Source organism: Phragmites australis, chromosome 11, assembly GCF_958298935.1.
Source record: "Phragmites australis chromosome 11, lpPhrAust1.1, whole genome shotgun sequence".
In the NCBI taxonomy this organism is placed as follows: Eukaryota; Viridiplantae; Streptophyta; class Magnoliopsida; order Poales; family Poaceae; genus Phragmites; species Phragmites australis.
Window position 1 is genome coordinate 595,294 of NC_084931.1, and position 68,407 is coordinate 663,700.

Here is a 68,407-nt window from a genome sequence, read left to right on the forward strand (position 1 = left end):
ACCCGGAGAAGCAACAAGAGAGGAGACGCGAAATGTTACCTCCAGCGAGGGAATATTTTAATTTTTAACGGTAATTTAGTATGTTCTCAGCTTTATCTGGCCGAATTTGTTAATCGGCGGTATAGGTTTATGTTGGTTAATTTGCTTCGAGATCCGAAGGCTTCTGCAGCTTGTTCAAACTGACCAAGTGTTGGTGCTCGAAGCCTCGAATTTGGCATTGATAAGATGAGCTAAACCAGCTTGCAGAGATCTAACAGCGTGCTGAGCTTTTGGCTTGAACAGAACTTCACAACACTCGAACTGGATGTAAGTATGTATTTACATACTGTATTTTACAAAGACTTGAAGATGCAAAAACTACATGATAAGCGCAAAAGATTGAGAACTCTGCCTCTTTACAAATCACTCTATGAGCCTATATAACCTACACCTGCAAAAGAGAAAAACTCAGCTTACGATTCACTCACTCAAACTGGGTTTGGAGAAGCAGGCTTCCCCTTGGTCGACGCCTTTGTGCCATTGCTGTCTAAGTTCCGATTGCTCGGCCTCTTCTGTAACTGAGGGTTACCTCCCTCCTTGGAGTCCTGGAGCTTTTCTAATTCTATAACCACCTCGTCCATGCTGGGCCTGTGCCTGGACTCCACTGAGAGGCATTGCAGTGCCAATTCTGCAGCCTTCTGCGCCCTAGCAAGGGAGTATTGCCCGCCCAGACGGGGGTCCAGGATGCGGAATATCCGCCGCTTGCTTCTCAGGTACGGCCTAGCCCATTCCACCAGGACATGCTCCCCGTTCGGGCGGTTCTTGTCCAGTGCACGGCGCCCTGACAGCATTTCTAGGAGTACTACTCCGAAGCTGTAGACATCGCTCTTGGTGGTCAGATGACCTTCACAAGGTAAAACGGAATTAGTTAGTAAGTTCAGTAACTAGCTTCCAAATGACTCTAAGATTGGCTCTAGGATGCTCAGCAGTACGGCGCTGAACCCAGCGCGTAATGAGACTGCAAAATTCTTGCTACAATCCTCACAGCTCAATTATGTTTTGAGATAGGATTGGTTGAATTTCTCGACAATAGAATTGAAATGTGTGAGTGTGATTCGTGGCTAATAATACTAGTTGCATCCGATGATATGGAAATAGAACAATGACGCTACCTGTCGCAAGGTATTCTGGAGCAGCGTACCCATGAGTCCCCATCACCCTAGTGGATACATGGCTCTTGTCACCAGTTGGACCATCCTTCGCCAGCCCGAAATCAGAGAGCTTAGCATTGAAGTTCTGGAGAAAATTTCTCGCTATCAGCTCAACCAACTAAGCAATATTGTTGGTCCAAAGGACAATAATCTTTAACACTGCATACCGCGTCTAGAAGGACATTAGAGGTCTTGAAATCACGGTAGATGACTTTAGCCTCATCGCTGTGGAGAAAGGCAAGCCCTTTCGCCGCTCCGAGGGCAATTTTCATTCGAAGGTTCCAGGACAGTGGCTGGAAATGGGTGCTCCCTGCATATTGAAACATTTTAGAATCATTCCTTCAAATTTTGGGAAGTAGGCAAATAGCAGTCGGTAGCTAGGAAAAGTAAGGACACATGCTTACTCCTGAACAGATGATTCTCCAAACTCCCGCGTGACATGAATTCATACACAAGGAGCCGCTGTTCGTCTTCGAGACAGTAGCCAACGAGCTTTACAAGATATGGGTGCGACAGCGTTCCAAGATAATTCACTTCAGCCTGCACAAATGAAGGAACAGCGTGTCATACAGACTGTAAAACTGGCATGAAACGAGAGGCCTTTGCCCAACATATCGGTGTGGATACTAACCAGCCATTCCTTGTGGCCCTGGTAACTTTCCTGGTTCAGCTTCTTGACAGCAATCACCATCCCTGTGCCTGGTCTAGTTGGGGCGAGCGTCTTCTCATCGATCCACCCCTTGAAGACCAACCCAAACCCACCCTCGCCTAGCACGCTGTCTGGTCTAAAGTTTCTGGTGGCAGTTCTCAGCTCGTTGAAGGTGAAGGCCTTGACATTTGCTGACTCCAGAATCTCATCCTCGCTCCGTGGGGTTGGCAGCATTGACGCCGATGAGGCATGGCTGCTGCAGTTGCTCAAGGCTACCCCATTCTTACTAGCAAACTTGGAAGTTGCCCCTAACCGTCATCAAGAAACAATAAAGACTTTCAGACTTTTGTCCATCATACTCTACCTAATTATGCCGCTACTTTTTCCTATTCTTTAGTGGTAGTATTTGATTTGTGCATCATTAAATGACAACAAGTTCATGGAAAGGTTAAAAGGTTGCACCGATAATGAGCTTTCTTCCTTACTTCCTTAGCTCAGCATAGAAACAACTGAACTTTCAGCATGGGGCAGTCAATAACTTTGAAAATAGGGACAAAGATTTAGCTAAAAAGTAGCATAAAAAAATGAACTTTCCTCTCCTTACGATTAGATGAACATTCAATTCAGAACAATGAATAACATCAAATGAAAAGTCAGATAAAGTTAGTTGTGTTAGCATTTACACTGACACGTAGCGCACCTAACAGGAAATGGAAAGGTTTGGTCTTTGCACATAGAACAATCCAAGAGGAAATGAACAATTAACAATCCAAGAGGAAGTGTCTAAGCGCAAAATATATTTTTCTTTTTAACACGCGCTGCTAGTGTTAGGTGCCAAACTACGTGGTCGAGTGATCCTACACGAGTACGCGGCAAAGGGGATTAGCAACTCAGCATCAGCTAACACCAGCGTCCAATAGAACAGGACAAATAAAGAGCACAAAATTAACACGAATCGATTATTGATTGCTTGAATAATCCGAAGATGGAGAAGAAGGCAATTGAGGAACGGAATTAACACGAACCTGAAGGGGAGGAGGCGCAGCGGGAAGGGCTGTCGGAGCTGATCTTGGCGCCCCAGCAATTCCCCATGGCGACGCCGAATTAATCCAGGAACGGCAAGGCCTCGAAAAGAAGCAGCCTTAATTTTGGCTCCAATCGGATCACCAGAAGTCGGAAAGGGAGCTACGGAAGAAGTGCAACTCCGAGGAATGAAACAGAGCACGCAAATCGCAAGAACCAACAACCTCCCAGCTCCAACCGAATCAGAAGCTCCGATTGAACAAGCCGAACCGAGACGGCCAAATCCTCTCTCTGAGCTCGCAAGATGGAAGCACAGCTGCACTCTGCGAGAGAGAGAGAGAGAGAGAGAGAGAGAGAGAGGAGCACAAAAGGTGAGACCTTTGTGCGTGCGGATGGATGAAACAAGGGTGAGATTGAGATAGATCTCTTTTTCTCGCTCACGCCTCGTGCGTTGGCCTCGAGCCACGCGCCAGAGACAGAGAGAGAGATGGGGATCCGATACTGCCGCCGCTTCTAGAAGGAGGAGGAGGTGGAGGAGAGAGAGGCAGCCATTAATGGCGGGGAAAGGCGAGGGGCGGCGGGCGAAGTGGTTGGGTCAGGCCCGTCGGCTCCGGTGGCCTTCCTTGTCGGAGCCGAGCGCCCCCAGTGCTCTCCTCACCGCTTTTATTTATACCCTCATCATATATACATGCTCTACTCTATATATGATGAGAAATTAACGTACAGAAGGCAAGGTAAAATACTCATGTGCGGGGTTTACCTACTCCAGGAAAACCAACAAATATTAATGATGTTGATTTTTTTGTTCAATTGAACAATGCAAATATATAATGTAGGTCCTTGTCTCTCTTCCTCTCTGGTGTGAACTGCTTCGAAAGATATATACCTAGTCCCCTAGGTAGGTTGGTAGGTTTGTATTGGTGGATCTCCATGGAATTGTATGTGAGCTTGTAGACCTAGCTATGGGATTGTTTGATGAAGTTTTATCTATAAGAATTTTTAGAGTAAGGTATTTTTAGTTTTAGAAATTTATAGAATTAAAACTGTAGGTACATTGAGAATGTTTAGTTGAGCTATTTTATTTCTATTTTAGTCTAAAAATAAAAACTTAAATCACTCAATCTTAATATATAAATATCCTATAAATATAAGATCTAATATATAATTAGAAGTTAGAACTCTACTAAAACAGGAACTATATATGGAGTCGTAGACCTGTCTAGGCTCCAGTGGACATGCATGCATGCGGTCGATCAGTAGACTACTGATTCAGTACGCCATGAAAAAATGCAATGCAAGTTGGAAACGTTTAGTGCTAGCTGTTTCTTCCCATAGAGAGATCGAGCCGTGAATAAAATTACGGACTAACCCACTTTCCAAGAACGTTCTAGTACCGCACGCGCAGTGGATGGAATATCACCCGTTTAATTTCTTTTTAATTAAAGAACGTGACAATGGAGTGGTCTAATAAGTAGTGCAACTAGCATATATTCAGAGAAATAAGCAGCAGGAGTGTACGAATACTTGTGTGGTGATGGCGAGAACTACACAGTTGGTAAAGGCTGCAGGGGAGGAGCAGGTGCACTCAGTCTTGAACTCGGGTGTTGTATAGATTCTGTTTCGGACATCAAGTAAATCTGATCATAACACCTTCGGATAAAAAATTAAGGTAAAATCTAAAAATTATATGTGTATGTTTTAGTTTTAGCATATATATCTATTTTGTTTCTAAAAGTATACAAAATTGCTCACGAGTTTGAACTAATTTGCTTGTAGCAAAATTGTTCTTATTTTTTTAATTAAAAATATGTAGCAGTTAAATTTGATATTGTCTTTGAATAAATCTAATATATTCACAAAAATTGTTGAACAACGATCTTAATTGCATGTTTCTTAAATTACTCATATATCTATTCTAATTTGCTTGTGTTTTTTCACAAAATTACTTACATATATGCATTTAAGAGGCAGAAGAACATATATATTTTTTATTAAATGTTTTCTCTGTTTTTTTTGCCACGCATTGAAATGGATCATTGATAAGGGTGGAAAGTTCAGATATAAAAAAAATCAAAAATAAAATAAATTCTCATATTCAAACTTTTTAGTACTTAAAAATATATGTGTATGCTATAAGTATAAAGCATGTACATTTTGTTTGTAGATATATTAAAAGATTAATGCTAGCTTTAAGTACTGATAAAGGTTGTACACAGCACAAAAAGCTACGTACCGGTGGACCATTACCCGCCGGTTCGGCAAGCTACTTAGTAATAGGCCACAAGTTAATTTGATCAAGTAGAATTAATTTATTATCTAGCTTCATCCCAAAACGACTTTGACGCAAATTGCAAGATATATACAAAGCCTTTACAACTCTTGGGTCAAACCGTCTCGACCAAACAAATTTGCTGCTGCTCTACAAAGTGTTTCAACTTTTTTTTTTTTTTACTTTTTTGGAGATCGAATCGATTAGGTAAAGAAAGTGCACATTAGTTGCATGTTTTGTTTTTTATAGTGTACTTGGTTAGAGAGATAGGAGTATTCCTGAATGGAAGTTATTATTTAGTTTTTGAAGTGTTTAATTGAAGGACAAGTGAGATGTGATCATTAACTAATGAGAATATTCTTATTAGATACCAGATAAATCTATCCGTGAAAAAAAGTACAAGTTGGAGCCATCATGATTATATGTTGATAAAAAACTAAAAATATGAAAAGCTGGTTCTACAAAATTTTGATTAACCCCATTTAAATTTTATCCATCTAACCAAATAAAAAATTAGATGTCATATCCATATTACCAAATAAAAAATTAAATTACTCCAACCAATAAATTAAAATATAAATAATTATATCACATCTAACCTTATCCTTTAACATATCCTTACTGACCACCGTGTACCGTTCGGTCCTACCAACTTAGACCGGAGTGCTGGTTAATATAATATAATACTGTTCTTACTTCATAGTGTAAAATCTTTGCTCTCACGGAAATATCGAGGCAGAGAGGGGAATCATTCAACAGCTGTGGGTCACCTAAGCCTAACCAATAAAAAAAAATCTAACAGATTAAAACGTAGAGAAAAATACTACTGCTATTATAAAAAAAATCCCTTCACTATTGACGTATAGAGGGGTTTCATTACCGGTTTTAGAGTCGATAGTGGATAACATATAGTGATAGTCGGAAAGTCTCTGACTATCACTGTCGATCCGAGGGACCAGCAGTGAAGGGATTATCACTGCCGGCTGAAAACTTCGGTCGGCAGTGATAGTTGACTATCACTGTTGGTTAAAGGTTTCAGCCGATAGTAATAGTCGGATGTCGAATCGATCTCTTTAGAGCTCGAAAAATTAAAAATATATTTTTTGCACCCGAGGAATCCTCACATCAGCGTCGTCGCAAGTCACGTGACTTTTCGTATGAAATACACGCACTCGGAACCTCTCAGCTTGCGCGATACGTCCTTACCATCTCACCACAAAAGTACTAGTGATATCATTAGCATATGCAATATTTTTGACATCTTCTGTCTGAAATTTTAAACGATTATCCGAATATCTAAATGACATTAAATGAAAAGATTTTCACCTATAAATGACATCAAATGACAGCTCATAACATGAACCGACAGTGATAGTAGATTTTCACTGCCGTCTCTTTTCGAATGGTATTTTATAACAATCTATAATATGAACTGACAATGATATTTTATCACTATAATGTATAGAGTATATAATAGTCGGCGTAGCGTTTTTCTTTTAAGATCCACAACATTGTATCCAGAGAGATGAACTATTGTTATAAATTTTAGTCAAAAAATATAGGAAGAAATATTACAACTAATACATCTTAATTTAGATTTTTTTTTTTTTTTGCCGCCTCGATGGTGACATGCGATGACTTTATGTTGTTGTCATCGATCGCCAATTTGCTATGTCGGCACGGCAGCTAAGTACGTAGAGCCTCAATTTTCTGTCTATGAAGTCGTGCTTCCACACACTAGCTGCTGCCATCAAAGTGATCACACGATTAAGAATATTGCATTGTCGTCCGTAAAAAGTAATAATAAAAGTAGGATTATGTTGGTGCGGCAGGCTTGACGATCGAGGCAGCTAATAGCCGACCGGTCGGGCCCAATGCATGCATCCAGCAGATCACTAAACAGGTATCTATCTGTTAACAACAGTGGAGTACATACGTGCGGTCATGCATCAATCATCGTCGTTAATGTTGGGATGTGGCTCATATATAAGTCCCATTCATAATAATGCAAAGAAAGAGATTTAATCCCATATTACTAAGGCAATGGAACGTAGATCAATTTAAATAGTAGAGTTCTTTCTCTCTTTGTAATAGAGAAATGAGAAAGAGAGAATAGGCTTTGCTATATTCACATGTATTCGCGTATTTTTGTGTTCTCCCCTTAAATCGCGTTCAATGCCATAATTGGTGGGCATTTTATGAGAGGAAACGACTCCAAAGACAGCTAATTCTATATAAATCCAGGAGACTTTCAGATGTTGAGAGGAGGTAATTTTCTGCTCCATTCATACTTCTCCATCTATCTATATCACTATTTTGTCGTCCTGCGCTGCCGGATCTCGCCGGCCCTTCTCCTTGGCGGGCACAAGGGTGAGCGGTATCTTCGAGTCTTTATCGTCGTGAAACCCGCACGAGGGACGACAATAAGGTTTTTGGGTAGCGCATCCGCGCGACCGCTCTGCTCTGCTTCATCTACGATCTGCACTGCTACGAATCGACATATCATCAAATTCATCATTCATCAGCGGATCGTGCTTGAGCTGGTATGGCACAAGGTTGTGCCTGTGCTTTTCTCTGGTCTAGTCAGGCTGGCACGACACGGCATGGACGGTCCTGCTGGTGGTTGGCATGACCCGAGGCACGAAGGGGCCCAAGTCCCAACTCACGTAAGATAATAAATAGCTTGTTTGTGCGTATAAATTTACGAAAACAATACAAACCATGGAAGCTTGGCTGGAGGCCACCAGCGAAGGCAAGTCAGCGATGTGAGGCAGTGAGTGCGCCGGTGTGAGGAACCATCCAAACAGTATTCTAATTAATCACTAAGTCGATCACTGACACGATCATGACTTCAACGATTAAACAGAATACTGCTCCGGTAGTCTTGGCACGTGTTTTGTGCCCAAGGATCGGAACACATGCCTTTCAACATGTACATCACAACATAGCTTAATAAAGAGCGAATAATAAATATTTATATTACAAGTATTAAGCATGCAACTGATTTCAAAAATTTACAACAAAAACGAGCTAGGAGGAGACAAAACCCCTCAACTCCTAACCACAAAAGAAAGTTAAACTTATAACAACAAAAGAGAATGGCGCTACATGCCCTTAGGCATCATCTCAAAAACACAACTTTTAGAGTATGATGCACTACTCTTACCCGCCACCAAGATTGGCAGGCACGAAGTAGCCAAAAATAGCCTCTTCCGCAGCAGCAGGAGTACCTGAAAGCGCAGGCATGAGTACGAAGGTACTCGCAAGACTTAAACCATATAGAGCACATATACATAGCTCGACTCCAAGGATTATGCAATGATCATTAGCAAGGATGAGCCACAGGTTAGGTAAAACATATGCACTAAGCATCCTAGACATATGTGTGAGCGACTGAAACTTAACCAAAACATATAAAAACTACCCTGCAACTAACAACTGAACAAGTGTAACTGTAACCAACATGTGTATCAATAAGTAACAAGAACCAACACCACCATCTCCCACATACCGAACCACAAACCATACTCGAAACTCTACGACCAGGTGCAAATGAAATAATAGCATGCTCATGACCGAGAGCGCGGCAGTTCGAACTGTTTATACACCCTGCAGGGGATACTTCTGGACCTACACGATACAAGGACTATATGGCTTGTGTCACCCGCTAAAGTGCACACAAGGGGTACTCGTAACAACCTTCCTCATCCAGCCCCAACCGTGTGGATTGTGCATCGTTCGACGCGACGGTACTAGGACTACTCCCAAAGCAAATTAGTACCACTTACAAGCCCGTCCGCTCACACCGTTGATGTTCAGGCCCACAAAGCCACAGCTGCGAAGGTATTCGGCTTGCCTTACTATTAGATCGGCATGTGATGAGTAAGGTAAGTGCTAAAGCCAACTACCCTGACGATCGGCCTTAAACGATGCAAGCGGTCTACGGTGCTCGGGTTCCTCTCCCGAACTGCCCCCAGGACTTTCCTTCGAGGCAGAAGTCACCCCTAGCACCGCTCACATCTCGTCTCATACTCACCACTTATACAACCATCTCAACCTCAACAAGTGTATATAATCATAAGAAGGTCCTATGCTCGCGAACAACGGAATGCGTCGTCGTTTGACTTCTACCGAATAACCTAAGCATGGCTAAGCATATAAGTTGAACTCATACCTAGACATTGACAACATCTCAAGGCTACAAGGAATGTAAATACACAAGTATTGAAAGTAGAAGAATGCAATCGCCATAGGTTCTATCCATTGGTATCCGACACTGACTCACTAAACATGCATGCATACATACATAAGCATATTTCATCAATTTTAGACCTATCCAATTACACAAGATGGATCAATATGCTTAGTTACTTGCCTTGATGTACTGGCTCAAATAGGTGGGGCGTATTGGGATCTTCCTAGGCCTCCAGGATCAACGGACCAATGTTCTCTAAAAAGGATCAACACGCGCAATGCCATGAGTATGAATGAAGTGCAAATATATGCTACAATATGCATATAATGGCTGAAAACATTTTTCCTAGATAAAACAAGTTATAAGGAAACTAGCAAAATTGGATTCATCAATTTTGGACTCGCAAAGAACCAACGGTGAATTAATGAAGTCTTAACCTAATTAGTTTATCTTAGAAAGTGAATTAACTCTTTCATGGCTGGGGACATTTTTAATAGGTAGATTAGATTATTATGAAACAACAAAATTGGTTTCATAATTTTTAGAGCTACGGAGAATTTATTATGAATTTTACAAAATTTGGACCGCCTGATGAATAGTAACTACGGAAGTTCCGCAGATTTCTGCGGAAGATTCGTGAATTTCTGTGGAAGTTCCGCACACTGCGGAACTTCCAAAAAATTGTGCGGAACTTTCAGACTTTCCAGAAAAGCTCCATTTTGAGGGAAAACTTTGCCAAATCAATTTGCAATACTCTCCAATCCAAAGGGGAACATGTTTGAGATGGTTTATGGAGTCTAGCAACTCGATTCCCAACTCAAATCTCATCTAAATCCTTATTTTGGTCCAAAATTTCAAAACTCATGAACTTTGCTCTAATTCAAAATCGACCACCCAAATCACGAATTCATGCCGTGGGAAGCCTAAGGGACTTACCCAAGATGCTTGTGGAGTTGGGTGACCGCCGGGGAATGGAGAAAACGGAGGGAAATCGAAAAACTCCGGTGTTCCTCGTGTTTCAACCAAGAATACCAAAAGACATCAAATCCGGCTCGAATCTTTCGGGAAAGAGCAAACAAATTGGAGGGATATGAAGCTTATGAGCTAAGGATCACATAAGTACCACATGCATACCTCAAATTCTTCTCTTGAGGTTGGATTTTGGGAGAAAGGGAGAGAGAGTGAGAGAGGGAGTGAGAGGAAGCTGCTCCTTGCTTCTTTGGCCGGTTGAGCACGGGAGTGAGGGTGGGAGCAGGTGGGGCTGCTTCCCAAGTGGAGGGAGAGATGGTGGGGCCGGCTGGTGGGCCCACGTACAAGAGAAAGAAGTTCGTTTAACTGCTAATTGAATTCCTTTCTCTCCTGAATTTCCTTCTCTCATCCAATTGATTTTTAACGAAGTGTATTAGTGTTCCGAATTACAATTACGCAAAACTAAACATAATGCTTAAGAAGCATGATTATGCTTAATTGCGTGATTAAGAATTTGGGACGTGACAAACCTCCCCCTTAAAAAGAATCTCACCCCGAGATTCGGTACGAGTCGGGGATAGGACAATGAGCACGTTGTGAGTAGGCATCGTGATGTGAGAGATGGAATCCGATGCACCCCTTTTTGTTCCACATGGCGATGAACACATACAAGCGAAATGTTCCAACTGTGCAAAATTTACAATGACTTTTACAAGCCTGCAAAGAGCTCGGGATACTCGGAGCGGATCTTATCCTCACGCTCCCAAGTTGCCTCATCTTCCGAGTGGTTGCTCCATTGGACTTTGATGAATTTTATGGAACTTCGCCGCGTCTTGCGCTTGACTTCACCCAAAATCCTTATCGGCCGCTCGCAATACGACAAATCTGGCTGCACTTCTTGAGGTGCAACATCAATGACCTCGTTTGGAACTCGGAAGCTTTTCTTTAGTTGCAACACGTGGAAGACGTTATGCACGACGGAGAGAGACGGAGGCAAGTCCAGTTGATATGCCACCTCTCCACATCGAGCAATAATCTGGAATGATCCCACGTATCGAGGCGCTAACTTGCCTCTGACTTGGAATTGACGAACACCCTTGAGCAGTGAAACCTTGAGGTACACATGATCTCCAATTACGAACTCGAGGTCTCGACGGGGACCATCCGCATAGATCTTTTGCCGGGATTGAGCCGTGAGAAGACTCTTGCGGATATTCAGAACATGATCTTCCGTCTCCTTGACCAAATCCGGACCTAGGAAAGTCCGTTCGCTGGATTCGAACCAATTCAACGGCGTTCGGCACCTTCTGCCATATAGAGCTTCAAACGGCGACATCTCCATACTCGCTTGGAAGCTATTGTTGTATGAGAACTCCGCGAAGGGAAGGAAGCGAGAAGAAAAAGAAGATTGCTTGGCTGGATGTTAAAGAAAGGCTGTGAGCTGCTATATGCTCATCCAACACTAACAAGAACAACAGTGAGAACAGATAAGAGGTGGTTGAAAATTGGCAATTCCATAATTTTTTCCTACACTAACAGGACCAGGATACCAATAAGTAATAATAAAAACCTGAGCGATGGCATGCAACGACGCTTGGACAGAGAGATTAACCGGCAGCCGGGCTCGCATACAAGCAGTTGGCATTTGTCCCTGGAAGGCACGACGACAAGGCTATCATGACTCGTGGTCAGAGCCCAGAATTCACTAGCGCATGGCCGGAGTACAAACTTCGACGGCGCACAGCTGGAACCCGGAGCTTCTTACGGCACACGACCTGAGCTCAAGCATCCACGACATGAAGGCCGATCATAGAGACACCACCTCGGCACGAAGGCCAAGCATCACAAAGAGCAGAAGGAAGAGGGAGATGAGTACTCACTGGCGTGGGCAACAGGGCGACCAATAGGAATGGCACCCTCTCCTCGAGGACGGCCAACAGGAGCAGCCGGGGTTGGTGATGGCAGGTTGGGAGGGGCTTCAATGGAGCAGGCCTTCGGCCAGGAGCGCACAACAGCAGGTGCGACCAGGGTCTCCGCCCTTTGTTCTTCGGCGAAGGATATGGCAGTAGGGAAGCCAAGGCGGCGGCGGCCAGCAGGGCCTCCAGCCCTCTTCCCATCTGCGCAGGGAGCAGCAGGGTGTTGAGTATCCGGGGCGCATGGTAGGAGGGCTGTAGGCCTGCCCTCTTCTCCGGCACGTCGTCAGCAAGGGTGACGAGCGGGGCCTCCATGGGCAGCCACTGCAGGATCTTGGCCGTGGCGCAAGACTGCTCGGCGAGGGCTGGGGCTCCGCCTGTCTACTCCATCTATGGGCAGCAACAGTAGAAACCGGGCAAGGCCATCAGGGGCTCCAGCGAGCAGGGGTGCCGGTAGGGCCTTTGGCCTTCTTCCCTCATCCTTTTTCTTTGCCCACGCCAGCCTCCTCTTTATATAAGTAGCAACCCCAAAACCTCCATAGAACTCGAATCCATTCCGATTTTGAGGGGATTGGGATGGGTAGAGATAGAGTTTGTTGGAGGATTTAGTTGGGAATCAATTTTGCGCGAATTCAGCTTGATCTGGTGGGAGATTCGTTGGAGATAGGGGTGGAGGGAGAGAGAAGCATGACAGCTTAGTTGGGGGTGGCCTCCACGGCTGGAGAAAGAAGGGAGTAAGCGCTCGGGCCTTGGGCCGAGAGGAGAAGCAAGGAGAGCGCTGCCCTAGGCTGGCCTAACCGGGAAAAGGAGAAGGCGAAAAGGGCCGGGCCAGCCAAAGGAAAGGGGCCGGCCGAGGCCTTTTTTTCTCTTTTTTATATGAATGTATATGTACGCTATGCAAATATACGATAAAATGACATCATACACAGAGTTTGTCTATCTACCTTATTTATGTTTTTGCATTTACATACATGTAATTTACCTTGCTAGAGTATGTTGCAATCCTCTTGAGCGGTAGAGTAGATACACTAGATAAACCTAAATCATATTTAGATAGAAATTGAGATATATTTATCTTGTGAAGTTTTTGAAGTTATTAGTTTCTAAGTGTCCTAATTTATTCCCCTCTTAGAACGTCACCGATCCTCTCACCTGGCTCACTCCCGTGCCACAGTCCCCGATGCACCTCGCTTGGCTCCAACCCGTGCCCCCGCCGCCCTCTAGGCTTGAGTCCACGTCCACGCCATGCCCAACCCCGGTGACTCCCCACCTCGATCGTGCCCTCGTCGATGCCGTCGTTGCCCTTCATCTCACGGTTGACGGGTCGAGTGCAGTATGAGTCAAGTCGTCAGGTCGTGGGCCATCACAAACATGGTCGTCATGCAGTCATGCACACGATCTCAGTCTCTTAGGAATTGATGCACTCATGCACACGGTCACCACTCGTGCCTCGAACCTAGGCAGCTATGCGTGGCCGTGGGTCATGAGTTGTGGCTACGTCAACGCCTGTCAGGTTGTGGCGAGATGGATTTGGGTCGTCGTGGACCACAGTCACCAGACACACATATAGAACATAACATATAGAAAAAAATTGCACAAAATTTTCGGTGTATATCTGTATACCAATGTTCTCGAGTGGGCCCGCCCCTACAGGTCTAGCATCTCCAGCCACTAGAGACGGTGAGGAGGGTAGAACGGGGGAGCTCGCGAGGCGGTTGGCGTCTGGGAAGATGCACGGAGAGGGCGAACCAAATGTGAGGAGGAGTAGAGGAGGAGAGGGGGGGGGAGATGGCCCGTGCTGGTGAAGGCAGAGGCAGAGGTGGGCGGCGCATTGGGTTCGAGCGCCGCGTCTAGAGTCATGAACGAGGAGGATTGGTGACGGCTGCGGTGTTGAAAAGGATCGGTCTTCGGGGCTCCATCTCGTACGAATCTTGATGTCATTTGGCCCCTTGAAAAGTTTTACAATATCTAAGGCAATTGATTTCGGATACCGATCCTTATTACATTGGTTTAACTGGATTGAATCAATCGATCGATCGATCTGGTACATGCATGGCTGTGTCTTGTCATGTTGTTGTCACACGACATGCATGTACCGTGAAGGTGATTTTTGGTGGGCTGGAGCAAGGGGAAGGTTATTCCACGGTGAAACTGCCGTGAACCTGCTTGCTAGCGGTGGCAGCTCCGTTCAGCAGCGGACTGTGCTCAAGCTGGTATGGCACAAGGCCGTGCCTGTGCTTTTCCAGGGCCGGTTCGGAGGGGGTCGAGCGGTGCGACCGCTCTGGGCCCTCAAAATCCAAAGACCCCATATGTATATGTATACTGTGTATATCAGTCTAAAAGTAAACTGAAAAAAATTAGATCTGAACGATTTATATTTAATAATGGAGCCCTATTTTTAATCTCACCCTGGACCACCGAAATGTCAGGGCCGAGCCTGTGCTTTTCTGTGGTCTAGTCAGGTACGACACGACATGGTCCACAGTCCTGGATGGTGGCTGGCATGACCCGAGGCATGAAAGGGCCTAAGTCCCAACTCCCGTAAGACAATAAATAACTTGTTTGTGCGTATAAATTTTATGAAAACAATACAAATCATGAAAGCTTGGCTGAAGGCCGCCCAACTTTCCGATTCATATATGACTCCTTTCCACTTTTAACACCGGCGAAGGTAGGTCAGCGGTGTGAGGCAGCGAGTGCGCCGGCAAGGGAAGGAAGCGAGAAGAAGAAGATTGCTTGGCTGGATGTTAAAGAAAGGGTGTGAGCTGTTATAGGCTCATCTAACACTAACAAGACCAACAGTGAAACAGATAAGAGGTGGTTGAAAAATAGCAATTTCATAATTTTTACCTACACTAACAGGACCAGGATACCAATAAGTAATAATAACGATGAGATGGATTGTTGATCTAACTTCAAATTATTGGGAAAAAAAATCATCAAGCCCAAATACTAACCAAGGTTCACAGTGACAAGAGTGAGAAGCAAATCTAGCAACCGACAATTCACCATGCATGCACATGCACACTAAAGGTGTGTTTGGTTGCTTGCATGCCCTCAGTCTGACTGTATGAGTCATACAGGCTGAGTTGAGACAGGCTGGTGAGATGCAGTAGGGTCTGTTTGGTTGGCTGTATGTGTTCAGTCTGATTGAGAAGAGATTGTGTTTGGTTGTCTGCATGAGTATATGTTGCATTACAAAAGAACTCATTTTTTTTTACCAAATAACCTATGTTGAAAATATTTTTATAAATTACTACATCACCGGATAAAAATATTAGTGAATTTTTTATAATTTTTAGAGAATTTTAATTAAATATTGACTTAGGTTTTTTAGATCAAACTAATTAAAATGGATTGCTAGTGAGCTCTAGTTTACTCACGAAAATATTTAGAATTTTTGGATCACTCTTGTACCCCTAAATAAAATCTAAAATTAAATAAAAAAATAGTGTTTTTGCATCCGGTGAGCAGGCCCGGCACGTACGCCCGATTCCGACGTACACGCGGAGCCCGGCTCGCTGGATGCATTTGCACGGGAGGGTACAGGCTAGAGAGCCGGTCCAGACAACCAAACTAGCGGCTGAGCATTAGCAACTGCATCGACGGATGCTTGCACGCGCGGAGCGGAGCAACCAAACACGTCCTAAGATCGAGCGAGTGCATAGTCCCATCATTTGGCAACGCCGCACTTGACGCCGCCGGTCATGGCGGGCGTGCCGTTGCCGGGTGGCGGCGGGAGCTGCAGCCAGCAGTCGTACTCGTAGTAGTAGGTGGCCCTGTGCGGCCAGAACCTGTAGGTGAGCGTGGTCTTCACCCTGACGTCGACGTTGAACCGCCCCTGCGCGCGCTCCCTTGCGAACTCCTCTGCCACCGCGGCGCTCCCTTGGATAAACCGTGCGGTGGCGGCGCGGCCGCTAGTGGAAGCTTGGGAGCGTGTCGTCGGAGGGCCCGAGCTTGGTGCCGTTGTAGTAGAGGCCCGCGGTGAGGTGGTCGAAGTGGATGCCGTAGATACGGTGGTCGTTGAAGAAGGTCATGTTGATGGCCAGGTCGTAGCGGAGCGCGGTGGCGTTGCCGGATAAACCAAATAATAAGCAAAAACAAAAAAGGAACAATCTCCTACTCGATTAATCCTTGTTTAGTCTATTGGTTACGTGTTTGGTTTAACTCGATGTAATCGATCGATCGACCTGGTCCATGCATGGCTGTGTCTTGCATTGTCATGTCACGCCGGAACACAACCAGCACGGTACGGCATGCATGCATGGACCCGCCAACCAACAAACGTGCAGTCCCGCATGCCTCCGCGAGAGAGCCACGCCGCTGTCCCGGCCTTCAATTCCCGCTCTCACGGTCACGGCCGCCAAGCCTGTCGTGTCTTTTGCGCTGCGACCCTGCCGTCCGTCCTATGAGCTGCGTCCCCTTTGCGCGTCGCCGTCGTTGCACCTTCGCCGCGGAGCCGACTGTCTCCATCCGTCCATGTATCTCCGGGTACTACAACCTAATCAGTGAAAACAGATAGAATATCATACATAATTTTTTAAATCCGTCACTAATAAAATATTTATAAATAGTTGCTAAAACAAATTGTTGATGATAAAAAATAGCACGGCTAAGGTTTTTTAACACCGGATGTTCCGGTGCTAAGACTGTGTGATCACTGGAATATCCGGTGCGTAGAATAGGTTTGTGTGAGAGATTCCCCTGAAAATTGGTCCGATGAGGTCTTCAGCAAAAGTATCAGACCATCCGATGAGTTTAAGAGTTTTTGCAGAGAGTTTTGGAGCTCCTAGAAATTAGTCCGGTGTTTAGAATTTTTTCCTCACCGGAACATTTGACATTCAGTCTCGGAGTTGAAAGTTTCAGCGCATCGGAACATCTGGTTAAATATTTAATCCAAACTGAGAGGTTGATGTTTTAAAATTTTGGACCTTCCGGTCATATCCGCCTAAAGGATCTGAACATCCAGTTAATTATTTTTTTCAACCCGAGAACCCCAAAGTTTGAAAAATCGGACATTCTGGCCATATCAGAATTTCCGATGTTCTAATCAGAACTTCTGATTAAATATTTTTTTTCAACCTGAGAGGCCCGTGTTTGGGAAAATCGAATTCTTCGACATGATCAGAACATCTGATTGGGGCAATCGAAACTTCCGATTCGAATCAGCTCGGGATTTTGGAAAGAGATTGAGTCGAATTTGAAACATGTATTGGTAGATTACGACTCAAGACGGGTAAGACCATATCTCCCTATAAATATGATTGAGATCATCCAACATCCAATCGAATAAATACAATTTACTTTTCTCTCATTTTTATCCTTTTTTTTTCTAGTTATCTTTTCCAATCTCCATTGCTCTCCGTTCTTGATCTCAACGTCTAAGGATAAAGCAGTCAGACATCTACGCTCTGATGGGGTCTCTCCCAAGTGTGGGTGACGACGAAGACCCAACGGTGCGGCGCCATGACTGGGATTTCCTATGTGCTTCTCATCAAGTACTGTTGATCGGAATTTCTGATCGAAACACCAATCTGGTCAGGTAGTTTCATGGAGCTAGCTTTTTTGCTTAGCAGTATGCTGGACTTCCTTTTGTATGCCCTCGGCTAGCTTGCCTTACTATTGAACATGTGCTAGTAGCTCTTTTAATATGGGTGCATGCCTTAAGTTTATCTTATGTTCTAGACCGTTTGAATGGTAATGCCGTGTTATATCCCTTCAGTTCACCGATGGTTTTGATGTTATCTTAGTTTTGTTCTATATCTCAAGTGTTGAGGTTTTCTTTTTTTGAATGAAGAATATAAGTTTTTTTTAAAGATTAACGGGGGAACTTTATTGCTCAATAACCAACGGTATACAAATAAAATCTGGTGGGTTTTGAAACCACACATGCCTGCCTAATCGCAGCGAAGTCACTGCTTTTGCTAAGCTATGTGCTTCACCATTGAATTCCCTCCATTCATAATGGAACTGTACTTCCCGAAACTGGTTTCTTCCTATCTCAATCTCCTTCAGTACCACACTATATGGCCCAAGATTTGGATTAAAAATCCCCTTGATAACTTCTTGACAGTCAGACGTAATGTGGATTCTCTGAATGTTCATGTCCGCTGCCAGGGCTAGCCCTTCACTGCACGCTGTTGCCTCCAGGATAGAGGGGTCTGTCAGGCCTTGATAAACAACTACCGACACCCCAAAAAAGTTTCCATTTTCATCACGGCACACAGCTCCTACTGCTCCTATCTCCCCTGATCTTGACAAACCTCCATCAACATTGATCTTTGCCATTCCCGAACTAGGAGGTAACCAGCTCCGTCTCTTTCTATATCTCGGTCCCAAAGCGTCAACTGAGTTCTTCTTATTAGGAACCATCTCTATTTCAGATAGAAACTTGTTTATGAAACTAAAAGTAGAAAGAGGACTTTGGAATTCATTTTCATGGATAGCTCTCCTTCTCGCTCACCATATGGCCCACAATGTCACCAAAATCTTCACAAACTCCTTCTGCGATAATTTTTGACTTAAAGCAAACATCCATTGTTTTGGGTCAGTGCCTCCTTCGGCTGCAATTGCTTCCGTCAACTCCTCATCTAGCAGTACCCACACACATCTGGCCATGTTGCAATCTACCAGAGCATGCCTCCACGAGTCCACCTATGCATTACATATTGTACAAGCCGGCACTGCTGCCATATTTCCTGTGACACCTGACTTCACCTATTGGTAGAGATGCCCGTGCAAGACTCCAAGCGAAGACTCGTAGTTTTGATGGTACAACAGTTCTCCATAACTTCTTCCAATCATTTCTAACTCCAGCAGTGTTTGACGCTTCCGCTCGTCCTTCAAGCCAGTTTTCTTGTTGGCATCTTGTTTCAATGAGCATTCTGTATGCCGATCGAACCGTAAAGATGCCAGTCCTTTCATAGTGCCAGGCCCAAAAATCAGTCTGTATAGTTAAACTGATTGAGATCTTCAAAATAGTCTCCACATCCATGTCATACAAGTGCATCCTTAATTTATTTCATCCCATCTCTTTTCATGTGCAAGTATTAACTCTGACACTGCTTCCGGTGGCTGTACCGACTTTGGACAAATCCGTCGCAGTTTAAAATCCCTCGGTAACCAGTTGTCCATCCATATGTTCGTTTGCTCTCCTGTGCCTATACGCTTCACCAGCCCCTATTGTAAAACCTCCATTCCCGCACAAACTCCTCTCCAAATTTATGAAGGCCTGTCACCAAGCTCCGCATTCAACAAATCCTTTTCCGGAAAATAAACTGCTTTCAACACCCTGGCACTCAGTGTTTCGGAACTTTGCAGGATCCTCCACGCTTGCCTCGCAAGCATGGATAAGTTGAATAGCTCAATGTCCCTAAACCCTAAACCGCCCATATACTTAGGCATCACCATCACATCCCAGGCGACCCATGCAGTCTTCCTTCTTCCTGCTTTACTTCCCCACCAAAATTTATGAATCAAAGCATTTATATGCTACCATGACCCTCTTGGCAATAGGAAACACGCCATGGAGTAAGTCGGAATAGTCTGAGCCACAAACTTTATGAGAATTTCCTTTCCCCTTGCCGACAAACATCTTTCCATTCAACCTTGAACCCTCTTCCATACTCGGTCTTTGAGGTACTGGAACGCACCATTCTTTTGCTTTCCCACATCCGAGGGTAACCCAAGGTACCGTTCATTCAAGCTCTCATTTTGTACATTGAGCAAAGCTTTAATTTCATTTCTCCTATTTTCCAGACACCTTTTACCAAAAAATATGGAGGACTTATCAAGATTCACTTTCTGTCCAGAGGCATTACAATACTCCTATATACAGTTTTTCACCCATGTCGCACCTTCCACCTTTGCCTTAAAGAAAAGGATACTGTCATCCGCAAATAATAAATGGTTTACCTATGGAGCCGTTGGTGCAACCTTGACTCCAGCTATATTATCATCCGCCTTTCCTGATTTCAACAAGCATGATAGCCCCTCCGCCGCCAATAAAAACAGGTACGATGATATAGGATCTCCTTGACGTATCCCTCTTGTTGGCCTGAATTCCTGAGCTGGTGCTCCATTGAAGAGCACCGAAAAGGCAACTGTGAACACACACCTCATCACTGTCACCACCCAACTTGGGGCAAAACCCAACTTTAGCATTATAGCTTCCAAATATCTCCATTCTACTCTATCATACGCCTTCATCATGTCCAATTTCAGTGCACAATGTGAATTATTCATACTCTTCTTCTTCCTCATAAAATACAGACATTCATAAGTTGTGATGATGTTATATGTAATGAGCCTTCCAGGGACAAATGCCAACTGCTCATAAAAAATCACCTCATGGAGAATTTGCTTCAGCCGGTTAGCAAGCACATTGGATACAATCTTATATATCACATTGCACAAGCTAATCAGGCGATACTGAGCAAGAGAGTTTGGGTTTGATACCTTGGGAGTTAAAACAATGAACATCTTGTTGACTTCCTCCAAAGAGTCCTCTCCATTGAGCAGTCTCAGCACTATGGCTGTCACCTCACTACCACAAATATCCCAATGTTTCTGGAAGAAATGTGTCGGGAAGCCATCTGATCCCGGAACTTTTGTTGGGAACATTTGAAATAATGCATTTTTAATCTCAGTTTCATTATACGGTGCAGTAAGCAGGCCATTCATTTCAGCCGTAACCTTCGAAGGCACATGTGACAATACCACCTCAATCCCAATAGTATCCTCCGAATGATACAGCTGCTTATAAAATGCAGTGGCGCATCTTCTTGCACCTGTGCATCCTCACACTCAATTTCATCTTGTAGGATCAACTTACTTATTCGATTTTTCTTCCTTCTCATGCTTGCTTTTTGATGAAAAAACCTGCAATTCTCTAGAAAGGGCGAATGCTGATCCAGCCCAGACACAGGTAAAGGCGGCCCGGCATCCCTCCTCAGAGGATCCGGCCCATAAAGCCACATGAGAGAAGAGGGCATTAACGTCTTTTCCCATCAAAATTTCTCCCTCCCTCCCTCCTGTTTGTTTCCCTTCTCCGCGAAACCGCCGCCTCCCGCCGCTCCGAGTCGTCCATCTCCTCTTTTGCTAGGGTTCCAATTCCAATCCCCCGAATCGAATCGCCTCCTCTCGCCCTCGCGATGGCGGCGGCGCAGCTGACGCCAGGCGCGGTGGCGGTGATCTCCGAGCACGCGGACGGCACGGGGACGCTGCAGCCCGTGCTGCAGGTCACGGACGTGCGGATGGTCACCAACGTCAAGAACCCCACCGCGGCGGAGCGCTTCCGGATGGCGCTCTCCGACGGCGTCCACACGCTGCAGTCAATGCTCGCCACCGCCGAGAACTACAGGGTCAGGGAGGGCACCATCCGCAGGGGGTCCGTCGTCCACCTCCAGGAGTTCACCTGCAGCACCATCCAGAACCGCAGGTGAGGAGGAATCTTGGCCTGCATTAGCCTCCCTGATTCTAACTTTGTTGCCTACCTAGTTCCGCAAGAAAGATTGGATCTTGGTAGGCTGCACGCTTCGCTTAATAGTTGATGTGGGGATGCTAGGTTTACTAAAAACCCGCGAGTACTGTGCTGTAAGATATCTAGAGATGCAAACAATGCAAATGTTGGGATTCAGTGGAGGACAAATGGTATTTAGTCCTTGCGGTAGTGTTCATGGTATTGGGATTAGACTTTGGGTGGGTTACAGTGACGTTGGACACTAATTTGGTACTTCAGTTGGGCTTCACCGAGAAACTAGTACCATTGATGGCTACATGTGTTTTTTGATCCAATATAAGTCATTGATATTACTTTCCCTTGTTATTAGCAATCTTCCAACTTTCCAACATGTGAGTATTTGACGCTTAATTTGCAGAGTAACTTTTGCTCTGTGTGGTCTTATCAGTCTACACCATTAATGCTTAGTGCAGCAAAAAGGTTCTGTGGTTTTGTGCCAATGCTTACATAGTTACAATCGGCAAACTTTCATTCTGACTTCCATGTCAGATTATTGAAAAGTTGTCAACTGAGGTGTTGTAGTAGCTCTTTTAAACAAGTCTGAACTCTGAACCTTGCTTATTCTTGTGGCCATAACTAAGTATGCACTGTTCTACAGTTCTAATTGAATTGTCATGGCAATAGCATGTGATTCTACAGATAGGCTGGATTTCCTGAATATTTTGGATATTGTTGTTGTTTGCCTAACTTATTCGGTTCGATGACATCAGTTAAGTCCTGGAAATATTTATTCTGGTAGAACTGACTAGGCATTTTGTAAGCGAAGGAATATCCACTTCAGAACTTAAGATTGTTGATACCTTTTTATGGTTTACTTCTTATCAGTTGAGCTGACCATTCCTTCCTGTTATATGCAGGATCATTATTGTTATCAAACTTGATATTCTGCAAAGTGAGTGCGCATTAATCGGAAATCCCAAAATCTATGAGCCGAAAACACCTAAGGAACAGTGCCCTAACTTACCGGCCACTGCTGCTCAAACTTATAGTGGAACCCGTTCCGGTGGCCCAGTCATGTTGGGATCTTCTGTTGCTCCAAGGGCAGTGCAGGTTGCTAACAATCTATCACATGGTGGATCCTACAGTGGTTGTCAAGGAACGGTGGGCTCTCCAATTGGTCGGACAGTGGAGCCTGTTCCCAATGTATTGTCTGGTGGTTCTTATGGCACAACGGCAGCACATAACACAACAAATGCCAACATGTTGCAGTCAAAGTTGCAGCAGCCTTCTCTGAACTCTCACCAGAACCAGAGATTTGCAGATCCTGCGTCAGCTGGCGGCATTGGAGCTCCTGGCAATACTTATGGGCGCCCAGCTCAGCCTTTGTATCAGCAGCCATCTCCTGCGTATATGAATAGAGGCCCTGCTAAGAATGAAGCCACTAGTCGTGTTGTCCCTGTGGCTCAATTGAATCCATACCAAAGTAGATGGACAATCAAGGCTAGGGTGACTGCAAAGACTGATATCAGGCACTTCACCAACGCCAAAGGTCCTGGAACAGTCTTCTCCTTTGATCTACTTGATGCACAGGGTGGAGAAATCCGTGCAACATGTTTCAATTCGCAGGTTGATCTGTATTATAACCAAATTGAGGTTGATAAGGTGTACTTGATATCTAAAGGGGCAGTGAAACCTGCACAGAAGAAGTTTAACCCTTTGAATAATGAGTATGAGATAACTCTCGATCACTCAACATCTATAGAAACTTGTTCTGGTGACGATTGCAGCATCCCTAGGCAGCAGTACAACTTTCGACAGATCAGCGAAATAGAGAACGTGGAGACTGGTGCTCTGGTAGATTTGGTTGGCATTGTTACATCAGTTAGCCCTTCTTCCACAATAATGCGGAAGGATGGCACGGAAACCCGGAAACAAACTCTTCAACTGAAGGACATGTCTAGTCGAAGTGTGGAAATAACCTTTTGGGGGAAATTCTGTGATGCTGAAGGCCAGCAGCTGCAGCTGCAGTGCGATTCTGGTTTGAATCCTATTCTTGCTTTGAAAAGTGGCCGTGTCAGTGATTATAGTGGTAGATCTGTGGGCACAATTGGCTCAACCCAGCTAAAAATAAACCCAGAATTTCCTGAGGCTGAAAGGTTGCGTCATTGGTATGTAACTGAAGGAAAGACTGCTTCTTGTGTTTCTTTAACTCGAGAGATGTCAAGCATGGGCAGGACTGATGTCCGGGTAACAGTCACGCAGATCAAGGATGAAAACTTGGGGCGGAAAGAAAAGCCAGACTGGATCACTATTAAGGGTGCAATCTCACATTTGAACACTGATAATTTTTGTTATCCTGCTTGCACCGCAGAGGTTAACGGCAGGCAATGCAACAAAAAGGTGACAAATAATGGTGATGGGACATGGCATTGTGAAAGATGCGATCAGGGCATACCGAATTGTGAGTATAGGTACTTGCTGCTGTGTCAGATCCAGGATCATACAGGTGTCACCTACGCTACTGCATTCCAAGAAGGTGGTACGGAGATAATTGGCTGCAGTGCGCAAGAGCTTTTCACCATAAGAGAAGAAGATGAAGCCAGATTTACAGAAATCATTCAGGGGGTTTGTTGGCAGCAGTATCTATTCAAGCTGAAAGTCAAGGAGGAAACCTTCAATGATGAGCAGCGTGTTAAATGCAGCATTGTTAAAGCGGAAAAGTTGGATCCTTTGAAAGAAAGTGGTTACCTTCTGGGGGCGATTGACAGCATATTGCAGGGTGACGCAGGATCACCTCCTGAGGTGCAGGGCGCTATGGCCTATAATTATGGTTTTAATAATTCGGGTTCCGGAGGACAAAGCGTTCCAACCTCCACGAATATAAGTGGCGCAAGGTTTGGGGACTCTGCAAATCAGCTTGGGCAGCAAACAAACTTGTATAGCCGGGTGTCTACTCCAGCATCAGTGACACAGAATGTACAGACTTCTTGCATGGCTTGTGGGTCGAGTGGGCACAATGCACAAAACTGCCCGGGCATGAATAGGCAACAACCTGCAGCAAGCACGGCTGGTTCCTATGGCTCTTCACCGGGCAACACCAGCTCGGGTTTCTTGTGTTTCAAATGTCATCAGCCTGGGCACTTTGCTAACGCTTGTCCAGGGGTGACTACTGGCCCCCAGCAGCAGCCATATGGAAACGGTGTTGCATCAGGAGGATACAGTGGTAGACAATCTTATGTTGGGGGCTACTGAAGTATTTTGCCTAGCAGCTGTAATCCTGGTTTTTGTAAGCTGCCTGTATGGCATCGCCGCGTTTCTGTAAAGTAGTTAAATTTTACTTTTATGGTTGGCTGAATCCGGACCATGTGTTGGTACTTTAAACTAGTGTTTATTTTTCGTTTTCTGTTTTGGTCTGTTGTTGTGGCGAATCCTCGTTTTTGTGCCTGTAGAATTTGTTGGTTGTACTAGTCAGCTTAAACTGCATGGTTCTGTAAATTAAAATGGTTGGTGCAGCAATTATCCTCGCTTTTGTGCTTGTTGAATTCGTTCGTTGTAATTAGGCTAGTAAGCATAAAATGTACGATTCTGTAAATTAAAAGGATCAGGTGCCGAACGCGACGATCTTTATGAGCATTTCTTTTTTGCTCTCTCTCTCTCTCTCTCTCTCTCTCTCATCCTGAATAGTTCCGGGTAGTTAAATAGTTAAAGAAAAAATTGCGAGGTTTAGGCAATTCAGTTCGTTAATTGGTGGACCATGTCTATCATTTCTCTATCGGTTTGTGGATGTGGACGGCATGGTGTATTGCCCCGTTCGCCGGGTTCTTTTGGAACTGTTTCCATGTACTGAAGTTCTATTCTTCACTGTCAGACATAGGAACAGAGCAAGATGATATCTTGGCAGGTTGGTGAAGGCGAATTGGTCCTGTTATGGTCTCTAATGGAGTTAATGAGAACACTGATCTCATTAAGCATCTTATTTTCACCCATATACATATTTCAAAGATATGAGCTTCAATGTTTGACGATATTCAAAGTAGTTTTGGTTCTCAAACTTGTCCAGCAGTGTCATAAGATTGTTCTTTCTGTGGATACATTTAGAGTATTAGCTCACAAGTGTCTGCCTTAACTAGTGAGATCAAATCTCTTAGCAGAATATTGTGAATTTGATATGGCCTCTTTTAGCCCAGAAGTGTCATAAGATTGTTCTTTGTGAATTTGTGTGCATAAATTCAGAGTATTAGCCTGGTTGGACTTCACAAGGCACAACATTTAGTAATCTGATTATTTCAGAAATCTGAATGCCACTGAAAAAGTCTTAAAAATCCAATGGTCTTGTTTACCTTGTAGGCTTTTACGCCCAAATTTATGTTCATATAAAAATCTGCAATCAAGGAATACATTATACATGGGTTTTCATATATATTTTTTGGTAGCATATTCTTCGTGGTTATCTGAAGCTCATTTGTGTTTTCGACATTAATCTGATCAACTGCATTTTCTGAATGAAACATTTGCCTCATGTCCTGAAGTTCTTGTTTGGTCAAAGGAACAGTTCTTATAACTTGCAGGCAATAGAGTGTAGGTACAAGGATGTAGCGGATTGATCACCAGGACATGGGGGGATTTAAACATAATAAAATGGACTTGAACACAAAAGTCAGTTATCTTTGTTTTACCTTGTGAAAGGCTAACTTCTGTTCCTGTAAAAATATGCAATCAAGGAATACATTATACATGAGGATTTCCAATTTGTGCTACATCATATCGCTCTGATCAACCAAATTTTCTGAATGGAATCATTCTTGCCTCACCTCGGAAAAGTTCTAATATCTTGCAGGCAATAGAGTATAGGTACAAGGATGTAGCGGATTCCTCTTATACCACGCCATGGGAAAAGAAAAGAGAAAAGAAGCTAAGGTTTGTATATAGAAAAAAAAATTGAACTTGATAATGCTGAATATGATGAAACTCAAGATAAACATCAACCATCACATGACATGAAAGAAGAATTCTTGCCGTTCAAATCAAGGTACCGACCAGGCAAGGTGTAGTTGGAACAGCAAAATTCATTCATTCAGAGAGGAAACAGCAAGACATGAAGAACTCGTCCGTCCATCCATCCATTCATCAATTAATTTCTGTATGTATCCATCAAAGATCCAAATTCGTCGTCTGGTAGTACAATCATAAGAACAGATGGAATAAATGCATCAAAATATCTCACTACTGGGAGGGCCTTCAGTTTCCTAATTGCTACTCTCATCTCGTGTCGTCGTGTTTCCCTGAGATGACAAGCTAAAACTAGACTAGACTGAAGAGCTGAAGTGAGGTAACTAGTTGGTAAGCAAGAGCAAAACAACTGGATCGTACAGCGCGGAGTGGACGGGCTGGAGGCGGCGGCGAGAGCATCAGTCAATCAATCGTCGAATGCCGCTGAAGAGGAGGTGGGGTCGGCGAGGTCGGCGAAGCGCGCGGCCGTGCTGGTGGAGAGGAGCAGGTACTTGCGGACGCAGGAGCGGACGCAGTCCTCCTCGCGCTTGCCGAGCGCCTTGCGGTAGAAGGAGACGACGCAGTCGGAGAAGCAGCGCTGCGACACCAAGTTGTACAGCCGCATCCTGCGACGCACACGGAGAGAGACATGGCATTTGTTAGCGACGAAGGAGGGGGTACCGGAGCAGCCTCTCTCTGCGACTAGTAGGAAAGAAGGAGGGCGTACGCGTCCCGGGTCTGTAGGCCATCGGCGATGGCGGCCATGCGGACCTGGTCCTCCTCGGCGGCGGCGGCGGCGGCGGCGGCGGCGGCCATGCTACGCTGTTCAACTTTCTTTCTCGGAGGAGCGGAGGGGGAGAAGGGCCAGAGGAAGAGGACGATATGCATGCGGCCCATGGGCCTGCATTGCAGTACAGTACAGTACAGCCTCTGAATCAAATGGAATGGATAGGGCTGACAATGGGTCGGGACGGGTAAAAAATCTTGATTTGAGATCAGCTCGTCTAATATTTGAGCCGACCTCGAGTCTGTTCGAAGCTCACGAGTCTCTTATTCTATTAAATAATTTTATAATATATACGCTTGCTTAGGAATAGGGAAAAATTATAAATTTTGATGGTTAGCGAGCCTACTCGAGCCGAGTTGAGCTTGTCTCTAGGCTCGAACGACGACTTAGATTAGCTCGAGTTTCTGTCTAGCTTGAGTTTACCATACTAGGCTTGCTCGAGTTCAACGAGCCCTGCTTCAGCCTCACCCTACCCTAAGTTCCTAATCACTCTAGCATGATGCCTTTTACCCGCCTTGACCTGCCCACCGCCCACGCCTTTCTCCTACCTTCTATGGGATGGGAAGAAAAGAATCCCTTTCTATAACAATAACCTCCTTGTTTTGGAGTCCTAACCCTAAACAGAGCGGGTGGTAACGACTTCTTTGGTCCAGCAACTTCGTCTTCTTTTGTGATCATCTTTCTTCTAAGAGATAAGTTGTCCCTGTAGTTTATAGGCTTAGTTGTGAGACAGTAGCACGTCTACTAGCTTTAGTGCACCTAAGCTCCCTCACGCTCACTCGTACAGCACAACAGTGAATGTAAGTGGATTATTTAACTATTTGTTATTCTTACGTATGTTAATTTGATCTTTTATCGATATATGAGATCATCTGAGTCACTGAATATAGATCGGAATGATAAATTTATTACTACTCATCCCATAAAAATAGTAAGAAGTTAAATGCCCCGGATGTAAGTAAACAAAACAGTATGAGGGAGATGGATAACCAAACACCCCCACAGCGCTCGTGCACATTCTGGGCCGTCCACGTATCGGCGAGCTGACACGTGGGCCAGGCTATGTGCCACGCCTCACGCCTGCCAAGGAAAGCAGAAGCAGACCAATGACCAATCCATGGAGGGGCGAGAGGAGATGAGCTGTGGGTTGATGTGGAGCTAGCAAACCCTGCCCGTGGGGATTGCCATCGATTTCGTGGCCTCTTTCCCATTCTTTATCTTCTCCCCACGAGACGAGAGCAGAGTGTCAGTGTGTATACACGGCGCAGGGAAGAGAGGGGGAGGAAGGATGCCTCGCGGCGGCTTCTCCGGGTCGCTGAGCTCGCCCAAGGTCGACGTCCTCATCGACATGGGAAACCCTTTCATCAACCGCACAGTCGACGGCTTCCTCAAGATCGGCGCGGTCGGTTTAACCTCACTTCTGCAACCCCATCCCTTCCCATCCTCTATTTCAATGCCTGCGCTGCGCATTAGGGATACGATCGAGGATGTTGGTGCGTGATATCTAATCGATCCCTGATCAGGTCGGCGCTTGCAAGGTGGTCGCCGAGGAGACGTTTGAGTGCCTCAACAGAGGTGCGCCTCTCTGCTTCCTTCATCCTCCCGGTTTTCTTTTTTCTTTTCTTTTTTTTGGGGGGGGGGGGGGTGATATTGTTAAATTCAACCATGCTGCATTTGCTTAAATTTATTTTCTGAAAAAACCCACGGTCGTCTGATGCAAAATTGCCACACTGTGTAACACTACTAATTTCTGTTCCATTCTAGGGCCTTTGTTCTTGTTGTATGGAAAGTTGCAATTTTTCACAGACAGGTCAGAACTTAGAATCATGGAGATAAGAAAAGGGAGTGCAGTCTCCGCAATAAAGGATGCATACGATGAAACGGTGGAGACAACATAAGTTACATAATCGATTAGTACAATTAGCCATAGGATGTCGAAGTGTGGATTTCCACGCATTTTGTAGCCTGCATAGTGGACATTTAGTCTTAATTCCACTGACTAAAATCACAGGTCCTTTCTGGTTCTTGTTAAGGAAGTTTCAATTTATACATATGAGTTAACATTGGTCGTGAACCTAGCTGAGGCTGGTGCGAAGGATATTGCGGCAATAGATTTAGTTGACGCAATCCCTCTGGCTATAGGACACTTTCTACAGTTCTTCTCTTATTTTTTTTCTTCCTTATCTTGTAATTTGCAATTCCTAACCTAAAAATTCTGCTTCTATGAATGAAATGCTAGCAGTCCTCCTGCTATTACTTAAAAAAAATACTTTCCTTCTGAACATAGAGTTGAATCAACTTTAGGCCAAGTCTGTTGTTGTCCACCTCTAAATTTCTCTAATGCTTTTTTAACTTATATGTAGTTGTTTGCTGATAAGGTTATCAGCAGGCAGCACTATGTGCTGCAAGATTTCGCTAGCAAGCAGGAGAAGAAGTTGGTATAGTGCACGCTTCTATGCACACAATGTAACAAGACTTTATTTTGTTTCTTTGCAGGGAATGTTTCGAAGCACAAGCTTGAGCATGCAGTAAGTATTTCAACAACGCCCTTTTTACCTGGTTTTCAAAGTTTGCTAGTAGGCTAGTAGCTTGATGCTGTTTTTCACTTCAAGAACATATTGTTGTCCACTTCGTGCTCAGCCTTGCCAATTAGATAATCTACAGTATAAGTGCCTGCCATAAATTATTTTCCATGGATAATGAATTTCTTACTTGAGATTCCAAATACACATGTTATGCATCCAATGAATCTCCATTTATAGTCTCAATCAAATATGCTGCCATCTCGCGAAATTGATGTGCAACTCTCCAATGTATAAATGTTGAACTAAAACTCTGCACCTCTATTTCATAATTGCATCATATTGTTCATATGTGAAAATTCAGTGGGTTTATTTCTTCTTAGTGTTAAGTTTCCATTTGCATTACACTAATATACTTTACTAAATATCAATGCAGCTGAAGAAAATGTGCAAGGAGGGTGCATATTGGGGTAACCAAGTTGAAATTTATACTGTTTATTGTTTCAGACCCAAATAAATGCATTGACGTCAAACCTTCCTCCGTTCTTTTTTGTACTCTGACTTATTCAGACGTTTCTTCAACTAATCTGCAGGTACTGTTGCTGGAGTTTATGTGGGCATGGAGTATGGACTGGAACGTATCCGTGGTCGCAGTGACTGGGTAATGAATAACTGAAAATGGAATCTTTCGGGTTTCTTGCAGTTAATTGAATCCTGTGTGAAGGGAAAACTATCTGCCTGCCTGTCGAAAGAAAGTTGGTCTGCTCACATGAAATGTAGATCTTATAACTATTACTATTTGGTTAAGATTCTTCTACATATAGTACCCAAGAATCTTTAGGCTCATTATGGCACTGGCATCTCTTACGTCAAGATTCTTTTCACTTCTGCACCCCCCTCCCCCCACTGTCCAAAGATTAGATAAGTCTCATATTGTGCTATTTTTTTTTTTGAGATTTTCCATCACAAAGTTGTATTTACTTCCATCTAAAAAACTGGAATGCATCACAAGGTGTTTGATTTTTGTTCAAGCCAGGAGGATATCCCCTACCTTCAACTATCCAACTCACTAAACAATATACCATAAATAAAGTTAATTCTTTAGCCAGTTCATTCCTTGCATGTTTTGAGCCATTTTTGGTGTCCCGATGTCTGGTGCTCATTCTGTTTTCTGGTACTATTTCAGAAGAATGCGATGATTGGAGGTGCCTTAACTGGTGCTTTGATCTCTGCCGCCAGCAACAACCACAGGGACAAGGTGATCAAGGATGCCATCACCGGCGGCGCTGTTGCAACAACTGTTGAGTTCATCAACTACCTTACCTAGTTATGTAAAGCATTTGCAGTGTCATTATCGGACAATAAGAATAAGGACTTTTTCCGTGAAGCCATGTTCTGTTCAAATAAGCTACCTTCTTCAATCTATGTTCCTTCTCAGCGCTTTTACTTTGTGTGCCTGTTCTGAGCAACCATTTATCGTTATCTTTGCGGTTTGCATTTGTCACTGTGATTCTATGATGATTTATTTGAGTGATGGAAAACATATATGCAAGTTGCAACAACTGGAGAGAAAGTCTTGTATGCAATGATTGCTTATGATATTAGATCAACATGACAAGGAAGTGTCTGAACTTTTCCTCTGTGTTGATATTGCTAGAAATAATATGATATGGATAATGCCCTGCGATTTCTGGCTCATCAATTAACTTAAGATAATTAGACCTCATTTTGGCGAGGCTATCTTATTTTCACCCCTTGTCGTGCTCCTTTTTTTTTTCCTCTCTCTCTCAGTTATGTGTATACACTCTGTAAACTTTCAGAATCTGATAGGGGATCTTTCGTTCATTACAATGCTTTAGTGTATCACTAAAACGAGGACCATGAAAATGGTGCCTTTTTTTATTTATTAATCTTCAGATACGCATTATGCAGTATGATCAGAAACTGAACTCACGATCACTCTGAACTTTGTTGTCAAAAGCCGTGAGCCACAGACTATCTTGTTACGTGATGCTTTAGGAACACTTCTAACTTCGTGAGTGAAGTTGATTGGTTTACTGTACGTGATGCTCCAGCGGCAATAATTGGTGTACTAGAGCCAATGATTTCCTTTCACCTACAGTCCTCTTGGTGCAAGTTACAGGAATGCCTGCTCGTGAGCCGTCGTTCTCGTCGTCTGCATGCATGATCTGCGTCCATCTGCTGGGCTCCTGTGCTAGCTTTCTGTCATTTTGATTTTAAGCAACCAAAATGGCGACGACTCGTGTACAGGTGCGGCCGTCATGTCGCCTCCATCGCACAAGATTCTTCTTCTGCAGCCCAACTGTTCATTCTGAAGAAGACAATTGCCAGTAGCCTCCAATCTCTGGTGAGATTAAATTGCACTGATCGACCGTAGAGCCACGTATTTCATCACAAATTAAAGCGTCGATGGCTGCAGTAAGTTTGAGCAGAGGAAGGGACGGCTCTCGCGGTCAGCTCTGCTGAGCATGCCTCGAAACAGAGGAACAGCAAACCTGCAGGCTTTTGTACCTGAGGTTTTCTCCGAGCCTGCCTGCCTCTGAATTATTGGTCCTAGATTCTGTGTAGTTTTAAGCACAAACTCTACCTGATCAGTCAGTTTGTTTACACTTAAATTGTTCTCAAAAGGCGTCGCTCTTTGAACTCATCCTAATGAGACAGTTGTTTTGACTTAAGCTGATCTGAAAAACCTCATCTTTTCCACAAGTGGTGCTGTCGGTTGATGCTTGGAAGAGTGAATTGCCATCCTTTGCGCAGCATAAACTGTTCAAAGTTTCAGTGATCATATTTCTCGCCTCCACCACCTTTTCCAAGTTGCCCATTGCATGTAACTTTGCCCAGCCCTTTCTTGCTGCATTGACCGACCAACAGCTAGCTAAGCTAAGCTAGCTCAAAGTAAATTAATACAGCAAAATTCCCTTTTCCCTCCAAAAAAATCAAGAGAAAGAATACCTCTCTCTCTCTACTCTATCTCTCTATCTATCTTTATTCCTTCTCCCAAAGCAAGTGGTGGTCCCTGACTTGCTCGCGTCCATTCTTTTTGGGCAGAGAAGGCTTGCAACGCCATGCATCTCACCACTACGCTACCCTCCGGCCGGCCTATTTATACCGCCTCGCCCTCGCCATCCTCATCACAAGCAGCAGAAGAACAAGAAGCATTTCTTCCTTCTTCAGCTCCTCACTCCCCGGTAGCTCTTGCCTGTGTTTGAGAGGATGTCTTGCTGCAGCGGCAACTGCGGGTGCGGCTCCGGCTGCAAGTGCGGCTCCGGCTGCGGCGGGTACAGAAACACTCCTCAGCTGTGTTCATCCATGCAAGACAAGTTGCAGCGTTTCATGGACAAACTAACTGGATAACTGACTATCTTGTAATGATCTGTACGTGTGTATAATGTATATATGCAGATGCAAGATGTTCCCTGATGTGGAGGCCACTGCCACTGCCACCACGACCATGGTCATCGCTGCTGCCACCCACAAGGGGTACGGATATCCATTGATCTACACTGTTCATGTCTTGCGTACACTTAACTGAAAGTATTATTAGATCTTTGACACGATCAGAGGAGGAAGAAACTGACGACATGAGTTTGGTTGCAGGACTTCCGGCGGGTTCGAGGCGGCGGCGGAGAACGGCGGCTGCGACTGCACCACCTGCAAGTGCGGCACCAGCTGCGGCTGCTCCTGCTGCAGCTGCAACTGAGTGACGCCTAACCTGCACGAGGAGGAGACCCTCACTGCACCACCCAGCGTATTAGTAGCGTCTGTCTAAATAAGATCTTGTCAACTGCACCGTGTGCCATTCATGGTCCGGCCTTGCTACTTCCTGGGGTTACCTTAATGTGTGGTGATCGATGATGCCATCCATCTTGTACTCCTCGTGCCAGGTTTAATATATGTATGGGTCTCAACCTTAACTGAACTCCTCGCGTATATCCATCAGTTCGATATATGTGCTTCATGATGTGTTTGGGATGTTATCTGATCATGAATTCCTTGTGGAACGTGGTGCTTTTCAGTGCTAGAAACTCCGAGGAAAATAACACATGCGGACAAACAAAGCAGGTTCTCTGATCATGGACAAACATCTGAAGAAACTGAAAAGAAACGTAGGGACTCCCTCTGTTAATATGTGACAATAAAATTCTGCTCTTTTTCAGATCATGTGTAAACTCCTTTCAGATTAGGATTCGACCTTTTTTTAGTATCACAAAATTTGAAACTACCAGGACCACCTAGCTGACTACTCACGACGCAAGAAACCTAAATGCTTGGCACCCGCAAAGCTCCATAGGAACACGTCCTGCTTAATGCGATTTAGCAGTTGTGTTGTTGATGCAGACTGGTTCAGGAAGACTCTTGCGTTGCGTTCTTTCCAGATATGTCACATGGCGAGCATGTAGAGGCGGATCAGGCTCTTGGATTTGTAGGGCGGATCAGGCTCTGTCGCGGCCAGTTTTCTGCAACCAAAGCCAGCGCAGGCGAAGCACATACCGGGCGAGCTTGAGACCTAGGCCTCCAAGTGCTTCAGGCGACCGCGCACTTCCCGCGGACTGATCATGTGTTTGTTGCCCGCATCAGGGACATCTTGTTTCTATCCGTGCGAATATTCTCATGAAGAATTTGTTTGTCTGCATATATTATTTTTTTTAATCTGTGAATGTAATTATATAGTCAGAGCTTAGCCCGGTAGATACACTCAAATCGAGCTTCTCTCTAAAGACTGGTTCGATTGATGCATTTCATCTGCTATAATGCTACAATAGATCTACTCGTTAATCTCAGTTACAGAGTTATTACATCCGCTTATACAAACAACTAAACATATTTACATGGTTATTACATATGAAATTGTAAGATTATTACATCCATCCATACAAATAACCAAACACTCTTTTTTTATATTCATTTTATAGATCAACCCACTTCTACTCATCTAAAATATATGTTACAGCTGTAGAAAACACACGCTGACAACCGATCAGGCAGTGCAGCAGCACTGGAGGCCCAGGCTCCAGATCGATGAACAAGGACATGGGCACGGACGCAATGATCTGTGAGGCCCAGACAGTGCAGGAACAACTTTCAGAGAGACAGCCGATCACATGGTGCGCTTCATGCCATACATGAAACGTTCCAGCGAAAAATCACACCTTTCATAGCTCATGGCGCACTGTAATCCTCTGAACACGATTTTGCAGAATGCAGAGTACCCTGCTGAATGTGCTTAGAACTCACTACGATTTTTTTTTACAAATGAAAGATAGTAACTCTACTGTCCAAAATCCAAACCAGGGTTCTGCGAACAGGCATTGCGCTAAAAAAAAGTCAGACCCGTCGCCGGCCGGTTTCTTGGTTTGAAATCTGAAATATATTTTTGGCACCTCTGTTTGATTCTTGCTATCATAAAAACGTCGTGTTACTGTAGTTTAGACTTCCAACTGAATGAATCTTGGAGAATTGACAAAATGAAAAGTGAAAGCGGAAACAGATGAAGGAAAACAAAAGTTGCAGAATCTCATAGCGTGCAGTCTAATCATGTCTAAGCATCCAGTCCACAGAATAATTTGACACCTGTAAGTAATATAAAAAGATTCTCTCCCTTTGCTGTAGAGCAGCAGTAACAGCAATACTCTGCGTCTTAATGTTTTTTTTTCACATTTACATCATTTTCTTATAAGAAAAAAAAACTAGTCGGGGAACACATATTTCCCTAACTTTGCCTTCAAATTTGGTGAAAAATACTTGACCATGGAGAAAAAACTTTCAATGGCTTTATCTTAAAATATAAGAGTAACAAACTTTTTAAAAAGATACTCACACGAACTATGAAACCACCTAGATTCGAGGCCAGATAGGTGGCCTCTCAACTGGAGAGTGAAGGCTTGCCAAATGTGCTATTATTTGGTTCTCAAATTTGGTGACAAAAGAAACTTTGTTGGCTGGGTGACTTCTGTCATCGCTTGCCAGTTGATCAGGGAGATTCGCTAAACCGGGTTGGATCATTTGGAACTTTAGAATGGACACGAATCCTTTGCATTACTGCAGAGGAGCCTGATGCCCTTAGAATCCCACATGAGTTCTGCACTGATAAAATAATGACTCCTCTACAGGTTGTACTGAAATCCTCCATACCATACCAGCCAAGAAGTCATTTAGCTTGCCTTGCTTTTCCGCCCAGTTAGACTATCTCCAACAGTTTCTGTCACACTCGGTTTTTAAGAAAAAAAACTAGATGTATTCCAATATAATTAAGTTTTCATACATACAATGACTTCATAAGTGATAATATAACAGTATCATTAAATAACGATAATATTCATTACAAAAGGACCCGCAGGTCTTAAAGAAAATACTAAGATAACTTTCAGCGATAGCAGGTTTTTCATCCATCAACATGCGTTGTTCGGGGGAGTGTCAGCCTATGACATGATATTCAGGTCGACATCTTCCTTCGCCTAGAACTCGGCTCCATCATTCGGAAGGTCTTCGAAAACTTCGCCTTCTAAGCAACATCGAGAAGTTGGGAGAAAGCAAGCGTGAGTACTTAGAGTACTCAGCAAGTGTAGAAAAATATGACATATAGGCTTTAATACAAAGAAAAGCTTGACTCAGACTGACTGTAACTATGCCAAACTAATTTAGGACTCAAAAGACATAGCAACCTATTTACTATGTGATGACTCCAACATTAAAGGAGACAACTCATCGGATTTCATCCGACTATCAGACTCACTAGATACCCCATATCCGACTACCAACTCATCGGGGTTCCACCACCCGACTATCTAAAACCAACCATCCAAAATCCCCACTAATTATGAAAAAGTCCAAGCCCGCTCTTAACTATGAGCACGGCTGATCGATCAGTTTTACACTATGCAGAGTTTGCACACTTTATCCACGAGTCGTAATTCCCGTTTTGCTTTACACTTTCGGGGTGTAGAGTCGGGGTCTCACTACAAGGCCTTTACAAAGCGCCTTCAAATCCATATACGCCTACTAAGTTTTCACCGCTAACAGGGATTTCATCCAATGCAGAGGCCCCATCTTGTGCCACTTAACCGTCCACTGGTACGTCCAGAATAAGGAGGACATCTAATTATTTGGCCAGGTCGTACCCATATAAGTCTCGTGGTTGCGCTGTTATGCTGGGTAATAAGCTTCACAAACCGTTCCTTATGATCCCCACAGGAACAACCACAGACCTGTTGTGCAGCATCACCTCAAACTAACCATCCAGTTGGGATCCCTATACCATATTATTACAAAATTATAATATCCAAATTCTTGTTGTATAAACATTAGTGTAGATTAACCTTTACCCCTACCATAACGGCACTAGCATATCTACCCTTCATTTCCCATGACTCATCAACGACGACAAGGATAGTAAAACAAAATCTAGTAAAACCCTAACCATGGGATTCCATATTAGACAAGCATGCATCTAGAAATATAAAAGCTACACTTTCCTACAATGGGATCAAAGCGATCAAGAACACTTGCCTTCGAAAGCGGGTTGATCAAATTCCTTGAACGTCTGGTCCTGCAAGTTCACACACTGCTTGTCTCCTAAAGCAATCGCGCACACAGAAAACAAACAAATATAACGTCTAAGAACAGTACACAAAACAGTAGCAATGCACTATAAAAAGGTTACTAATGGATAGTATACGTTGCTACGATCGCGGGAGCGCAAGAATCGACTAAAACGGAGCTCGTATGAAAAAGTTGTGAAGGTTTTAAGCTACAGGGGCTTTTCTGAAAAGGTACAAGGGCTAAATTGTAAAAATAGAAAGTTTAGGGACTTATTTGTAAAATTCAGAGACCTATTTGCAATTATACAAAAGTTCAGAGGGCTAAAAGTAAAAATACAGTACTACCAGGGGCATATTTGTGAAAACAGAAAAGTTTGGGGGTTTAAATATAAAATTACCTAATTTCAGAGAATAAAGGAATTCTTTTTGTGCTTAAAAACCTATTTATTGTGTCACGCTGACCTCATCCTTCTGACCGGGCTCGGTTGGCTGATGTGGCAGCTTACGCGGCTGTTGATTGGGATGGTGGACCGGCGCCATGGACTGCGTCCACTGGTCCATGGTAGACCGAAGGAGTATGGGTTTGGTCGATCTAATCTGGACCGTCGGTGGATGATCTAACGGCTCACGATAGTTGGGGAGGGATTAACGGCCTGCGGCGACAGAGAAGCGGCGGCGCCGCCTCGGGTCTAGCCAGAGCATCGCCGGAAGAATGCGAAATCGAGCTACGGCCTACCAAATACTACTGGAAACGGCGCAATCAAACGAGAAGGAGGCGGGGAGTCTCACCGAGGGCTTCACGATGGCTGGTGGGGTCTCGACGGCGGTCGGCGATGGAGGAAAACGGCAGCGGCTGTCGGTGCTCGAGGAACCTTGTCTACGGTGACGGTGTGACGGAATTGGCGGGCGAGGAATCTTCCACGGGGTTCTGCAGTGATGGAGGGGCGGTTAGTCGACCTCGAAAAACGATGGGGAAGGCCGATGACGGTGAATGGTGGCGAGACTCACCGGAGCTCGACAGGAGGACGACTACGGCAGTCGAAGGACGACGGGAAGCAGCGGGGAAGGATCCTCGTGCTCCTGTGAAGCCGGTGGCACGCTCAGACGCAACGGGGAGGGCACGAGCACGACGGACGGCGAAGCTCTGCTGCGGTAGCAATGGCGGCTCAGTTTCTCGGTGAAAAGAAGTGGGAGATGGAAGGGGCGGCGGTGCACTGCAGAGGTAGATAAGTAGGCGTGCGTGCACGTGCAGTTGCTTTGCGGGCGCGGGAATCAGGGCGTGCGTGCGCTAGGGAATTCGAGTGAGCGGCGCGCGCGGCAGTTGCGGGAGGAAGGGGACGACTGACAGGTGGGGCCGGGGGTGTCAGTGAGAGGGTGTGAGGAGGTGGGCTGGGCTTTGCGAGCGGAAGAAGCGGACCGGGTTGGCGCCAAAAAACGGACGCCAAAAAATGGGCCGGCGCGAGAACAAAATGAAGGGAATATAGTTGGAGAAGGTTTTAAAAGAAGAAGAAAAAAGACATTAGGAGTTAGACTTTGTCACTCCATTTGTTGGCACTTCAACATTCTCTAGAGCCTTTAGACGTAGAGTTATTCACCAAGCATAAATGAAAATTGAAAAAAAAAACTCTAACATGGAGGAGAAGACATCTTGTGGCTAGGTCTTAAAAGAAGGGAATACTAAATCGATACTCATACGACCCACGAGCATTTAGGTTTGAATTTAGGTGGGTGTTTAGATGGCCTCTCAACTAGAGGCTCCTCCAACCAAGCTATTTTTTGGTTTGTTATGTGTTGCTTGAGATTTTCAATCATGTTATAGCTTGTTATTTAATTATAAACTCAGTTTGTTGCTGAGATTTTTATAATAAGGACCGGGCTGTTATTTCAATATGAACTCATTATGATGTCGAAGCTAGAATTGACTTATAATTATCTAAAAACTGTTGGCGCTTTAGCATTTTCCACCTGATGTATCATTGACATATTGATCCTAGAAGCCAAAATGTCAGAGAAGAAGCATGATGCCAAATCCTGAAATGCAACTACTGACAGAGTACTGGAAAACGATCGGTTTTTCATGTGTAGCAAAACGATGAAGCATAAACCAGAACTGTTAAGATGTCGTCAATACTAAATCAGGTATACTGCTCAACATGATCCACAAATGGTCAACTATCGAATAGTTCTCTTGCTATCATGGTACCACTAGTTCACCGTTGGTTATTGTCCAACGACGACGTCACGTATGTTGCAAGCGAAGATCCACAGGATATTCTCAGCGATTGACCCTAAAATTTCATTGTACCCTGCGATACGTATGAGTGCACAAATATTGTAATAGAACTGCGACCACTTGCTCTGAAAGAAAATTACGGTTGAATTTCCATCTAGTGTCATGTATGCAAGTAGCTGGTACCAATATACATACAATACTCCAGCCTGGGGATTGACTTGTGGCTGCGCCATCCAATCGCCTGCTTTGTTTATAGTTAACCATTGCGCAAATTAAAATGGCTCTTGCACTGATAAATAGTCTAGTAAATCCCGAGCCTGAACTTAACTTCCTCCATGGATGTCAAAGTCAGAATAAGGTGTATGCTTTTTTTTAGAAATTTGAAACTTGTTCCAGCCTATGCATTGTGAGATGTCAAAGTGAGAACCAGATGTGTATGTATGTATATGTCTAGTTATATCAGGTAAATAATAGGTGATTAAGATCTCGTTTGTCATAGCTCCAGCTTCGAGATTTATATTGGATCTAGAGCTTGTATAATAAATAAAGTAGTTTAAACATTTATTTTTGAGTAAATTACACAAAACTATAAGTCTTATACCATTTGTAACAAAAAATTATATGATTTTTTGATAAACATAAGACTATTTTTTGATGAATCTAATTAAAATAGGAGTTTATGTGAAATTAGTACATAATACTTATAGTTTTGTGTTACAGATGACACAATATTTGTAATTCACTCTTTTTTTTTTGTCCGAAATAAAAACCAAATGACTCAAACAAATACTCTCAATTTACCTACGATTCTAAATCCTAGATTTTTTGAAGCTAGATATGACCGGCTTTGAGAAATCTTGGATCTGGATCCGTGCTAAACAGGCTCTAAATATATTTTTGGAAGGATGAACGTAGTTCAACTTTACAGAATGACCGTTTGATCAACTTATGTAGATAGTAAAGATCGACTGAATTTATCATAACTCATATATTTTATAAGAGTATAGATATAGATATAGATTCAAAGATTAGATTTCATACCATCGACGCATAGCAATTTGCATGTAAAAACGATATATGGACATGAGAACAGCACGTCACGGCAAGTCGTGCACCGGCCCAATCTAGCTAGTCACCCTGAGGTTCCAATGGTGTTTTACTCTTTAAAATTAAAGTCAACTTAGCTCAAGAAAAAATAAAAAATAATTGCAGAGACAAGAAAACAAAATGGATCGGAAGAGATAGATCCTGGTCAACTCCGTAAACAAACCTTATTAGCTCACAGCATTACAGCAATGTCAACGCCTCTAGTTCTCCCTTGCCGCCCATTTTTGCCCCCGCTCGGCGCCATATTCCCCGATGCGCATCGAGATCCGGCGACGCCGACACGCTGCCTATCTTCTCCCGTCGTTGTCATGGGCAACCGCGTGGCAAGGCTGGCGACGCCGTGCTTCGCGGCGGGCGACGGTGCCCGCGGTCACCACGCCGACGGATCGGCGGCGGACGTGTACACCGCGGGGGCAGCCGATGATGGTAGCAGCATCGGCCACATTCTGAGCTTCGACGGCCGCGAGGGCCCGGCGTTCGCCGGCGCCATCCACGGAGTGTTGCTGCCGTCGAACCAGTCCACGCTGGGCTCCGTTGGCGGCTCCGTTCTGAACGATCAGATGTCGTTCTCCGGCTCGTCGTCGTTCGACAGCTCCAACTCATTCTCCTTCCGGACGCTACAGCCGCGGCAGTACTCGGGGCCGCTGGAGTACAGCACGTCGCCGTCGACGTCGGCAACGACCTCCGGCGTGTCGGTGTCACGGCAGCTCCCGCGCAGCGACGAGCAAATCCTCGCGGACCTCAAAGCGACGCGGCACCGGCGCGAGGGCCAGGCGTCCAAGAGCCCACTCCTCGACGGCCTCCGGAAGGTCGTCGGGTCGGTGCTGCGCGCCGGCCCGTGCGTATCCCCCCACAGGAAGCAAGACCGCGAGCCGGTCGTGGCGGTCGGAAACGGCAGCGGCATTGGCGCGATCAAGAGCCACGCGGAGAGCAGCAAGAGCGGCGAGGCGACGGACGACGGCGCAGCGAGGGTGCAGTGGGCGCGCGGGAAGGCCGGGGAGGACAGGGTCCACGTCGTCGTGTCGGAGGAGGACGGCTGGATGTTCGTCGGCATCTACGACGGCTTCAACGGCCCCGACGCCACCGACTACCTCGTCGCCAACTTGTACGCGGCTGTGTGCCGCGAGCTCAACGGCGTGCTCGAGGAGGACGAGCCTGATCGGCCCGACGAGCAGCCACCGCGGTGCAACGGCCGCTGCGCCGCGATGGAGCACGAGGTGCTCAATGCGCTGGAGCGCGCTCTGAGGAGCACGGAGGCGGGGTACTTCGCGGAGGCGGAGGCGCGCGCGGAGGAGTGCCCGGAGCTGGCGATGATGGGGTCGTGCGTGCTGGTGGTGCTGATGAAGGGAGCCGACGTGTACGTGATGAACGTCGGGGACAGCCGCGCCGTGCTGGCCCAGCAGGCCAAGCCCGACCTGTCCCGCGTCATCATGCCGCGGCTCGACGGCGGCGACCTCGCCGGCGTCAAGGAGGAGATCAAGCGGCAGTTCGACGCGTGCGACATGGGGGAGCTCGCCGCGCTGCAGCTCACCATGGACCACAGCACCAACGTCTACAAGGTGATTGATGCTCATTAACCACTCCATTGTTTGCTCAATATGCATGCATTGCAGTAGCAAGCAACCATTGTCATGGCAACTAAATATTTGTACTGTGAATTGTGAAGATTTATTCTTTATATTCGTCTTGTTGGTGTGTCCAATCGATGCAGGAGGTAAGAAGGATACGGAGTGAGCACCTAGATGATCCTGCCTGCATTGTGAATGGCAGGGTGAAGGGCACATTGAAGGTGACAAGAGCATTTGGAGCCGGCTACCTTAAGGAGGTGTGTGCACCAACTGTCTAGCTAGTACTTGACTGTCCCTCTAAACATGATCAGCGTTAAATAAATTATTTGTGTACACATATATCTTGATAAAGCTTAGGTAGAATATTCACCTTAATTTCTTCAGCAGCAGCTTAACTAACCTTCATATATATATCTATCTATCATCCCTTGGCCAAAAGCCAAGAAATTCATCAGCTTTGGTGGAGATATAGAAATCGCCATTGATAGATCTGATCCAACGGAGTTTGCATTGGTGCTGCAGCCCAGGTGGAACAAGGCTCTCCTGGAGGTTTTCCGGGTGGACTACGTGGGGACGTCACCGTACATCACCTGCCGGCCATACCTCCGGCACCACCAGCTTGAGTCGCGAGACAAGTTCATGATCCTCTCCTCCGACGGCCTCTACGATTACTTCACCAACGAGGAGGTGGTGGCGCAGGTGGAGGCGTTCACCGCCAGGTACCCCGACGAAGACCCCGCCAAGTACCTCAGCCACGAGATCCTCCTCCGCGCCGCCAACCAAGCCGGTGAGCGTGTAGCGCGCATCATATATATATATATACACCCTTCATTAATCCGGCCGGAGTAAAAGCAAAGCTGATAGATTAAGGGAAACAAATTTCATAAGCAGTAATGCTTATGGTTATATGTATAAGAGATTCATTTGAATTTTGTGATGATTCGATGCAGGAATGGGGTTCCATGAGCTGCTTGAGGTTCAGCAAGGGGATCGAAGGCGATACCACGACGACGTCTCCATCATCATCATCTCACTGGAGGGGAAGATATGGAGGTCCTAGCTAGGTTTATGGATTAATCCTGATTGATTACGACGACACCGTAATGGTAGAATTAATGCATTATATATATCGATCTACGATGTACATTGTAACAAACGAACGTTTAATTCCTAAGGACAGTAGTAGTACAAAGAAAAAAGTTCTGCTTGTAATTGACAAATTGGTCACAATGCAGTCAGCAAAAGTTTTGGCGGCAGATAATTCTCTTGTTCGAATTGAGTTGGCATGGATGGATGCTTAGTTTTAACTTCTCAGAAATGCAGGACTGCATGATATATTATGCATACAATATATTCAACCAATGCAACCTCTATCTTATCTTTTTTCTGTTAATAGGACTGGAGTTATATTATAAATGGAAACAAAATACATCCTCTGCATATTACGTAGAGGTCCCTGAGAATAAAGAAATTACAAAAACAACACAACCAGGTCCTCTTCTTCACCTCTGGTAACCACCGCAATTCTTCACCTTGTCCCGCAATAGCCGGAAGAAGCTGATTGTTGAAGCCAAAGTCGAAATCTTATACCAACTCTGATGAGAAACTCCAACCCTTGGATAGCCGCAATAGTTAACGTGTCGAATCCACTATCAAGACCCATTTCTGAACGAACATTGCCAACATCCTCATCGGAAGAGTTAAAGGATCAAATCTGGTGCCACCTTCCTCGGATTCACTAGATCCAATATTCCAAAGACAACAGTACCACCTTCCTTGGATTCACTAGATCCAATATCCCAAAGACAACAGTACCACCTTCCTCGGATTCACTAGATCCAATATCCCAAAGACAACAGTAAGCCACATAAGGGGATGATGAAGTTCTCCAACCATACCGCAAAATGGAGAAATTCTAACCTCCCACGCGTTTCATCGAAGTCACCGCTGTCGATGATGTTGATGTCGCCAGAGAAGAGGTGGAGAAACCCGAGTGGTCTTTGCACTACCACGACCATCGTAACACAACCTCTATCTAATAATCTGAACCAGCACATTGTGCCAATCATATCTTGTTTTATGAAGGGTGTTGTTGTGGATTCGAGTCCAAACGAGTGAGTAGGGGTCTCGAGGATCATGTCCAGAGGTAGATCCTAGGAGGCTAAGTAAGAATTGAACTAGGTGGAACTTAATTATATTAGGAGTCTAGCACCTGAAAAATCCGTCTTTATTACAGCCCGGGGTGAGGTATTTATAGATCATACTCAACCACCCTGGATCTTTACTTTTCTTTCCCTTATTAGGAGCATATTCCCTGGGTACAAGGCTCCTATTGTTCTGACCTAGAGATATAATAACTAATTCTCCTTTACACATCGTCATAATGGACCCCATCGCGAAGCTATACCCTGGCCAGATCCCTTTGTTGTCAAAGCCATGCACAGAGATCCTTCGCCCTTCCTTCGCGTGGTTCCTCTTCACAGAAACCTCTGGCTACTAGCGAAGGACCCCAATGATACTTTGGAGCAGGCACCATGCACAGAGGTCCTTCGCTGTTCCTTCGCATGGCTCCTCTTCACGGAAGCCTCTGGCTACCAGCGAAGGACCCCAACGATACTTTGGAGCAGGCTTCGCATGACCTTTGCGGAAGCTTTGACTTCACTTGTTTACATCCTTTTTCAGGCCAAAGTGGATGGCGGTGTGCCACTCCCTCAACAAGTGCAGTTTATTATCCTAATCATGCTTAATGCTCATCAATCAAGAAATTAAAAAGATGAATTACAATGCTATGTTGAGCAGAACTATATCAAATCTCTAAAACCGTGATATACTCTCTCTCTCTCTCTCTCTCTCTCTCTCTCTCTCTCTCTCGAAAGCAGGGTGGTAGATATTTTTCTTTTTATATATTTTAAATCAAATATTTACAAATATATGCGCCCCATTTTGAAAAATTACAAATCTAGGCTCATATCATCCGTTTGAAAGCTGACAGGTCAATGTGACCTACCAGTGTGGACATGCCATACAACCTATCACCCGTTCAATGAGTGACATGACATGTCACCCTTCAAATAGGTTACATGTTCCTTTTTTAAATGAAATAAGGATTGATTTTAGGGTTAGAGTTTATAATCGTTGCGGATTATTAGGACGCTAACAATTTGATTCGCAGAGTTAAACATCTACAACGAATACAAAGTTTACGGTACATGATTATAAATTTTACAATGCAAGTGATAAAATATGGGTTTTACTGCATGGGATTGGGACCCCCCCCCCTCACGTGTTGCTCACTCTCCTCGTCTTCCTAACGACACAAGAGAGCTTGATGCCTCTGAAATAGTTCCTAACACCTATGAAGTTTGGCCTCCCCCTTCCTTAAAACATCTTCCTAAAGGTGGTGTTCCTCCTCTCGTCTTTGAAGATCCTCATTTCACTGCTTGAGTTCCTATTCTCACCACTGATGTTTTTGTTGCTGCGCACGACGTGCTACCTGCCTATGTCGTGCTTCCTCCATCATTGTCACACCCGGTTTTAAAGGAAACAACCAGATGTATTCCACATGTATGCCAGGATCAAGTTTACATACATGCAGCGACGTCATTAGTGATAACATAAACGGTGTCTTAAATAACGTAAACAATCCTTACAAAAGGACCCGTAGGTCTGAAAGAAAATACTAATAAATCTTCAATTGGCAGCGGAACACCCATCCATCCACAGGCGTTGTCCGGGGGAAACACCAGCCTAGGACATGGTCTTCAATCAACGCCTTCTTCCTTCTAGAAATCAGCGTCCTCGCCCGGGACTTCCTCGAAGACTTCACCTTCTGAGCAGCATCCGAGGGTAGGGAAAAAGGCAAGCGTGAGTACATAAAGTACCCAGCAAGTGGAGAAAAAATATGACATGCAGGCTATTGACAAGGAAAGTTCAACTTGGGAATTTACTGCGACTATGCTCAGCTAAAACAGACTCAAACAACCTAGCAATCCTATTTACTAGATTTTATTCCAACAATATAAGAACATAACTCATCGGATTCCATCCGACTACCAGACTCACCAGATATCCCATATCCGGCTACCGACTCATCGGGAGTACCACCACCCGACTACCCAAACCAACCCTTAAAGTTCCCATCTAATCCTGAAGAAGTCCAAGCCGCTCTTGACCGTGAGCACGGCTGATCGATCAGTTATTTACTCTGCAGAGTTTGCACACTTTACCCACGAGTCGTGATTCCCTTTTTGCCTTACACTTCCGGGGTGTATGGCCGGGGTCTCACTACAAGGCTGTTACAAAGTATCTTCACATCTATAAGCACCCACTAAGGTTTCACCGCTAACAGGGGTCCCATCCACTGCAGAGGCCCCCTCTTGTGCCACCGAACCAACCATTGGTGCGTACAGAATGCGAAAAACACTAATTACTTAGCCAGGCCGTACCCATATAGGCCCCATGGTTGTGCTGTTTTGCCAGGTTACAGGCTCCAAGAACCGGTCCTTAGGATCCCACACAAGAACATACACAAACCCTGCTGTATAGCTCCACCACATACTAGCCATCCAGTTGGGATCCCTAAATTCAAGTTACTACAAGATTATCAATTCTCCCAAGTACTTGTTCCATAGTTATTAATCAAAGTTCATAATGATTCTAATCCATGACTGCACTAGCATGACTACCCTTTTACAGGACCCAAAACCCCAAAAAGGCTACAAGGAATGGCCATACAAATTAGACAAGCATGCAACTAAGGAAAAGTAAACTATAATGATCTATGGTTAAATCAAGGTGATCAAGGACACTTGCCTTCGTAAGCTGGCTGCTCAGAATCTTCGAAAACTTGGTCTTGGATGCTGGCACTCTGCTCTCCTCCTAAGCCGAAGAACACACCGGAAAGAAATAACCAAAACAGCTAAGTACAACACACTAAACAGGAGAAACTAACTCTAAAAAGGCTAAGAACGGAAAGTACACGCTGCTACGATCTCGGGGGTGCGAAAATCACCTAAATCGGAGGTCGTATGGAAAAGTTACACTAATTCTACTCTACAGGGGCTTTTCTGAAAGTTTGCAGGGACTAAATTGTAAAACAGATAGTTCTAGGGGCTTAAGTGCAAAGTTCAGGGACCTAAACATAATTACCCTAAAATCCAGGGGCCTAATTGCAATTATCCTATAGTCCAGGGGCCAAATTGCAATTATCCAGAACTATCTAAGGGCCTATATGCAGAAACAGTGAAGCCTAGGGGTTTCCTTGCAAATCTCCCTATTTTCCGAGAATAGGTGGAATTATTTTCATACTGAAAATCCTAATTAATGCGCAATGCTGACGTCACAGGCTGACTGGGCTGCTGACTGGGCATCCACTGCTGACTGGGCTTTGCCACGTAGGACAGGGGCATCCACGTGGCGCACTGACGTGTCTCTGCTGCTGACTGGGTTTAAGAGGGACACGTGGCGCAATCTGGACGGCTAGCGAAGGGGTATCTTGCGATCTAATCAGGAACGTTCAAAGGGGATCCGACGGCTGAGATTGATTGGGGGAAAAACAGACCGGCGGCGATCGGAACACGGCGGCGCCGCCTCGGATCTCGCCGGAGGATCGCCGGAGACACGCTAAACTACGCTACGGGCTACCAAACTCTACGGGGAAAGGCGCAAACGAACGGGGAGCGCACGGGGAAGCTCACCGGGGGCTTATCGACGGCCGGGGAGGTCTTGACGGCGACGGGCGACGACAATGGCGGGCGGCGGCGCTCGGAAGTCGACGGGGATCCGGCTGCGACGGCGGAGAGGCGAATCCGACGGGCGGGGAAGCTTCCTGGGGGGCATGCAGTGCCGGAGGGGGGGTTAGCTGACCGCGGGGACCATCGGGCGAAGCTAGCGACGATGAAGGGCGGCGGCGCTTACCGGCGAGCGGGGAGAACTCGGTTCCGACGGCGGAGAGACTTCGGCGAGCAGCAAAACGAGTTCCTCCCGCTACTGCGAAGCTGGCGGCGAGCTCGGACGCGGCGGGGAGGACTTGGCGCGGCGGATGGCTCGGCGACGGCGGCTATGGCGCTCGGCTTCCTCGGGTTTTTGCGCGTGTGCAGGGAGAAAAGGCGGCGCTGCTGGGTTATATAGGCGAGGCAGGCGCGGGTTGTTGCGGGGCGCAGCGCGTAGGGCGGACGGCGCGACGAAATCGGACTCGGCGCGCGGCAGCTGCGGGTTCGGTTCGGATACGGCGCGCGGGGCTGCGGGGCGCGGCGGAGACGATAGAGCTGACGGGCGGGTCCCACTGGGCAGCGGCGCGCGGACGGGGTGGGCTGGGCTGGAAGCGGGCGACTGCTGGGCTGGGCCGCGACAAGGAAAACGGGCGTCACAATCATGATCTCATACTCCCTTTTTGTTCCGGCCTCTCTAATCCATCCCCCATTGAACAAAGACCTAACCACATTGATCTATTCCTTGAACGGCAAGGTTGTTTAACAAATAAATGTTACGTTATGAGTGTAGTTCTCAATATGAATTTGGCAGATGTGGAAGAGTGGAAAAGAAGACCATACCATAAAATCGAGGTCAAGTTCGGGACACATGAAGAACCTCCTACCAAAGGTCTCCACCTTGAAGGACGTCTGCATCCGTGCTCGTTCACCACATAAACACAATTGATGCTCATGCCAATGTGACACTTCAATGGGGTGGATCCTCCAAGAATCCATGTCACCCTGGTAAGATGTAAGATGTAACATAGTAAATAATTAAATGGAACAGAATATTACAATAAGTCAACAACAAGTATACATCGTAATAGGAACTTAAAATAGTACAATATTATAATATCAACAATGTTCTTTACATAATAAGTTATTACAGCATGAAAATAAGAAGTCCGACAACACGAATTATACATAGCAAGGTTCATTACAAATTATTCGGTGCAACATGACCAGAATCGATCACAAAACTCCATAATGAAGAAGTTGAACGATGAGGCCGAGGATGTCTCCCATCAAAACCTGAGACAAAAGGTCCTACTTCGCTGTCGTTGCCACTCGCTTGACCTTGGGTGCACTTCTTAAAAGTGTGTCCGGTTTCGTTACACCTACTGAACCATTTCACACAATGCCTAGCTTCAGATTCATCCATGTCATTATGAATCATTGTGGTCTTTTGCCCCTTGTATGTCTCCTTGACTGGTATAAAGTGAGCGACCTTGGTCAGCCGGTCCACTATAACCCATATAGAATCGTACCCGGATTGGGTTCGGGGCAATCCCACTATAAAATCCATACCAATCTCCTCCCACTTCCATTCGGGTACTCTTAATGGTTGGAGTAATCCGGCAGGCCTCTGATGTTCAGCTTTGACTCGCTGGCAGGTATCACATAGTGCCACATACTCTGCTACTTCACGTTTCATCCCGTACCACCAATATTGATCCTTGAGGTCCTGATACATCTTAGTGCTTCCAGGGTGAATAGAATAAGCTGAGTCATGGGCTTCTCTTAAAATTGTTTCTCGAATAGTTCTAATGTTCGGAACACATATCCTTCCCTTGTACCATACCACTCCCTGCTCATCCTCCGTAAATCCTGGAGCCTTGTCCCTTTTAATGAGTTGTTTGATCTCCAATATTTTCTCGTCTTCCTTCTGACCTTTTCTTATGTCCTGGTCTAGTGTAGAATCCACCTCCATCACCACTGCTTCTGTATTGGACACAATACTCAGGTTAAGTTTTTCAAACTCGCTACACAGTCCAGGCTGTCTTTCCCGTAGGGTCATCATCCTAACATAAGCCTTTCTGCTCAGGGCGTCTGCTACCACATTTGCCTTTCCTGGGTGATAGTTGATTCCTAAGTTGTAATCCTTGATAAGTTCCAACCATCTACGCTGTCTAAGGTTAAGGTCAGGTTGGGTGAAGATATACTTCAAACTTTTATGATCAGAGAAGATCTCACACCTCTGCCCAATCAGGTAATGTCTCCATATCTTGAGTGCATGAACCACAGCTGCTAGTTCCAAATCATGGGTAGGGTAGTTCTCCTCGTGCTTCCTCAATTGTCTTGAGGCATAGGCTATCACATGGCCCTCTTGCATTAGCACACACCCTAACCCTTGCCGCGAGGCATCACAGTACACCGAGAATGGCTTCTGGGTGTCAGGCATAACTAACACTGGGGCAGTGGTTAGTCTCTTCTTAAGTTCATTGAAGCTGGCCTCTCGTACAGTGGTCCATTTGAATTCCTTTCCTTTCTCCAACAACTCTGTCATTGGTTTGGCGATCTTGGAAAATCCCTCTATGAAACGGCGATAGTATCCCGCCAAACCCAGAAAACTCCGAATTTCTGAGACAGTCTGTGGTGGCTTCCAATTTAGAACCTCTGTTACCTTACTAGGGTCCACGGCTACTCCTCCTGCCGAGATGATATGTCCCAAGAAGGACACCTCTGACAACCAAAACTCACATTTACTCATCTTGGCATATAACTGATTCTCCCTGAGTTTCTGCAAAACCATTCTCAAGTGCTCCTCGTGTTCTTCCTCATTCTTCGAGAAGACCAGGATATCATCGATGAACACCACTACAAACTTGTCTAGATAATCCATGAAAACCTTGTTCATGAGATACATGAAGTATGCTGGGGCATTGGTCAATCCAAAAGACATCACTGTAAACTCGTACAGACCATAGCGGGTGACAAAAGCAGTTTTAGGGATATCCGAGGCTCGGATCTTTAGCTGATGGTACCCCGACCGCAGGTCAATCTTGGAGAAGACACCTGCTCCTTTTAACTGATCAAACAAATCCTCAATCCGAGGCAAGGGGTACTTATTCTTAATGGTCACCTCATTAAGTGCACGATAATCAATGCACATCCTTTGGGTTCCATCTTTCTTTGGCACAAAGATAACCGGGGCTCCCCAGGGTGAAGTACTAGGACGAATGAACCCCTTATCTGATAACTCTTGGATTTGCTCCTTGAGCTCAGCCAATTGATTAGCATCCATACGGTAAGGCCTTTTATATATGGGGGCAGTGGCAGGTACTAATTCAATAACAAACTCAATGTCTCGATCTGGTGGCATACCTGGCAGTTCCTCGGGGAAGACGTCCGGGAATTCATTAACTATCCTGACTTCTTCTACTGCCTTGGCTTGGTTGAGCTTTACATTTCCTCCAGATTCTGCTGTGGCCTTGAATTCCACCTTGGTGCCGCAGGTATGTGTTAACTGAACTGTCTTGGTGGCACATCCTATTACTCCATTATACTTGGCTAACCAATCCATCCCCAAAATGATATCTATCCCTTTTGATTCCAGGACGATAAGGTTTGTAGGAAACTCTATTCCTTCTATGGTCAGGTTTATCTTAGGGCACACATATCTTGATTCCATCTCTCCTCCTGGAGAGCTAACTAACAATCGGCTTTTCATTACGGCTATGGGCAGCTTGTGTTTTTCTACGAACTTAGTTGAAACAAAAGAGTGTGTGGCTCCGGAATCAAATAAGACTGTAGCAAGGTGGGAGTTGGCGGGGAACATACCAAGCACCACATCTGGGGAGTCTTGAGCATCCTCTGCGGCGACGTGGTTGACCCGCCCGCTCATGAAGTTCTGACGAGATTGCTGCTGCTGCTGCCCTCCGGTGCGATTCTGCTGCTGTTGGTTAGCTTGAGCCTGCTGCTTCCTAGGACACCTATTAGCGAGATGTCCAAAATTCCCACAACTGAAACATGGGCCGATGGTATTGGTCCCTTGGCCAGTGCGGCCTTGCTGCTGCTGATTCTGGTTCACCGGGCGTGAGGCCTGATTAGTCGGGCGTTGCTGCTGCTGGAACTGCTGCTTTGGCTGATTAAAGGTCCCTGCAGCCTGGTTAGGTGCTCTCTGTTGTTGGTTCTGGCCAGACTGACGATACACCTGTCCTAGAGGGGGTGGGTTGAAACGGGGACGGACATTGCTGCCTGAAGACTGTCCAGGCATCATCCTCTTGCGTTCTTCATTTATATTCTGCTCCTTCTTTTCCAGAATAAATGCTCTATCAACCAGCTTCTGGAAACTTGCATACTCACAGACCGAAAGGGAGTAATTGAGTCCCGAGTTTAGACCCTCCAAAAAGCAATCTTGCTTCTTCTCATCCGTGTTCACATCTTCAGGGGCGTAGCGAGACAGCTGCGTGAACTTGGTGAGGTACTCGCGCACCGACCTGGAGCCTTGCTTTAATGCCAAGAACTCCCTGCGTTTCAGCTTCACTTCTCCTTCTGGCACATGGTGCTTCCTGAAACTGTCCTTGAATTCTCTCCAGTTAATCTCCTGTGGGTCCTCGTGGGCAGCTGTGTACGCCGTCCACCATTCCGACGCGGGTCCCACAAGTTGGTGTGAAGCAAATAGGACTTTCTCTCTGCCGGCGCATTGAGATATTTGCAGCTTGCTTTCAATTGCCCTGAGCCAATCATCTGCGTCCATCGGCTCTACTGCTTGCGCGAAGACGGGAGGTTTGGTGCTCAGGAATTCCTTCAACTTGTTTTGTGGCTGCATCTGTGGTGGCGGGGCCTGATGAACTGGGGGCGCTTGTTGAAGTCTCGCCACTGTCTGTGCTAATCCTTGCAGGATCTGAGTCTGCGCAGCCATCATCTGCATCGCATCCACCCCATTCCGATTGGTCCGCCTGCTCCAGGAGGGGAACGTGTCCTGGTTGTCCTCCTGGGGGTGAGCATTTGGATTGTTGTCCTCGGTGTTGTTTCGGTTAGCACCAGCACCATTCGGGTTCCTCATGTTCACCATCTGGCGATTGCAAGATTATGCGATTGAGCTCGAGAGTAGGGCAAAAACAGATGAAATATAAAGGCAAACTCAAAACTGATTTATTGATTGATTGATTGATAGGGGAAACAATAGCGAAAGACACCACACCGACACTAACTAAGCAACCTTAACAACTAACTCAAAGCAAAGCACTAAGCAAACATCACACTAAACGACGACTCTAACGATCCTGACTATTATTAGGGAAACTACTGCCTAGGAACTGTCGCCACCCTCTGACAAATCTTGAGGTGAAATCCGTATAGCAGCTTCCAGGCGGAGCCTCTTGCGGGAAGGAGAGTGTGGCAGCTCCGGGTCAGGCCTCTCCTCTGGCTCCTCCTCCGAATCCTCTGACATCTTTGCTTGCAGATCTCGAACTCTTGCTTCAGCTTCGGCGAGCCTCAGGTGTGTATCGTGTAACTCGTCGAGGGCTCCGTCCAGCTCCCGTGTCAGGATATCCGTGAAGCGAACCTGCTCCACCAATCTTGCATCACCTTCTCTGTTGGAGGGGGCGAAGGTGACTTCCAGGCTACCACTGGCTCGCTGAGGGTAGTAGTGGTAGGGGGTGGTCTGAAGAATGCCATGGTACTCTGCACAAAGCACTGCCAGGGCCTGGCGAGCGGCATCGCCAATCCCGGCAGCAAAACTCTCCCTCGGAGCGATGGCTGCATGGATCCTCCGTACCTTGCATCCGTCGCCATCCGGAATCTTCTCGTAGATAGCCACCTCCACCATCCAAGAATATCCATTGTTGCTCAGTGGCGTCCTGACCCCCTTGTAGACCGGGGCCTCCTGATACCCCAAGCCTTTGAGGATCGACCAGAGTTTGCGGGGTAACTCTCCCGCATGCAGTCCGGTGGTGTGGAACTCTGCAGGTGCCTGATGTGCCCATGTGACGTCTGAGGTAGCTCTTGCAGGGGTGAATCCTCCCACTTGCTTGCGGGCTGTCAGTCTCGTGCGGGCCATCTAAAATTTTGAAGAAGTGAAAATCAGTAAACATTTTAAAGATTTATAAACAAGGGCCAAGGAAGGGAGGACAATAACACTGGTGGAGTAAAAGAATTTTTAAAACCCCTTTTTTTTCTGCAAAGCTCAATCCTTAATATCGACCATTTCTAACTAGGCTTGCGTCCTACGGTCAACACGGCTCTGATACCACTTCTGTCACACCCGGTTTTAAAGGAAACAACCAGATGTATTCCACATGTATGCCAGGATCAAGTTTACATACATGCAGCGACGTCATTAGTGATAACATAAACGGTGTCTTAAATAACGTAAACAATCCTTACAAAAGGACCCGTAGGTCTGAAAGAAAATACTAATAAATCTTCAATTGGCAGCGGAACACCCATCCATCCACAGGCGTTGTCCGGGGGAAACACCAACCTAGGACATGGTCTTCAATCAACGCCTTCTTCCTTCTAGAAATCAGCGTCCTCGCCCGGGACTTCCTCGAAGACTTCACCTTCTGAGCAGCATCCGAGGGTAGGGAAAAAGGCAAGCGTGAGTACATAAAGTACCCAGCAAGTGGAGGAAAAATATGACATGCAGGCTATTGACAAGGAAAGTTCAACTTGGGAATTTACTGCGACTATGCTCAGCTAAAACAGACTCAAACAACCTAGCAATCCTATTTACTAGATTTTATTCCAACAATATAAGAACATAACTCATCGGATTCCATCCGACTACCAGACTCACCAGATATCCCATATCCGGCTACCGACTCATCGGGAGTACCACCACCCGACTACCCAAACCAACCCTTAAAGTTCCCATCTAATCCTGAAGAAGTCCAAGCCGCTCTTGACCGTGAGCACGGCTGATCGATCAGTTATTTACTCTGCAGAGTTTGCACACTTTACCCACGAGTCGTGATTCCCTTTTTGCCTTACACTTCCGGGGTGTATGGCCGGGGTCTCACTACAAGGCTGTTACAAAGTATCTTCACATCTATAAGCACCCACTAAGGTTTCACCGCTAACAGGGGTCCCATCCACTGCAGAGGCCCCCTCTTGTGCCACCGAACCAACCATTGGTGCGTACAGAATGCGAAAAACACTAATTACTTAGCCAGGCCGTACCCATATAGGCCCCATGGTTGTGCTGTTTTGCCAGGTTACAGGCTCCAAGAACCGGTCCTTAGGATCCCACACAAGAACATACACAAACCCTGCTGTATAGCTCCACCACATACTAGCCATCCAGTTGGGATCCCTAAATTCAAGTTACTACAAGATTATCAATTCTCCCAAGTACTTGTTCCATAGTTATTAATCAAAGTTCATAATGATTCTAATCCATGACTGCACTAGCATGACTACCCTTTTACAGGACCCAAAACCCCAAAAAGGCTACAAGGAATGGCCATACAAATTAGACAAGCATGCAACTAAGGAAAAGTAAACTATAATGATCTATGGTTAAATCAAGGTGATCAAGGACACTTGCCTTCGTAAGCTGGCTGCTCAGAATCTTCGAAAACTTGGTCTTGGATGCTGGCACTCTGCTCTCCTCCTAAGCCGAAGAACACACCGGAAAGAAATAACCAAAACAGCTAAGTACAACACACTAAACAGGAGAAACTAACTCTAAAAAGGCTAAGAACGGAAAGTACACGCTGCTACGATCTCGGGGGTGCGAAAATCACCTAAATCGGAGGTCGTATGGAAAAGTTACACTAATTCTACTCTACAGGGGCTTTTCTGAAAGTTTGCAGGGACTAAATTGTAAAACAGATAGTTCTAGGGGCTTAAGTGCAAAGTTCAGGGACCTAAACATAATTACCCTAAAATCCAGGGGCCTAATTGCAATTATCCTATAGTCCAGGGGCCAAATTGCAATTATCCAGAACTATCTAAGGGCCTATATGCAGAAACAGTGAAGCCTAGGGGTTTCCTTGCAAATCTCCCTATTTTCCGAGAATAGGTGGAATTATTTTCATACTGAAAATCCTAATTAATGCGCAATGCTGACGTCACAGGCTGACTGGGCTGCTGACTGGGCATCCACTGCTGACTGGGCTTTGCCACGTAGGACAGGGGCATCCACGTGGCGCACTGACGTGTCTCTGCTGCTGACTGGGTTTAAGAGGGACACGTGGCGCAATCTGGACGGCTAGCGAAGGGGTATCTTGCGATCTAATCAGGAACGTTCAAAGGGGATCCGACGGCTGAGATTGATTGGGGGAAAAACAGACCGGCGGCGATCGGAACACGGCGGCGCCGCCTCGGATCTCGCCGGAGGATCGCCGGAGACACGCTAAACTACGCTACGGGCTACCAAACTCTACGGGGAAAGGCGCAAACGAACGGGGAGCGCACGGGGAAGCTCACCGGGGGCTTATCGACGGCCGGGGAGGTCTTGACGGCGACGGGCGACGACAATGGCGGGCGGCGGCGCTCGGAAGTCGACGGGGATCCGGCTGCGACGGCGGAGAGGCGAATCCGACGGGCGGGGAAGCTTCCTGGGGGGCATGCAGTGCCGGAGGGGGGGTTAGCTGACCGCGGGGACCATCGGGCGAAGCTAGCGACGATGAAGGGCGGCGGCGCTTACCGGCGAGCGGGGAGAACTCGGTTCCGACGGCGGAGAGACTTCGGCGAGCAGCAAAACGAGTTCCTCCCGCTACTGCGAAGCTGGCGGCGAGCTCGGACGCGGCGGGGAGGACTTGGCGCGGCGGATGGCTCGGCGACGGCGGCTATGGCGCTCGGCTTCCTCGGGTTTTTGCGCGTGTGCAGGGAGAAAAGGCGGCGCTGCTGGGTTATATAGGCGAGGCAGGCGCGGGTTGTTGCGGGGCGCAGCGCGTAGGGCGGACGGCGCGACGAAATCGGACTCGGCGCGCGGCAGCTGCGGGTTCGGTTCGGATACGGCGCGCGGGGCTGCGGGGCGCGGCGGAGACGATAGAGCTGACGGGCGGGTCCCACTGGGCAGCGGCGCGCGGACGGGGTGGGCTGGGCTGGAAGCGGGCGACTGCTGGGCTGGGCCGCGACAAGGAAAACGGGCGTCACAATCATGATCTCATACTCCCTTTTTGTTCCGGCCTCTCTAATCCATCCCCCATTGAACAAAGACCTAACCACATTGATCTATTCCTTGAACGGCAAGGTTGTTTAACAAATAAATGTTACGTTATGAGTGTAGTTCTCAATATGAATTTGGCAGATGTGGAAGAGTGGAAAAGAAGACCATACCATAAAATCGAGGTCAAGTTCGGGACACATGAAGAACCTCCTACCAAAGGTCTCCACCTTGAAGGACGTCTGCATCCGTGCTCGTTCACCACATAAACACAATTGATGCTCATGCCAATGTGACACTTCAATGGGGTGGATCCTCCAAGAATCCATGTCACCCTGGTAAGATGTAAGATGTAACATAGTAAATAATTAAATGGAACAGAATATTACAATAAGTCAACAACAAGTATACATCGTAATAGGAACTTAAAATAGTACAATATTATAATATCAACAATGTTCTTTACATAATAAGTTATTACAGCATGAAAATAAGAAGTCCGACAACACGAATTATACATAGCAAGGTTCATTACAAATTATTCGGTGCAACATGACCAGAATCGATCACAAAACTCCATAATGAAGAAGTTGAACGATGAGGCCGAGGATGTCTCCCATCAAAACCTGAGACAAAAGGTCCTACTTCGCTGTCGTTGCCACTCGCTTGACCTTGGGTGCACTTCTTAAAAGTGTGTCCGGTTTCGTTACACCTACTGAACCATTTCACACAATGCCTAGCTTCAGATTCATCCATGTCATTATGAATCATTGTGGTCTTGCGACGTCTCTTCCTCTGGTTCATGTTGTCGGGATCCGGGTCATACAATTTGTTTGATATAGAATTCATCGTGATTGATCCCGCAATCCTAAACCCATATAGGTCATGGTTTCACATATGGAAGAGAGCTTCTATCATGAAGTAGTTGGAGATATACATCCAAATCCTCAAGCCATGCTTAGCACAAACAGTAATGACATGGGAGCATGGCTTCTAAAGTAGCCTTGACTTCTACTAGGTGCAGGTGCAGCTTTCATTAGTGCTACACACTCGTGAATAACTCTTTTACGGTTGCCCCCCTCTGATCTTTGTCCCTACACATAATTCCATATCAGTGTTGCACAGTCTCCATGGATTTCACCCGGTGCATATGTGCCTTCTTCATCTTATCAGCTATATACCGAGTCAACTTAGTCCTGTAGATCAATCGAGTGTCATTCATTACCGTTGATGTTGTTGCATACTGGTCTGTGAAATATTTGCAGGTCCCTTGCAAAATGAATTCCACAATTTCAATTTGTGACAGTCCCCTAACACCTTTCATGACCCATTTATATACCTCAGTTAAGTTTGTGGTCATAATTCCGTACCTTACTCCGTTGATGTCATAGAGAAGAGCCTACCTTACTCCGTTGGTGTCATAGAGAAGAGCCTACTTCTTTTTCGGCTCATTCTCGATTCACTCAGAAAATGTCCTTACAAATGATCCGGTCATCCTCGATATTTCTAGAGGATCCAAAAGGGTGCTACCAAGAGCAACATGGATGTCTTCATGTCCTCTCACTAGCCTCCATGCATACTCTGTTGTTTGCTTTGTGGTAAGCTCATCAAGAATTTTTCACAAGGTGTCAAACTTTCGTTGCTGATTCTGACTACACAATCTCTTAAAAAGTTTCATCAGATTCTTATTCTTGAACTGCTTGAAGAAGTTGGCAACCAAATGCCTCATGCACTGCATTCTTGTTTTCACTATACTCCCATGATACATGATAGCCTTCATTAACCACCAAGTTTGTAAAATCTAGATTGTTTCATTCGCCAAGGACATGAACATTGTTCTCATCATCCGAGATGTCATCCACAAGAGGTTCCTCGTCTTCTCGATCCTCCTGCTCCACTTATTCAATTAAACCAGGAATTTTCTCCCTCTCATCTACCTCACCAGTTGATTCCATCGAATTGGTTGAGGATTGCCCAATATTCGGTGCTCCCACCTCGTCACCCTCCTCCAAAACACCTCTGCCCTGTAACTCCCCAACTCCCTCCCGGTTCCTTCATTGCACAAGCAACATAGGCGCCAAATTTATCTCAATTGTTCACTCCAGGTACCTCCTCCAAACCGAGGTATTAGTAAGCTGAAACACATCACAGTAAAAACTTTCAGTTCAATAGTCAACTACAACGCTAACGGTCAGCTCTTATTACTTGGGATCTATTATGAAACCCCGTATTAACCCGCCGTGCAATCTCACAAAAGTCTTCTCCATTGATCTAGATACACCCTTCTCCATTAAATCAAAACCCGACAGATCTACCATTTGCGGACCATAAACAATGTCCCCTTCCCCATAAAAAAATCTTGAATTATCACTTATCCGACATACCTGTCCACAATCAATACAAAAACTATACTACTATTTTGACGAACAACCAATATATGTGCTATATCTAAAAATAGAATATATTATAACAAACTACTATGTTTCCTAAAAATACTACATATGATACCTAACCTATATAAAAAGATAGATATGATGGCTAAACCTAATTAGTTTATAAAAAATAACTAAATTAAGACTCTTTACCTTCACCAAAGATAGATTTCGATAGAGCTTCGCCACTTCCCTCACCTATCTATTTGTGCTGGTGGAAAACCATAGAAATAAGCACTATGCTCGGTGATAGAGCCGATGATCCTCCTAAATAGGGCCACATGTCCAACAGGCGACATGTAGGTGACATTAGACGTGGATGCCACTGTGAACTTGCGGGATGTTAGAAGGGCAATAGGTTTCCTGTCGCGCTTCCAACAGGACATGAGTCTATACTTACAATTTTTTAAAATGGATACATATATATGTAGAAATATTTGATTTAAAAAATATATAAATAAAAAATTCCGTTCTTCTTTGCTATTGGGCTAGTACAACCAAAAAGGGCCTTTTGCGTCGCAGGCCAACCAGAAGCATATAAACGCGCCCACCAACACTGTCTCTGCCTGAGTGAGTAGTCATCCTGCCCCGCACCACATGCCGCCGCCGTCCTCCGCTTCGGCCCCGGCCGCCCACCACCTGCGCCTCTGGTGGCGCCGCCGCGGCCGAGCCGGCGCCGTCGGGGCCACCTTCGCCGTCGCTCTCCTCGCCGCCGCGCTGCTGCTCGCGCTCTCATACTACGCCTCCGTAACTCCCGTGACCTCCTCCTCCTCCGGCCGCCGTCCCGCCCTCGTTGGGCTCACCCTCGTCCGCCGCGCCGAGGAGAAGGGCGCGCGTGAGTTCCCACTCCCCACTTCCCCCGCCGTTTTCAAATTCCAACACCGCCCTCGCTACCCACCAGCTAATAAAACACCCTTTAGTATGCTACTACAATTCGTGTTTGATCAGGATTCAGTCTCAGGTTTGAATGAGGTTTGTTTTTTCTGTGATTTTTGCAGTGTGCTTGGATGGGAGCGCGCCCGGGTACCATCTGCAGACAGGGTCTGGGAGTGGATCGCGGAGCTGGCTAATCCACTTGGAGGTAGGCGACGTTTTCAATCGACTGCAGATTTAGATACAGACTCGTGCTCTTTTCGTCTCCAAGTTATTTAGTTTGGACAATGCATGCGTTATGAATTTGAAATTCAGTTACCGAAATGTGTGTACAAGTAGGAATTTGAAGTTGTTTCATAAAGGTTAGAGCACGATTTGGCTATGTGTGTATTCATGAAATAGAATACCTAGAATGGTTTTTGCAAAGCTTATGGTTCGGCTCATATATGTATGTAGCAATGTGATTGGGTAAGGAAAAATGGAGGAGCACCACAAGATTTTTCATTTGCAGTGAAACATAATGTTGTGGTATCCGCAGTGCTAATTAGTGTTATCATGTTTTCCCTATGAGTACTTGCTAACTGATCTAGCAAGTCATAGTTTCCACTAAAAAATAATTGTCTGTTGCTGCAATGCTTCTGTTTCCTAAGTTCTCTATGTTCCATGAACTTTAGGGTGGAGGCTGGTGCCGAAACCTCAAGTCATGTGCCTCACGTAAAAGATCGATGTTGGGTTCATCTCGGTACATGGAACACCACGTTGAGTTCACCGGGATCTTGAGCGATGATAAATATCAGAATCCTGGTATTGAAGTTTCCTATCTATCAGATGTTTGTTCCCTTTCTTTTATAATGTGTGTTTCTGTGTCTAAATTGCAATATTGTACCCGTTGATATGCCTTCAGATTTCAGTAGATGTGCCTGCAGCAAAGTTTAACTGAAGTATTTACACTGTTCTGCACTATCAAGTCCTCATCATTTGCTGACAGTTCTTAAATTGGTATTTTGCATATTAACCAACTAGATCATATTTTTCTACAATGTAACAAAAAGTTCATATTCACTAAACATAGCTAGCTAGCAGTATGTGCATTCATATTATTGAACTAGAGTTTTAATTTACAACTTGTTCCAATTATCTATGGATCAGCATGGCCTCTTCGAAGAGAGGCACCCCTGTAGTATTTACACTCTTTGAAATCTGACTCAATTGCTTACTGCAAACAGTAAGTTCCTGATTTTTTTTTGCTTCACAAGTTAAATGATCATCTATTGTATGATGTTACAGTGGTAGTTCAAAGTTCTTAAAACTTCTAGGGCTCTCATTGAGCATATTCGTCAATGTTCAGATTTTTACAACTGGAATAAAGTGAAGATAAGGTATTGTGATGGGGCATCATTCTCTGGGAATGTCAAAGATGAATTGCAGGTGTGGTTTGTGTATTTCCCAACAGATTCTGTATAATACTCAGTGAATATTCGGAGTCTTATTCTGTGAATCTTTGTAGAACGGCACAAAATTCTTCTTCAGAGGCCAGCGTATCTGGGAAGCTGTTATGAACGAACTTCTATTGAAGGGGCTTGGACATGCTAAACAGGTCATTCCTTGCAAGCACAGCAAAATGCCTCTTTTTTGCAAAAAGAAAAGGATCTAATACAGTTCTTACTTTCATATTCGGGCGTAGACATAATTATGAACTAATCAATCAGCCATCATGAATATCTTGTAAATATGTTTTCTTGTCCTGTATACGTGTTTTTAATTTAACTGGATGGAGTTACTGAGGTTACACCATAAGCTCACAATGGATCAGTTTGATTATTTCTGTGGGAAACAGTTTAATAATGTTTTACCGGAATATGAAATGTTCCCAAATAAAAGAAATATAAACTAGTTGTGGCACTGATAGGTGGACAATAAATAATGGAGACACATTACATATCACGATAGTAGTAGTGTCGTTTACTCTTGCGTTCACCTATGGGATCTCTTTACCATTGTCTATGAGCTCCTACATGACTATTTTCTTATGATTTGCACTGATGTTTTTTCTTACCATGTAGAATGTTGTATATCCATCCATACTTGCAAGTTTAGTTACTGGGTATGATTTGTAGCTAAAAATATTGGTTTCATAGTCTAGTTTGTCTTTGCCAGTTTGCACATATTAGCAATTCGAATATTGTACTGATGGTGTGATGCTGATATTCTATTTTCAGCTTTCAGGCTTTTCTAACAGGATGCTCTGCTGGTGGGCTAGCCACTTACATTCACTGTGATGCTTTTCGTGCACTTCTACCAAAGGATTCTAGCGTTAAGTGTCTTGCGGATGGCGGTTTTTTCCTTGATGTGTATGTTTCTGTATTGCCTTTGACTTGTTGCTGATATGTTTCGCCATTTGCTCAATTCTTTTGTCTCATGTGCCATGTGATTTATCTTTTCACATGCATGTGTATAGTTGCTTTACATCCTGGCAAGGTTCCAAAAACCGCCGGTAACAGAAAATCCCAGTGAGTGCCAGGATTTTGAAAAAAAAGGTCTGATTTAGCGTAGATACCAATGCTATTATAGAGTCGACTAGTCGAGGCTTGACAAAATGTTAGAAAAATATTTTGATAGTATTTAGATATCATTCTAATCCATCAGGAATCTTGCTGGTAACACCTAGGTTACCGGCACCTGATGGTACCAGGAGTTATCATGAAACCGGAAAATGGGACCCTAGTCTGAAGTACTTGCATCTGTCAGCGTTCAATGTCAACAAAACCACATTTAATATCCAGAAGCATTTTAGAACGTCTGAAACCTTAACTTAAAGGGGTTACTAATCATCTATCTTACCAGTTCATTTAACGGCATTGCTAGATGCCAGTCAGCAAGCACCAAACTGCACGTTCTTTAAACTCTTGTTATTAGTCAGGAATGAGATAGTATATTAGTAATCTAAACAAAAACTTCGGAAAATGGAAATTGTACCACTTTGCTATGTACTCAGTTCCTATCTTTAATCCATTTGGTTCCTTCTACAATTACAGAGAAGATATTTCTGGGAAAAGGACCATTCGGGCTTTCTACAGTGATGTTGTCCGCCTTCAGGTTTCTTTCCCTCTCTTGCAACCTCTTTCCAATTTCATCCATTTTGAACATTCACATTTTCTTTTCTGAATGCTTTGTTTCAGGGTCTACGGGAACAATTTTCGTATTGTAATTCAAACATGGAGCCAGGGCAGGTTAGTCTCTTAATTCCCAACAATGTAATCATTTACTACATTAGTGTCATCGGTCTTGCCCACTCATTGCTGCCGCTGAAGTTATGCTATTCTAAAGTTACCACTTATACTGTGTTCCAGTGTTTCTTTCCACGTGAAGTTGTAAAAGACATTGTCACCCCAGTTTTTGTTCTTAATCCAGCTTATGATGCTTGGCAGGTATCATTATCCGTATTCATCAGACTACAGCCATGTTCTATTTTTGTGTTAAATATCAATATCAACATATGCTTAACACTTTATTTTTTCAGGTACAACATGTTTTGGTTCCAGAAGCATCTGACCCTCAACATGCATGGCTAAACTGCAGACTGGATATTAGCAAGTGCAGTTCTAACCAACTTGAAATTCTCCAAGGTTGACTCACCTTGCACATTATCATTTTCTGGTTTCCGGATCTATAGTCTTGTTTTGGTATGTCTAATTTAAAATTTTGCAGGTTTTAGGAAAGATCTGCATGACGCTATAAGTGAACTTAAGCAGAAAGGGGACTGGGGTATTTATATCAACTCGTGCTTTGTTCATTGTCAGTCGCTGAACTCCTTTACTTGGCACTCTCCATCTTCTCCTAGAGTCAACAATAAGGTAACAACTTTATCCTACAAAAAGGGGGGACATGCAATTACACTACAAGAAACATTATTACATATTAACCTGAGTGGAACCGGCATTTGCAAAATTATGTGACCGTAAGCCGACTTAGTATTTACAGCTGTGCTGTTCTAGAGATTGGTGTTATGGGTTTATATTTTTGGAGGTACTAGAAAATGATTTCCTGATAATTGATGAGAGGGGATTTGTACATGTTTGATGAGAACTAGCGGTCTACTAAAAATGTAAAACTGCTCATCTCCCAGAGCACCATACACCTGATTATCTGTTACAGATCGGGTGTCTCCTTTTTTTTTTGGTTACGTGAGCAAACTGTATATGATTAAAAAACAATTATTTATGAACTTGAAGATAACAATCTTCTTGCAATTTTTTATCTCATTTCGGCAATATTGTGCCCGCCATTCTAATCGTAATATTTGGTGAATAGACCATCGCCGAAGCAGTTGGAGACTGGTTCTTCGACAGGAGAGAGGTGAAGGAGATAGATTGTGAATATCCCTGCAACCCGACATGCCACAACTTGGTTTTTGCTAAGCCTTTCAAGGCATGAAGTTTTGACCTTCTATTTGTCTATGATGATGTAAAAAAGCAAATTCTGTATAAACTTATCATTTCATTTTCGACTTATTTGGGTAAGCGGTACCCGGTCTGTACATCGTACTTGATATATACATAGAGCTGCAAACTAAACTTATCAGAATTATCCAAAAGCAATTATCTCTTAGAAGCATGCTGCAGCGCTGTGCCATGATCATACTGCTGCAAGTTTAACTGATGCTTGACAGTGACTCTGTGTTGTCCCAGAAACAGTAGAGCTGTCATTTTCGTTACAGGGACGCGCACCCTGAGGTTGAAGCATCGATCGGTGGACTGTGGAGGTAGTACGCGTTGGACGTTGCTGTCGTGTCGCAGTGGCCCTTTTCCCCCTCCAATCCAGATGCAGACGTATCCATCAGTTCTACTTGGACGTGACATTTCTCCAGGCCAGATAGGTACGTTACGTATGCCCGTGTGGATGCCTTTCTCTCTGCTTATCAAACCCATTTCCATTTTTCTGTCGTGTTAATTACTATTATTATTGTCTTATTAGGTATGCCAGTATGGTACTACGGTTTAAGCACCAAAGTAAGATATGGAAACTGGGAAAGATGGCATCAAAGTGACGGATCAGGATCTCTGACTTTAATATTATCGTGACTTCGTTACTAATATATAGGTCTGATCCTTAGCGTCAGTGACAAGCAGCGAAATCAGGAGATCATCATCCCAAAGTGACAGCAGCGTTGGCTCCTAACCGTCGATCTGGTCCCGTTGGAAGTAGTATTGCTATTCCAGTGAGCGATGGGTTTCTTTTTGTCCAAAGTAAGTAAGATATGGAAGCGCACTAGCGGCACTACAGAAATGCAACTCCTTGGATTCTTTTTGTCCAGATCATCAGCTGATCAAGTGTGATGCCTAGATATTTCATTCAGTTGATTCATAAAATAACGAGTAAGCTTCAAAAATATCTGTTTGAGCCTTCGTCACGATGAACACATGGTCAATCACGTGACGTGGAAATGCATCCATGTATATATATATTCATTCCAACGCTTGCCTGTGCCCTAGTCAAACGAGACTATAAGCCACGCTTTGCTTGTTTGTTGCAGTCGTCTTTTAGTCCTGAAACTCTCCGTATGAACAGTGCTTCTGCAGAAAATTCGTAGCACCACTTACAAGTTCTCTGAACTTTCACTGCATACTCCCTAGTCCACACGGCAGGGTTAGCTTTTTACTCGGTCTTCCCACGTACACTCCTCCTGCTCCTTACCCATCTTCAGCTATATTCTCTTTATTTCATTTCTTTTTTTATTCCTTTCTCTATTTTTATTTTCTCTCATCTCTAATTATTTCATTTCGAAGGAAATTGTGAAAGAAAATAAGAGAGAATTCTGAGATAGAAAGAATATTTTCGTGAAAAAAAATCCGTAAAGAGAAGCTGTTGGAACGTTGAATAGAATGAAAATCTCTTCGGAAAAGTAACGAAACTCGTGAAGAGAAACCATCGGAGATTCTCTTACTACCATTAGCCATCGTTCAATCAAAACGTGTCACAAGATCACAAAGAGCGTCACTCGCTGCAAGGACATTTCACCCCACATGTACAAAAAAACACAATAGCTAGCGTTAAGCATCCTCTGCAGCGAGTGAGGCTGCTGTCTCACGAACCACTACTAGCAGTAGTTGTACCAGAAGTGCGACAGCCGGACGGCGATGACCGGTGGGCAGTCAGTCTCTCACGGTACATTGTCATCTAGGCAGGAGCAGCGGCGTACCATCCGCCAATTCATGGCGCAGCTGGTGGCTCGATCCAAGGACCACCGTGCTCTGCCGCATCAGTACACGAGCTCTGGCCATGGACCAGGCCAGCCATTAACACGAGACGAGAGGGCCAAAAATGGGCGTGCGTGATCCATTACATTACACCACACGGGGGAGGAGGCAGACCGGCAGAGCTCACAAGCCATGGCAGGCCAGCTTTTGAGGCGAGGAGATGGAGGCTGCAATGCATCCTTCACCAGTCACCACAGTACCGGACTGTGATGAATGAGCAGCCTCCATCTCCCTGAGAGCTACATGCATTGAAGTTGAGTACTACGGCTATAGCTTGCTTGAGCATATATGCCCGATGAATCTATAACTGGTGACAATAATACAGACAGGCGAATCCTGGCAAGCCAAAAAATAGGGCAGACAGACAGACAGAGACATTGGAAGAGAGAAAGACTACTTATTTAGCTCCTATCTATAACTTCCTTGGATCACCCTGAAAGCTCCAACACGTGCTTGGGTTTCCATCTTCTCTTGGAAAGCCGATGATGGCTGCTTCAGCTTCCTGCTGGCATTCTGTTTCACAGATCGTGCTCAGGCTTGTCAAGGCTGCCACTGTCGCTGTCGACCATCCGGCTTGAGCCCCGGCCGATCTTTGAGAAGGAGCCCATGGCCGAAGAGAGACCTTTGAAGCTGCTGCTCCCCTCACTGAGGTTGTGAGACCGCCGAGACCGCCTTCGAGTGAGCTGCGGGGAAGCTGGCTTTTCCAGATCACTGGTAGTGTTGTTGGTTCCGGCCACCAGCAGCCGCGAGATGCTGCCGCGGCAGAACGGGCAGGCCGGTGAGGGCAGGGTCAGGGTCGTTGGGTTGGGCTTGCTGTGGCAGCACAGAGCCAGTGTGCACGGCGCGCACATCTGGTGCCCACAGTCTTGCACCTCAATGCTGCAAGCCTGGTCGAAGCAGATGCAGCAGAGATCCGTGTCGCTCACCTGTGACCCAAATGAATGATAAATGAGTCGCTCATTCGCCAGCCACACACGAACAAGAAAATAAACTGCCAAATGTGACCATGGAATTGTAATCTGACAATTGTCACAGAATGCATTGCATGTACCTCTGAGGATGCGTCGTCAACAACAGCGGCATTTTCATCGTAATGCGAAGGTGACGGCAGGGAGTACTTTGTGCCATTCAAGACCTTCTTCTCCCTCTCCCTGTTGGCTTCCATCAGGGCTGCTTCCAGGAGAGCCTTTGCGTCCGGATCGAGCTCGCTGATGAACTTAAGCGGGGAAGGCCATACCATGGGCTCTGCCGATGAAGGGTTTAGCAAAGCCGCACATGCTCCATGGTTGCGCTTCAGTGCAACAGCATAGGGAATTCTCCTGTAGGGACCAAAAATTGTTCGCCGTAAGATTACAGTGGCAGAGTACGACCAATTCAGCAAAAGGACAGATTACAATTTGAGAATAACAGCAAGCATAGGTGAATTTTGCAACTGTGAATTCAGCAAATGGTCAGTGACTCAACTTGTTACTAGACCAGTTGAATTCTACTGCTATTAGGTAAGGGAGCAATTGTTATTCCTGTTTTGTTCGTCCCAACTAACAACTAAACTTGGTAATCAGAATAATCAAAGCAATGTTCAAGCCTTTCATGCCTTTTGC

At 45.2% G+C, this 68,407-nt stretch overlaps 9 protein-coding genes across 10 annotated transcripts in view; 5 read left to right on the forward strand and 4 right to left on the reverse strand.

Moving 5' to 3' along the window:
- Window positions 1-245: 245 nt before the first annotated feature.
- On the reverse strand, window positions 246-3,539 carry LOC133885420 (receptor-like cytoplasmic kinase 176). Its single transcript, XM_062325132.1, has 6 exons — window positions 2,865-3,539; window positions 1,822-2,147; window positions 1,595-1,730; window positions 1,358-1,500; window positions 1,152-1,275; window positions 246-883 (listed from the first exon to the last, which is right to left on the reverse strand). The coding sequence occupies exons 1-6, from the start codon at window positions 2,929-2,931 to the stop codon at window positions 468-470; spliced, it is 1,212 nt and encodes a 403-aa protein (XP_062181116.1). The 5' UTR covers window positions 2,932-3,539; the 3' UTR covers window positions 246-467.
- Window positions 3,540-8,090: 4,551 nt separating this feature from the next.
- Window positions 8,091-12,875, reverse strand: LOC133885769 (uncharacterized). The gene is made up of 2 exons (XM_062325514.1): window positions 12,176-12,875; window positions 8,091-8,361 (listed from the first exon to the last, which is right to left on the reverse strand). The coding sequence occupies exons 1-2, from the start codon at window positions 12,521-12,523 to the stop codon at window positions 8,236-8,238; spliced, it is 474 nt and encodes a 157-aa protein (XP_062181498.1). The 5' UTR covers window positions 12,524-12,875; the 3' UTR covers window positions 8,091-8,235.
- Window positions 12,876-21,238: 8,363 nt separating this feature from the next.
- LOC133885905 (replication protein A 70 kDa DNA-binding subunit C-like) lies at window positions 21,239-25,187 on the forward strand. The gene is made up of 2 exons (XM_062325671.1): window positions 21,239-21,647; window positions 22,586-25,187. Exons 1-2 carry the CDS (start codon window positions 21,361-21,363, stop codon window positions 24,918-24,920), a joined length of 2,622 nt encoding a protein of 873 aa, XP_062181655.1. The 5' UTR covers window positions 21,239-21,360; the 3' UTR covers window positions 24,921-25,187.
- Window positions 25,188-26,772: 1,585 nt separating this feature from the next.
- Window positions 26,773-27,519, reverse strand: LOC133885304 (mitochondrial import inner membrane translocase subunit Tim9-like). The gene is made up of 2 exons (XM_062324995.1): window positions 27,385-27,519; window positions 26,773-27,283 (listed from the first exon to the last, which is right to left on the reverse strand). The coding sequence occupies exons 1-2, from the start codon at window positions 27,471-27,473 to the stop codon at window positions 27,085-27,087; spliced, it is 288 nt and encodes a 95-aa protein (XP_062180979.1). The 5' UTR covers window positions 27,474-27,519; the 3' UTR covers window positions 26,773-27,084.
- A 1,015-nt stretch (window positions 27,520-28,534) lies between these two features.
- On the forward strand, window positions 28,535-31,412 carry LOC133885597 (outer envelope pore protein 16, chloroplastic-like). Its single transcript, XM_062325325.1, has 6 exons — window positions 28,535-28,846; window positions 28,968-29,019; window positions 29,941-29,972; window positions 30,403-30,436; window positions 30,560-30,627; window positions 31,153-31,412. Exons 1-6 carry the CDS (start codon window positions 28,733-28,735, stop codon window positions 31,291-31,293), a joined length of 441 nt encoding a protein of 146 aa, XP_062181309.1. The 5' UTR covers window positions 28,535-28,732; the 3' UTR covers window positions 31,294-31,412.
- A 1,688-nt stretch (window positions 31,413-33,100) lies between these two features.
- Window positions 33,101-33,906, forward strand: LOC133885788 (metallothionein-like protein 2C). Its single transcript, XM_062325535.1, has 3 exons — window positions 33,101-33,265; window positions 33,390-33,467; window positions 33,585-33,906. Exons 1-3 carry the CDS (start codon window positions 33,201-33,203, stop codon window positions 33,685-33,687), a joined length of 246 nt encoding a protein of 81 aa, XP_062181519.1. The 5' UTR covers window positions 33,101-33,200; the 3' UTR covers window positions 33,688-33,906.
- Window positions 33,907-41,074: 7,168 nt separating this feature from the next.
- Window positions 41,075-43,681, forward strand: LOC133885363 (putative protein phosphatase 2C 46). The gene is made up of 4 exons (XM_062325067.1): window positions 41,075-42,424; window positions 42,577-42,690; window positions 42,956-43,220; window positions 43,384-43,681. Exons 1-4 carry the CDS (start codon window positions 41,174-41,176, stop codon window positions 43,491-43,493), a joined length of 1,740 nt encoding a protein of 579 aa, XP_062181051.1. The 5' UTR covers window positions 41,075-41,173; the 3' UTR covers window positions 43,494-43,681.
- A 16,532-nt stretch (window positions 43,682-60,213) lies between these two features.
- LOC133885729 (pectin acetylesterase 5-like) lies at window positions 60,214-65,133 on the forward strand. Of its 2 annotated transcripts, XM_062325466.1 has the most exons (12): window positions 60,217-60,511; window positions 60,675-60,757; window positions 61,224-61,353; window positions 61,898-61,977; window positions 62,057-62,146; window positions 62,776-62,900; window positions 63,585-63,645; window positions 63,729-63,779; window positions 63,900-63,977; window positions 64,070-64,175; window positions 64,258-64,403; window positions 64,861-65,133. In XM_062325466.1, the coding sequence occupies exons 1-12, from the start codon at window positions 60,274-60,276 to the stop codon at window positions 64,981-64,983; spliced, it is 1,311 nt and encodes a 436-aa protein (XP_062181450.1). In that variant the 5' UTR covers window positions 60,217-60,273; the 3' UTR covers window positions 64,984-65,133. The 2 variants fall into 2 exon arrangements, with proteins under 2 accessions (XP_062181451.1, XP_062181450.1); XM_062325467.1 differs by lacking the exon at window positions 63,900-63,977 and having other exon boundaries at window positions 60,214-60,511.
- A 1,927-nt stretch (window positions 65,134-67,060) lies between these two features.
- The window catches only part of LOC133884768 (E3 ubiquitin-protein ligase XB3), a 2,738-nt gene continuing 1,391 nt past the window's right edge, over window positions 67,061-68,407 (reverse strand). The window contains exons 7-8 of the mRNA XM_062324317.1: window positions 67,858-68,125; window positions 67,061-67,732 (exon numbers count right to left, since the gene is read on the reverse strand). Coding sequence (XP_062180301.1) covers window positions 67,325-67,732; window positions 67,858-68,125 — 676 coding nt within the window. The 3' untranslated portion in view covers window positions 67,061-67,324. The remainder of the gene's footprint in view (window positions 67,733-67,857; window positions 68,126-68,407) is intronic.

Bases quoted from the DNA above. Each gene is read 5' to 3' on its own strand.
- LOC133885905 (XM_062325671.1), top strand. From the start codon at position 21,361: ATGGCGGCGGCGCAGCTGACGCCAGGCGCGGTGGCGGTGATCTCCGAG. The intron at 21,648-22,585 runs GTGAGGAGGAAT...TGTTATATGCAG, and splicing joins AGCACCATCCAGAACCGCAG to GATCATTATTGTTATCAAAC.
- LOC133885769 (XM_062325514.1), bottom strand. From the start codon at position 12,523: ATGGAGGCCCCGCTCGTCACCCTTGCTGACGACGTGCCGGAGAAGAGG. The intron at 8,362-12,175 runs GTGAGTACTCAT...CTGCGCTTTCAG, and splicing joins TCGCCCTGTTGCCCACGCCA to GTACTCCTGCTGCTGCGGAA.
- LOC133885788 (XM_062325535.1), top strand. From the start codon at position 33,201: ATGTCTTGCTGCAGCGGCAACTGCGGGTGCGGCTCCGGCTGCAAGTGC. The intron at 33,266-33,389 runs GTACAGAAACAC...GTATATATGCAG, and splicing joins TGCGGCTCCGGCTGCGGCGG to ATGCAAGATGTTCCCTGATG. The intron at 33,468-33,584 runs GTACGGATATCC...GTTTGGTTGCAG, and splicing joins GCTGCTGCCACCCACAAGGG to GACTTCCGGCGGGTTCGAGG.
- LOC133885363 (XM_062325067.1), top strand. From the start codon at position 41,174: ATGGGCAACCGCGTGGCAAGGCTGGCGACGCCGTGCTTCGCGGCGGGC. The intron at 42,425-42,576 runs GTGATTGATGCT...CAATCGATGCAG, and splicing joins ACAGCACCAACGTCTACAAG to GAGGTAAGAAGGATACGGAG. The intron at 43,221-43,383 runs GTGAGCGTGTAG...GATTCGATGCAG, and splicing joins CCGCGCCGCCAACCAAGCCG to GAATGGGGTTCCATGAGCTG.
- LOC133885420 (XM_062325132.1), bottom strand. From the start codon at position 2,931: ATGGGGAATTGCTGGGGCGCCAAGATCAGCTCCGACAGCCCTTCCCGC. The intron at 1,731-1,821 runs GTTAGTATCCAC...TCATTTGTGCAG, and splicing joins AGGGCCACAAGGAATGGCTG to GCTGAAGTGAATTATCTTGG. The intron at 1,501-1,594 runs GTAAGCATGTGT...TTCAATATGCAG, and splicing joins GGAGAATCATCTGTTCAGGA to GGAGCACCCATTTCCAGCCA.
- LOC133885597 (XM_062325325.1), top strand. From the start codon at position 28,733: ATGCCTCGCGGCGGCTTCTCCGGGTCGCTGAGCTCGCCCAAGGTCGAC. The intron at 29,020-29,940 runs GTGCGCCTCTCT...GTTTCTTTGCAG, and splicing joins GTTTGAGTGCCTCAACAGAG to GGAATGTTTCGAAGCACAAG. The intron at 30,437-30,559 runs GTAACCAAGTTG...ACTAATCTGCAG, and splicing joins CAAGGAGGGTGCATATTGGG to GTACTGTTGCTGGAGTTTAT.
- LOC133885304 (XM_062324995.1), bottom strand. From the start codon at position 27,473: ATGGCCGCCGCCGCCGCCGCCGCCGCCGCCGCCGAGGAGGACCAGGTC. The intron at 27,284-27,384 runs GTACGCCCTCCT...TGTGCGTCGCAG, and splicing joins GGCCTACAGACCCGGGACGC to GATGCGGCTGTACAACTTGG.
- LOC133885729 (XM_062325466.1), top strand. From the start codon at position 60,274: ATGCCGCCGCCGTCCTCCGCTTCGGCCCCGGCCGCCCACCACCTGCGC. The intron at 62,901-63,584 runs GTATGTTTCTGT...CTACAATTACAG, and splicing joins GGCGGTTTTTTCCTTGATGT to AGAAGATATTTCTGGGAAAA. The intron at 64,404-64,860 runs GTAACAACTTTA...TTTGGTGAATAG, and splicing joins CTCCTAGAGTCAACAATAAG to ACCATCGCCGAAGCAGTTGG.